Source organism: Quercus lobata, chromosome 10, assembly GCF_001633185.2.
Source record: "Quercus lobata isolate SW786 chromosome 10, ValleyOak3.0 Primary Assembly, whole genome shotgun sequence".
Classification (NCBI taxonomy): Eukaryota; Viridiplantae; Streptophyta; class Magnoliopsida; order Fagales; family Fagaceae; genus Quercus; species Quercus lobata.
Window position 1 is genome coordinate 18,319,338 of NC_044913.1, and position 61,402 is coordinate 18,380,739.

The 61,402-nt window shown below is 34.0% G+C and overlaps 3 protein-coding genes and 1 pseudogene across 3 annotated transcripts; all 4 read left to right on the forward strand.

The window, feature by feature from the left end:
• The first annotated feature begins 26,375 nt into the window (after positions 1–26,375).
• LOC115964453 lies at positions 26,376–28,769 on the forward strand (annotated as a pseudogene).
• Positions 28,770–40,207: 11,438 nt separating this feature from the next.
• LOC115964454 (ATP-dependent DNA helicase pif1-like) lies at positions 40,208–41,288 on the forward strand. Its single transcript, XM_031083761.1, has 2 exons — positions 40,208–41,081; positions 41,221–41,288. The coding sequence occupies exons 1-2, from the start codon at positions 40,208–40,210 to the stop codon at positions 41,286–41,288; spliced, it is 942 nt and encodes a 313-aa protein (XP_030939621.1).
• A 16,626-nt stretch (positions 41,289–57,914) lies between these two features.
• On the forward strand, positions 57,915–58,319 carry LOC115964455 (egg cell-secreted protein 1.4-like). Its single transcript, XM_031083762.1, has one exon. It carries the CDS (start codon positions 57,915–57,917, stop codon positions 58,317–58,319), a length of 405 nt encoding a protein of 134 aa, XP_030939622.1.
• A 1,490-nt stretch (positions 58,320–59,809) lies between these two features.
• On the forward strand, positions 59,810–60,139 carry LOC115964456 (egg cell-secreted protein 1.1-like). Its single transcript, XM_031083763.1, has one exon. The coding sequence runs from the start codon at positions 59,810–59,812 to the stop codon at positions 60,137–60,139; it is 330 nt and encodes a 109-aa protein (XP_030939623.1).
• Positions 60,140–61,402: the final 1,263 nt, after the last annotated feature.

Genomic DNA, 61,402 nt, shown 5'->3' on the forward strand with positions numbered 1-61,402 from the left:
AAATATTTTTGTAATAACCTTGAATTATGACGAATTTTCTGTTGATTTAAATTGTACACATATTGTCCAAGTGTGATGAATTCCATACTAAACTTGATAGGCTCATGCACAATTGTGCTTGGTTTGAAACTTATGGTCAGTCTGTTATTGAATTCATGAGTCCTGGGATATCTGATCATTGTCCAATCCTCATAGCTTTTAGAGATGGGCCAATTTTTTGGTATAATCCTTAAATAATTTTCAACTTCTGGACTATTAGGTTTTAAATTTGTATAGTTTTATTGGCAAATACGTGAACACAAACTTGTCTAGTAATAGCTTATAGAGTCTATATGAATGGTTAGACAATGCTTAGGTACTGCTATTCAGTGTGCAAGAATAGGAAATCAATTGATTCAAGAAACAAGATTTTTAACAGTGTCGACCGACTAAACTGCGTATTTGCAGAATCAATTTTTCAACACACCGGATGATTAGGGTTACAAATCTACTTCACAAAGTATTTAAAGAAAACCCTAGGGCACATTTTTCAAGACTTTGGAGTAGCTCAATTTGATATCTAAAAGGTTTATACCTATTGCTCTTTTAAGTCTCTACCAGTAATCACTCACATACTCTTTGAACTAGTGGATTAAAGTTGTTGATCTCTAGATATCAAGTGTACTTGATTCAAATTTTCAAGGGGACATTGAAGTCATGAGCTAGAGGTTCACGTTGTAGTTGATTACTATTAGAGATTTCTGTGGGATTTAGAACTCAGTTTCGTACCTTTAGTTAGATTTACAACTATTAGAGTTATTCTTACTGTAAATCTCTATCTAATAGTGAATCTATTCACCTCGAGATAGATAAGGTCAAGTCTCCCAGGTTTTTCTTGTGAAATGATTTGTTTCATTGGTTTCTTAGGTCATCATATTGTGTCTCTTTTATTTTTCCGCACTTGCATGATATTGATAATCATGTTTCAACCTAAAGCTTCCATAACAAATCTAATAATCAACTTGACTTTAAAACTAGTAAAATACAGTGTTTTGATAGGGGTCTAAACCCAACAATTGGTATCAGAGCTGGTTAGCTTTTGTTTAGGTAGTTTTACCCAAAGTTGACCCCTACTTTCATGGATCATGGTCACTTCCTAGTTATTCCACCCCATTTTGATCAGAACAAGTACGCTTATTAGAAAGTGAGAATGAATGTTTTCTTAAAGTCTTTAGATGAGAAAGTGTGCGAGTTTGTAGAAACTGGTTGGACAGAACTTGCAACTCCTACAACTTAATGGACTAATACTTGATAGGAAGTTGCTAGTCATAACTATAAAGCTATGAATGTGATTTTCAATGTTGTTTCCTTAGAGGAATTCAAGAAAACATCAAATGTGGAAGTAGCTCACACTGCTTGGAACATCCTCCAAATAGTGCATGAAGGAACTAAAAGCAGTTAAAATCAGTAGTTAAAACCAACAAACTCCAACAGTTAGCTACCAAATTTGAAAGCATTAAAATGTCAAATGATGATTCATTGTGATCTTGTAATCTGATATTAAAGATTCGTTTCTTGTTTATGTTCCTCTTTTCTTGTTTCTGTTCCTCTACTTTCTCAATATTCACTTAGAATTACCTGATTTTAGTACCCTTTAATTGTGATGGTGTGTTCTACTCTTTTATTTATTTTATAAGTGAGTGTGTTCTCTTTTACTTTACTGTGCTTACTTGGGAAGTCATTCTATATGTAAAATATATGATTTATACTTCCTCCTATGTAGGAGAGTGCCTTTAGTGACCAATCTTTTTCTCTTCCTTTTTTTTATTTTTTTTATTTATACTTTAGGGTACAAGTATAATAATGCAGCAGATTGAACATTATCGGATTATCAATTTGGTTTTATGCTAGGGAGGTCTACCATAGAAGTATTTTTCTATGGTAGAAGACGTATGATAGAGGACCTGGAGAGGTTATTTGGTCGATTTTATTAAAGATATATTGTGGTGATTAAGGATATGTAATAACAGAATTGTAACTAGTGTGAGAACAAGTGGAGATGTCTTATATCTTGCTCAATCAAAACAAATACTGAAAAGCATCCAAATGTTAGGATTCCAAAATCACAGTATGAAAGTTCAATTATGTGTATAAAACACCCTTGAACGTTTAGACCCCCAATTACAAAATAACCAATTCAAGCTTTATGTCAAACAACTAGTGTGCGGAAAATGAACAAAAGCTATAAACAAAATTGGTAAACAATCTAAGCCAATTAAAAACACATCCACAGCAGAAAATAAAAGGCAAAGATAAAGGGAAGAGAGATGCAAATACAAGGACAACACACGATGTGTTATCGAAGAGGAAACAGAAGCCCTCGGCGTAAAACCTCTCCGCCGCCATCCAAGCAGTCAATAATCCACTAGAAAATGTAATTGGGATACATGAACAACAATAGACCCTCCAAGCCTAATCTACCCGATGTACCTAAGCCCTCCAAGCTTCTTGCTCCAACGAGATTGCGCCGAACCTTTTTCTTTTCTAGCTTACCGGATTCCGCTATAATCCATAGCATCCGCCATCCTTGGCATCTTCCAATGCTTCCCAAAGCTCCAAAAACACTCAACACTCTAAATGGGTGTGGGTAGTATTTGGATAGAAATCTCCTCTCAATAGGTATGACAATGAGAGAGGGAATGAGAAGAGACTACAAAGATTTCTCTCTAAGAATGAGTAGCTCTCTCTAATTAGGTGGGTGTTTTGAAGAAACCTCTCTTAGGGTTTTTCTTTCTGAATAGCCACACATATTTTGTGGGAATGAGGTGTATTTATACTGGTGTGAAAATGGAATGCGAAGAGTCAGTTTTTCCAAAAACAGGACTGGCTGGCGACTTGACCTCGCGACTTAACTGAGTCGCGAGTTCAAGTAGCGAGCTAGCTAAATGGCCAGTCTGGATTTTTGTCCTGTAGTGCTCCAGCTGGCATGACTGTTCAGCTCCCCTGCATGCTCTGCACGTGTGCAACTTTTGGCGGCTTGCAAGTCGCGAGCCTCCTGCGAGTCCTAGCCGCGAGTCTCTGCTTCACTGCACTGTCTTGAGCATTTCTTCACACTCTCTCACACACTACCCTTACATGATTCCCACCTAAATACAAGGTTTCTAAGTGCTGTATTACAAGCAAATTTGTCACGGAATAAAGCCAACACATGGTTGATTAAATTCAACCTTACAATCTCCCCCTTTGGCTATTCCGTGACAAAACACCCTAAAACAGACTCTAGACTTAAACGTGAGTTTGGGAACAATGGCAAAACTCGCTCACACCTAAATCTAGAAGCTGTGAAGCTCTTGAATCATATGACCATAAATCTCCTGAAACACAACAATACACCATGATCATTGTATGCAGAAAAGCATGAAATGCATATGAAACAGGTAATATGTGATCAAGCAAAGATGGAGTTAAGAAACAAACCATGGCTAGATCAACAAAGCAATCACTACAAGGTAGTGACCATAATGCTCATTCACACTTGGAATGAACACTTGAACAAACAAGTAAACAAGCTCAATGCAAGTCACTTGCATGTTCTACACTCAACCAATGCACAATACACTAAGTATATGCATCTAGGAACAATCCTACAAGGGCACAAGAGTGACAGTACTTAACCAGAAAATGCATGACATTTGGATAGAAGTACTGATTTAACAAAATCGTAGAGGCTGCATAAAGCATGGTACAGACCATAAAGCCTACAAGTATAAACCCTAAAAGCTTACAAAAGCAACATGGGTACAAACCACCAAATACTGAATATAAACTAAAAATGCTTAAAGTTTCTCCCCTTCAGAATGATGAGAAGCTGTGATGCACTTGGAACATATATACTTGTAACCTAAAACACTTGCACAAAACACATTAGACTCTCAAGGTAAAGCAAGTAATAAAGGACAAGTATAATATGACAAGTAAATTGCGATCAAGTAAACATGATATGAAACATGTGAGCAACTTGATCAAACACCAAAAAAAATCATATAGAAATGACTACAATAATCACAAAGCAAAGTAAATGATCATCTGAACATGCATTCAATGAAGCATAATAGCATAGGGAGGCCAAAATGGCCCATTAGCATTAATTTTTGAAATATTTAGCAACAGAGCATTGTTTCGGAAATAATTAGGGAAGTACCACTTTTTCCGAAAACCCCGCTATAGGGCCCGAAAACGTCACTATAGGGCTTAAAAAACGCCACTATAGGGCCCCTTGAACCTGTTATGGGGACTTATAAAAAAATTTTGCAGGAAAACGCCGCTATAGGGCCCAAAAACGTCACTATAGGGCTTAAAAACGCCACTATAGGGCCCCTTGAACCTGTTATGAGACTTATAAAAAAATTTTGCAGGAAAACGCCGCTATAGGGCCCAAAAACGTCACTATAGGGCTTAAAAATGCCACTATAGGGCCCCTTGAACCTGTTATGGGACTTATAAAAAAATTTTGCAGGAAAACGCCGCTATAGGACCCTAAAAAGTGGTATTTCCCTAATTATTTCCGAAACAGTGCTCTGTTGCTAAATATTTCAAAAATTAATGCTAATGGGCCATTTTGGCCAGCATAGGGATATATGCATGTCCAAAGCACAAACATGATGCAATGAGAACAACAAAGCATAACTCAAAGCACCATAATACCAACAAGAAAACAAACAAAACAAAGTTTTCTAGTTAACACAATGTCTTCTCCCCCTTGGTATATGCATCTCCACTATGGAAAATCTCTCCCCCTACAAATGTGCACGAGAAATAGAATTTCTCCCCCTAAGGATGTGCACAAGAGTCATATAGAAATGACAAAAACTCTCCGGTATACTCTCTAGAGTACACTCTTCCCCTTTTTTTCAGGAATAGACAAAGGGTCAAGAAGAAACGAGGGCAAGAGATGAAGGTACGAACAATGCTAATGATGCATGAGGGGTGCGAGATGAATGAGAAAATGAAGCTCAAACCTAAGACAATGAAAATGCTACAGAGCATAAAGTAGACATGACATGCTAGGAAGAAGAAGCAAGGTCAAGACCAATGCATGACAAGGGTAGCAAAGGTGTGTGCAAGAGGTGGCTAAGTGCAATGCATGACCAATGCATGAAAAATGCACATGTGGGGTAAGGTGTGTTAAATACACAACCAATGAACCAAACATGTTCCTAATGAGGAAACATGAGAAACCCCAAAGTTTGGTACTCATCGGAGTCCAAACAAGCGAGAAAATGTCTAAGAGGCATTTTATCAAACACCTAGCATGCACACTATGAATAATAATGTGAAACAATGCATGAATATCATGAAATCCACCCTTAATACATGTTCTATCTGCCACAAGGTGCCAACATCCAATGCAAATCAGCAAAAGAAACCAAACCCATGAAGAAATTTGACAAAAATTAAGTTTTCCCAACCCCTATGATAAAAATCCCAACCAAGAGCACAAAACTCTCCAAAACATAATTTAAGGATCAAAATTAATGAAAAGAGTTTATAAATACCTTAGAAATGTTAATGGAATGAAAAATCATTCAAATTGGTTGGGTTTTGATGTAAAAATATTGAAAGAGGGGTTTTAGAGAGGATGGGAGAGGTTTAAAACAAGTTTCCCACAAAAAGCCCTTTAAAAAACTATTTTTGGGCGTTTCGCGACTGGGCGAGTCGCGAGGTTCAGTCGTGAAAATTTTCGCGAGTCGCAAGTGAGTTGCGAGCAAGCCGCGAGTCGCGAGGTTCAGTCACAAAAATTTTCGCGAGTCGCGAGCAAGCCGCGAGTGAGTCGCCAAAAGCTTCTATATGAACTCGCGACTGGGGTTTCGCGACTGGCGAGTCGCCAGCTGAGCCACGAAAAACTCTAACAACTGTTTTTTAATACAGAACATGGTTAAACAATGAAAAACAAAGTAAACACTAAACATGAACACAAAGAGTGATAAAAATCACTTCCAAAAACATATAAAATGATCAAAAATCTTTTTGGATTGAACCATATATGATTGAGCACACACACATCACATTTAGACAAGTACAATCTAACAAATGAATAAGACATTCATTGAACATTAGGCAAGTGTGTTGTGTGTGTGTATCAAATGTGGAATAGTCCTTAGTCTAGAGTGAAGCTTCAATGATCAATTCAATCAAGTCATACACAACTAGTACTAAGTCAAGTGGTCTATCTCAATTATAGAAATGAACATATATGACCTCCCACAAGAAAACGATTACATAAAATTGAAGCTTTTCATTTGGCTTCTTACAATTCATATCATTTGATCATTTTGAATCAATACAACTCATTTTGAGCAATACATCTCATTTTTGAGATTGATGCCTGAAATTTTTTGATATTTCAATTTGATGAACAAGCCTTTGGCTTTTGGGCATCAAACATTTTCAATACAAGTCGCTTTCCCTTTTTCCTAGTCAAATACTAGTATGTGCGACGGCTTTTGCAGCTCATTATCTCTTTTCATTTTGAGATTTACATTTATTGAGCTCTTTAAGCAATAAAAATAAAAGAGTGGGAAGAGATATAAGCACAAGTCTACGCAAGTATTAAAACCAACATGACTATTGACTAATCATTCATGACAAGCTTGAAGATCGATTTACAACAATCACACAAAGATGTCAAGATTTTTCCCGCAAAGATAAAAGTGCAAAAATAACAAGCTAAGCTCGTAAATGCACAAAGCCATTTGTACAAAGGTACAAGACCAAACTCACATGTGATATGTGCTCAAACATATACGATCAAACTTTTTGAAATTTTCACTTTTTATGTGGTTTTGGATTTTTTACTCACACAAAACTGAAAAATAAAAGTAAGATAAAAAACAAAACAATGCATACAAATAAATGCAAGGTGCACAAAATGCATGAAGATGTGACATTTAATGCATGAAGGGTCCTACAAAGATTGAAAGAATTAGATCAAGGACCAAAAGAGCAAAAGCTCAACCATAGGAACCCTTCTTCATCCAAACGGAACGATTGTTTAGAATGAGTGTCTCAAGAGAAGTGAGACGAGGGTTGGATGAATGAGAACCGGAGATACACATAGTCAAGGAGTTAAGAGCATTAAACAATTTCTTTAACAACATGATATTTTCACTCAAAACCAGTTTACTCTTTTTAGCACAACTTCCAAAAAGCTCAAGTTTTTCTTTTCTTTTAATTCTTTTAAAAGCATGAAACTTAGAGCATTGAGGTCTTAGATGACCAAAGGCACCACAATGGTGACAAACAATGTGTTTAGGTCCACTAGGCTTTTTGGGAAGGGATCTAGCAACATGGTTTTGTTCACTCTTCAACTTATGACATTGAGGTCTTATATGACCAATCACACCGCAATGGTGGCAAGTTGGAACAAACTTAGATCCATCCAAAACCTTAGGTTGAGACCTAAACGAAGGCTTTGACTTAACAGCCTTTCTCTCCACCTTTTGATTTCTTTTATGTGGAGGAATGTACACCGATTTGTCCTTTAAGGTAGAACACACACTAGGCACAAAATCGGGTACCACAACATGATTGCAACAAATATTTTCATTCTTTTTAACAATAGGTTCAGCAATCAAACACTTGGCATGCATCTTAAGAGATTCATTTTCACATTTAAGATCATCAACAAGTTTGTTAGACAAAACAAGTTTAGCATCCAAGTCCATATTCAAATATTCAAACTCTTTCAGCTTTTCAAGAGAAATTTCAGCAAGTTTTTTATATTTCTCAACCAATTTGTTGGATTCATTGAGCTTAGCAATCAAATCATCCTTTTAACAAAATAACTTGCTCAAATTCTTTTGAAACTTCTTAGCATTTTTCTTCAAGAGTTTGTCAACAACACCCATGGATTCAAATAACATGTCATCACACTTATGAGGATTAACACTCATAGAGGCATTTTCACAAACACGTGGCATGTTACATTCATCACCAACCAAATCATGCAAAGAGGCATACAAAGCACAATCCATGGCAAATAAACACAAGGGGTCAAGGATCACACTTAGGTATTTAAACCACAACAAGTGTACCCGCTCTGATACCAAATGAAAGTTCAATTATGTGTATAAAACACCCTTGAACATTTAGACCCCCAATTACAAAATAACCAATTCAAGATTTATGTCAAACAACTAGTGTGCGAAAAATGAATAAAAGCTATAAACAAAATTGGTAAACAATCTAAGCCAATTAAAAACACATCCACAGCAGAAAATAAAAGGCAAAGATAAAGGGAAGAGAGATGCAAACACAAGGACAACACACGATGTGTTATCGAAGAGGAAACCGAAGCCCTCGGCGTAAAACCTCTCCGCCGCCCTCCAAGCGGTTAATAATCCACTAGAAAATGTAGTTGGGATACATGACCAGCAATAGACCCTCCAAGCCTAATCTACCCGATGTACCTAAGCCCTCCAAGCTTCTTGCTCCAACGAGGTTGCGCTGAACCTTTTTCTTTTCTAGCTTACCGGATTCCGCTATAATCCATAGCATCCGCCATCCTTAGCATCTTCCAATGCTTCCCAAAGCTCCAAAAACACTCAACACTCTAAATGGGTGTGGGTAGTATTTGGATAGAAATCTCCTCTCAATAGGTATGATAATGAGAGAGGGAATGAGAAGAGACTACAAAGATTTCTCTCTAAGAATGAGTAGCTCTCTCTAATTAGGTGGGTGTTTTGAAGAAACCTCTCTTAGGGTTTTTCTTTCTGAATAGCCACACATATTTTGTGGGAATGAGGGGTATTTATACTGGTGTGAAAATGGAATGCGAAAAGTCAGTTTTTCCAAAAACAGGGCTGGCTGGCGACTTGACCTCGCGACTTAACTGAGTTGCGAGTTCAAGTCGCGAGCTAGCTAAATGGCCAGTCTGGATTTTTGTCCTGTAGTGCTCCAGCTGGCATGATTGTTCAGCTCTCCTGCATGCTCTGCACGTGTGCAACTTTTGGCGGCTTGCAAGCCGCGAGCCTCCCGCGAGTCCTAGCTGCGAGTCTCTGCTTCACTGCACTGTCTTGAGTATTTCTTCACACTCTCTCACACACTACCCTTACATGATTCCCACCTAAATACAAGATTTCTAAGTGCTGTATTACAAGCAAATTTGTCACGGAATAAAGCCAACACATGGTTGATTAAATTCAACCTTACACAGTAGAACAACAATGAGATATTTGATTTCTTGCCTGTCCCTGGTTAAAAGTGATACATTGTTTTGATGTACTTTACTGTCATGTTGGCTTGTCTGCCTTTTCTGTGTCATAAAAGGTTAAATATATGTTTAATATCATTTGACTAACATCTTCTGCAAATAAAGTAATGACAGTACTGGTGTTATCTTCTTAGGACTTGCATCCTTTGATATCTCTTTCAATTCGTTTCTTTTTCCTCTTTTAACATTCTTGTGAAGACTTCTATGACGTAATACCATATTGGTCTAGGAACATACCACTGATTTGTAATGATACTATCTGATTGTATCAAACATATTTTGATTGTCAGTTGATAATGTCAAATGTATATCGGTCATTCTCTCTCTCAACATGCATAAAGTTGTCAATGAGTATTTTTCTCAATGTGAGTGCATGCATATTCTTTATCAATTGTGTGCTTTGGATGGACAGGGATTTTGATATGTTGCGTCTGGTCCTATGGTTAGATCTTCGTATAAAGCAGGTGATCGAATTCTACATCAAATCCATGATTGAATCAGATCGGGCTGCTTCTTCACAGCTTCCTGTTTTTGGACTAGTATTTTTTTTCCTCTTACATATAATATCATAAAATCATCACTTCCTGTGTATTGTTTCAGTGATAATTACCTGGGCTTATGGTCAATCAGCTTTAGTTCTTTTTTAAAGTGGCTAGAACCTTGTAACTCAACTAGCATATCTTGATATTTCCAACAGAGACATTCAAGGTTTAATTCTCCCTCCCTCACTGTAAGTATAAAAAATAAAAAATAAAAAATGAAAAAGTACTTTTCTAAAGTGAAATATGGTTAGGATGAAAATGGGAACGAAGGCTATTCCTCTTGCGTGCCAAATTCTTTATGGTAAAAGATAAGCTTGAAATTGTGTGGACACCAGATACTCTGTAATCCTAACCTGGTCATGTACATCCAATTCGTTGTAATTATTCAATTTTGTTCTGCTGCTCTTTTTTTGATGATACCTTTTTTTTTTTTTAATTATATTTTATTTTTTAAGTTGCTGTATATCTAGTATAGTGCTAGCACTAGTTATTAATCATATCCATGCTTCATTTTTGGTTTTTGAAAATCCCCTTTGCCAATTAGGAACATGCAAATATGCCTTACAGCTCAGTGGATAATTTGCACATTTCCTTGTCTTCTCTATAGAAAATTGAAATTTGCCATGAGGTACAATTCAGTAGTTTCTAGATTGCTGCTCTCACTGACATTGTCTTAAATTATTTATACTTGCCTTTGGGTCTACTTGATTTGAAATGGGATGCCAAAAGCGTATTAGCACCGCCAGCAAAATGTACTTGAAACCATATGTAGTTTTTCTGTTGCAATCATACTGGTGGTGGCAGTTTTTAATAGCTTAAGGGTTTGTCAGGGGGACGTGGTGCAGTAGCAGGGTGTGCAATGAAGGTAGGAATTTCCTCGCCAGGCATCAAAATCGATATGCCTTTGGCATACACTGTCACCTGCAAAACTTAATTAACAGAATTAATCACAAATATGGAGGCAATGCAAAGAAAAGTATGGAAGTATGAGTAAACAAAAACAATTAAACTGCAAAATAGGCAACCTTAGCAAGAACACAATGATGTGGAAAAGAGCTATAATAGCTTCACTTTAATTCATCCACTAATTAGACCAAAGCAAAATGTGTTTATAGGATCAACTCCATCAACACCCAACATGCCACATCATTATTCAGATTCAGCGAGGATTTTGTGGAAAGGAAGGAAAAAACTCATGAGAAAAATTCTATAGCAATGATTGATCACCCTTGACACCACTAATAAGTAGGGTGATGAAATTGGTTGCCATCCCATGTCACATGGCTATTACAAATTCTATAACCACAAATAATGCTGGAAATGAATAACTGATTACTTACACTGCAAGAATGAAAATTATGATACAAAATATAAATGTACAATATTATAGAGGATGCACTCAGAGCCTTCGATTGTCTATTTGATGCATCAAACATATCTACCAAGTTAAAGTGAGTAATGGTTGATCAAAGACTTGCTTATCAAAAAATGTTCGATCTGAGTATGATCATCACTTAAAACAAACGGGTTCATATGCAAGTCCTGTGACATTCTTTTATGGTAAATGATGAAAGGTTTATAAAGCATAGAAGTGTAAAGACTGGGAAAAAAAGAAAAAGAAAAAATTCTAAAGCAACCATTGGAATAATTCCTATACAAGTATTATACACCTTTTATTGTAATACACTAATACCTAGTCTGCAGATGTCATAACTGTTCTGTTTCAATAAATCATGGATTTCTTGCAGCATTCTGTGTCAGTGTCATGCTGATACTGCAGAATTGGTAACTAAACCAAGATGAAATTGATATGTAACCATTCGAACCAGGAAATTAGAGTTGGCAGGCCTTTCCTCCTAGGTTTAGAAAATGGTGGGCACTGGGCACGATCTGTAAGTTTCCTGAATAATATAATCTTCTTAGCACATATTGGGGGGATCCTATAGCATGTGATGAAAAATGCCAATAGTGTGCTTGTATCTAAGCAAGAGGCCAAGCGTAATCTTGTCATAGACATAATGGATGTATGTATTCTTGGATGAAATTCTTTAGTAGATGTAAAATATTAAAGGTATTATCAGTTTTATTTTACTACTAAAGACTAAAAAACTTATGTGACAATAAATATCTGAATTACTTTTTTTTTTTTTCTTTTGTGATTTGTGACACATTATTTTATAACTTTTACAATCAAAATCATTGCAAATGGTCCCTTAGAGGACATCCAGGTAGTGGGCTCAATGAACTTGAATGATGTGTTGCAATTTGTAACTATAGAGCTTTCAAGTTCAAACCACTATATCATTGTTGGTCCATGAGGTTTTAAGGTGTCTCATGGAATCAAGAACTTGAATTTGCCCTAAAGAGACAAGTTTGAAACTTTTTTTTTTTAAGAAAATGAGGGGGGTATTGGTGATGAATGTGAGGAATTTAAATTAATGTTGTTTACAAGGCAAACAAGAACTACATATTATTGATATGAGAAATAATGTTTAGATTAATTGAGAAACTTTTTATTTTTTATTTTTTATGAACAGATTAATTGAGAAACTGAAGTTTAAAAAGAGCGTAACTTTTATCATGTTACACCAGAAGAAATTTTAACTCATCTTCACATGATGAGTTAAAATTTCTTTAACCAAAAAAAAAAAAAAAGGAAGTGGGCCTGCGGCTTGCTTTGGCCCTGGTATGGGGTAGCTTCCCCTTACCTAAACTTTCTTTAACCAAAAAAAAAAAAAAGGAAGTGTAATGGTTGGGAAAAAAAAAAAAAAAAAAAAAAATCTAATGTAGCCATTGGAATAATTCCTTAATGAGTATTGTACACCTTTTATTGTAGTACACTAATACCTAGTCTGTGGATTTCATAGCTGTTTCCATAAAAATCATGGATTTCTTGCAGCATCCCTGTGTGTCAGTGTCATCCTGATACTGCAAACTTGGCTAGCTAAGCCAAAATGAAATGGATATGTATCCATTTGAACTAGAAGCTTAGAGTTGGCAGTCCTTTCCTAGGTTTAGAAAATGGCGGACACTGGGCACGATCTGTAAGTTTCCTAAATAATATTCTTCTTAACACATACTGGGGGGAATCCTAAAGCATGTGATGAAAAATGCCATGGTGTGCTTGTATCTAAAGCAAGAAGCCAAACGTAATCTTGTGTCTAGACTTTAGACATAATGGATATATATGTATTCTTGGAATAAATTCTTTAGTAGAAGTAAAATATTATAGTTATTTTGCTACAAAAGACTTACAAACTTATGTGACAATAAATATCTGAATTATTTTAATTTTTTTTTGTGTGTGATTTGTGACATTAGTTTATAACTTTTACGTTCAGAATCATTGCATCTCTTAGAGGATACCCAATTGGTGGACTCAATGAACTTGAAGAACGTATAGTAACCACAAAGCTCTCAAGTTCAAACCATCGTATTATATTGGTCCATGGGCTTTTACACGTCTCATGGAATCAAGAAATTGAATTTGAATTTGCCTAAAGAGACAAGTTTGAAACTTTTCCAAAAAATGAGGGGTGGTATTGGTGTGGGAGGAGTGAAAGACAATTAAGAAATGTGGGGTGGTGAATGTGAGGAATTTAAATTAATGTTGTTCACAAGACAAACAAGAACTACATATTAATGATATGAGAAACAATATTCTTAAAGTCCAAAATATCACGATGTTGTATCAAAGCCCAAAACAATACAAAGGATTGAAATCTAGAAAATATGCGGGCTTTAATTAAAAAAGGGGAAGGCCCAAATCCATTAAGAGCCCATGGGAAGGGACCCAAGCCCATGAATGGGCAAGCTTTGGATCTCACGAAACAAAGGAAAGAAAAAGTCCAGCCTAGCCCCTAAAGGTAAGAAAATCGTTGAGGAGCCCGGGGAGAAAATTGAACCAGGATACCTGGGGATTCCTAGGAACCTAGGATCCTCAAGATATGCAGTAAGGCCAAAAGCACGAAGAACAAAGGCAGATATGTCCCATTAACCACCCAATGATGCAGAAAAGGATCAGAAGATTTGGGAACCAACAACTCATGAATAAGGGTCTGGTACCTTGGGGAACCCAGGAAGATGGACCATGAAGGAAGGTGGCTGGGGATCTTTCAGCCTGATAGAAAGGAATCAGCATATTTGGGAAAAATGAAAAAAGGGAAAGTAGCTAAAAGGTGGGTATGAAAAGATGGAATCTAGAAGCCTTGAAAAAAGAAAGATCAAAGGTCAGCCCTCTAGGACCCCCTAGAATGGGAAAGTTAGTTAGGGGCTTTTGAAGAGGGAACCTCAAAAGGGAAAAATAGTGAAGAATGAGGAAGGGACCGACCACCAATGTTCCTGACACAACATTGGTTCTGGTACCTAGGGGAGCAAATAGAGGGAATTAATGGTACCCTAGAAACCTTAGGATGACACTATAAAAGGAGGGGCAGCCAACAGTGAAGGGCATTCAATAATAGTGGATTAGAGGACAAAGATCATTGAGAAAATTTTGTTAGAATTCAAAAAGAGAAAAGAGAGGGAAAATATCGTCCGGGATCCTCAAACAGCCACTAGAGAATACATTTGGATTCAGAGGGATTCAAACTTCGCAAGTCTTAGAGGCCTGAAGAGCCATTTAGGTCTATGATTTTTGAACTTACTTGGACCTTGTGACACATCCTAGTGAGCATGATGTATTACAAACTTAAGAAAATAACGAAACATTCCATATTATCCTAAGGATCTCTAATGTTTTACTTTACTTTTCTTCCTCATTATTTCGTTCTTTACTATTCCTTGCTATTCAATGCGTATATGTTTTCTGTATGTTAATATGTATGTGTTGTAGGATCCGCGCTTTGTGCACCTCAGTCCCTTAAAGCATAAAACATCATGCTTAGGATCTTTACTTTTTTACCAAGGCCTGTGTGCTGTTTTTTACAACCAAAAAAAAAAAAACTACACAAATGTTTCGATTAATTGAGAAACTACAGTTTAAAAAGAGTAACTTTTATCATGTTACATCAGAAGAAATTTTAACTCATCTTCACATGATAAATGAAACGTACCTAATAGCCTAATACTCAGCTAGAACTCTTTTTAACAGTGAACTAGTGAAGTGGCGGGTCAAATACATGTTCATGTCCGGGTCAAAAGATACGGATGATTAATATTTCCCTGCATCTTCAATTTATTTTGGTATCATTTTGAGTACTAGCAAACGCAATCACAAATTAGATGGAAGAGCGATATTACCAATTGAAAGAAATTTTAGCGGAATTTGAATAAAAAAAAAACATAACTAGTAGTACTCTTGCATTTCAAAAGTAAGAAAAAAAAAGATTTTTAAATGAAAAAAAATCAAAATATAAATATTATTTAATTAATATTTAAAAATAAGAGAAGGCCCGAGGCCCAAAATGTGGTGAAGTGGCCCCCAGACTAGGAATATTATTGTGGACCACAAATTTGAATGGGATTTAAAATAATTTTGTTTGAAGTTGAATTAAGGTAATTGAATAACACCATTTAGAATTTAAAACTTTTTATTTTATATTTAAAATACTCAACCCATATAAAACAGTTTCAAGCAATGTAACCATATTTTGCATGAAGTCATTTAACATGCCAATAACATGCTTTATATTTCAGGTTTTTTGGCATGATCATCATTGTATTAGTACAAAGAAATTAGTTCAATTGAGGCTAAAATTGTTAACAACACACAAATATTAAATTGATGATTTTATAAAGAAGTATTCAGCGAATACCACTATTAGGATATTGGATGAAACTAACAATTATTCACTTTTTTCATCTTAGTCTCAAGTGTGTTGAACGTGCCATGATAGTTTCACAGTTTTTTATTCTTTAAAAAAAAAATATATATATATATATATATATCGATGTTGAAAGAAGAAATTTAAAGTGTTTGTTCACCCAAGTCTCTCATTGCCTCATAAACAAAAACAATGTCACTCTTATAGAAACAAAAGTGACACCAAAAAATAAAAGAAGAAGAGTAAATAAGAATAAAAATGCAAATGAAAAACAAAGTGTATTTATTTTGAAAACTGCATATATGTTTTGAATTCTGAAGACTGTGATGCAAGTAATAAAAGAGATGAGGAAGTATATTAACCATAAGGAGGAAAATAATGATGGTATGGTCTAATTTATGTTTGTATTTCTCATTTTATTGTGAATGTGAGATCAGGATGGAAGCCCCACTTTTTTCTTACATTTATAAATACTTGTTAATTGTTGTGTTTAAGAAATAAAATAATTATGCTTTTAATAAAAAAAGAAAAAAGAAAAAAAAATGATCCAATATTCCAATTTCATTAGGATGAAGCATCAAAATAACAAGATAAATTTGAAAAGTTCAAATTTTAAATAATTCCCTAAATCCAAAATAAATTAAAACTAAAAAATTTAGAATATATATTCTATAATATTAATAGTGTGAATCGGGCTAAGTTATCTTTATTGAAATTTTTGTCAATTTAAATTCGACCCAATCCAAGCTTTTGGAAAAAATATAGAACACAATCTTTACCTAACTCAATTTACCCTTCTAAAAAATAAAAAAATAAAAATAAAAAAACTAAAACTAACTCAATTTACCCAAAAAAAAAAAAAAATCTTTATCTAACCCACCAACCCATGAATAAGTAACTAGAGATATCAAGCTAGTTTCTTTTCCTTTATTAGTTTGGATGGATTTTGTTCCACCAAACATTTTACAATTGGTTAACTATTGATTTGTCAGTTATTTGAATAATACATGTTAGGTTTTAAAGACTTAGGATCTTATGTATTTAGAACTCTAATATGTATTGTTGGCAAATCATGATAAAAACAAGATGTTTACTCGTGTTTAGACTTGCTCAAAGTTGGTTCATTTATGTAAAGTTGGATTCAAGTTGTTGCAGATTTAATAAAGTATTCCGACCTGGTTCAATCGATCGAAACTTAGGCTCGATCAATCAAAATTTGGGCAGAATGCGTTTTCTGCAGAATTCCAACTCAGCCTTAGTTCATTTAAAACGTTTAGGGTTTTGTATTTTTGCTCTAGGTATATAAGGCAAACCCTAGCCACGTTTTAGTGTTGCTCATATTGCTGTTTGTGTAAATCTCTTGTGAGATCTGTGAGGAGTTTTCCTTTACACAAGCTTAAGATTATCAAGAAGGAGATTCATTTAAGAACTTGATGATCATTCAGTTGTTGCCATAGAAGCTTAAAGAAACACAAGCGGGTGTGCTTGTACTTACTGGAGAATCCAAGAAAGAAGGAGTCCGTGGTCTCGGAGCTTGCACGTGGTTGTGTCAGTAAGTTTCTACTGGTGGGTAGCGATAGGATGTTAGTGGTCTAAGTCCTATTGTACAACTTCGATTCTTTTATAGTAGATTCAGGTTTACCTTGAGAATGGCTAGGTTAAATCCTCCCTAGGTTTTTACCGGTTTGGTTTCATGGGTGATCATATCATTGTGTTATTTATCTTTCTACTGCTTTGCATGACATGATTGTTTGATTGTGATAACCTAGATTTGGAATTTGGACTAAGTAACAACTTGGCTAATTACCTAAGTTAATCCAATTGTGTTTTTAGGGGGTCTAAAAACTATCAAGTGGGTATCAGAGTAGGTTGCTCTCTTGTTGTTGATCTTTTGATCACTGAGTTGATCCTTGACCCCTGTTGTCATGGAACACGGACACTCTCTTGTCATTCCTTCTCACTTTGATGGGAATAATTATGCTTCTTGGAAAGTAAAGATGAAAGCATTCTTGAAATCAATTGATGAGAGAGTCTAGAACTCCGTCGAATACGGATGGGAGAAGCCCACTACTCCTGTTAGTGAGTGGCAAACTTCTCAAAAAGAAGCAGCCACATTCAACAGCAAAGTTATGAATGCTATATTTAACACTGTTTCTATGGAGGAATTTAAGAGAATCTCTAATGTTGAGGTTGCTCATACTGCTTGAAATATCCTCCAGACTGTAAATGAAGGCACAAAGGCTTTCAAAATAAATAAATTGCAGCAGTTAACTTCAAAATTTGAAAGCATTAGGATGTCTGATGATGAATCTTTTGATGAATTTTATGCTAAACTTAATGATATTGTTAATTCTGCATATAACTTGAGTGAAATCTATGATCAACCTAAAATTGTTAGGAAGATTCTTAGATCTTTGACTGAAAATTTTAGACCCAAGGTGACTACCATTACTGAGAGCAAGGATGTGGACTCCATCCCTGTTGATGAACTTGTAGGATCTCTTCAATCCTATGAGTTGGACCTACCTAAGACCAGCAAATCCAAATTAATGGCTCTTAATTCTGTTGATGATGTTGATGTTGGTGGATTTGATGATGAGCTCTCTGCTATAAAGATTGCTTACCTTACTAAGAACTTTAGGAATTTCCTCAAAAACAACAACAGAAGGGCAAGAGATAAGAACACTGTTGAACCTAGAAAGTTTAGGAAGAATGATCCCACTAAGGTTAACAACACTGTTAAACTTAAAGAAAAAGTAGGTCAATCTTCTAATAATTCTATGGGTCCTCCGTGTTTTGGATGTCAAGGGTATGGTCACATGAAATCTGAATGTCCTACTTACTTGAAGTCTAAGGGTAAGGCTATGGCTGTAACCCTTAGTGATGGTGAAGTTTCTGATGATGAGTCTGGTTGTGACGAGAATGGAAACTTCATTGCTTTCGTTGCTACTGCTGTAGTCAAAAAAAGCGTATCTGCTGAAGAGAACCCTTCTGATGGGGAACTCTCTAAGGACGCAGATCTTCAAGAAGCCTACAATAAACTTTGCAAAGTTACTGCAAAGGATGCTATGAATGTTGAATTAGGCTTGAAGAAAATTGCATCTCTTAAGCTTGATAAGAAAAATTTGCTTGTTAAACTGTTTGATGCTATTGAACTTTTAAATAATATGAAGACTGAGAACATGCTTTTACTTGATAAAGTTAAGAATTTGAAACATGAGCTTTCTGTTGCTAGAGAACAATCTAATAGGTCTGCTAGTTCCAAACTTGATCATATGTTGAGTATTCAAAAGTCTCATTTTGACAAAACTGGGTTAGGTTTTGTAGAAAGCATCAATGTGTCTGCATCCAATTCCACTATCTTTGTTCCTTCATCTTCTTCTGAACCCCTTATGAGTGAGGTTGTGAGTGAGGTTGTCAAACCTTTAGCAATTACACCACCTAGGAAGATTAGGGTTGATCTAAAAGAGTCTAAACCTAAGCAGCCTACCTTTTCTAAGGACAAGTCACATGATAAGCCTGCATGAGTTTGTCATTTTTGTGGAAAGTCTGGACACATTCGTCCAAACTGTTACAAGATTCAAGCTGCTAAGAGAGCAAATAAAGCAAAAGTACCTGTGCCTCAAGCACAAGATCCTATGGTACTCAATGGTGAATTGGTAAAGACTCTAAACCTTTATTCCAATCCTAGAGTTGGAAATCATTCCCATGTGAATAAGAACTCCAATGCTCGTGGTGCATCTAAAAAGTTTTGGATGCAAAAGGCTCAATCTAATTGAGTTCTTCTGACATGGTCCTTGTGCTTTATTGCTATTCGTTGTGACCATTGTTCTTTGGTTTTTGTTTTCTCTGTTTTTAGGATTTGCATTGCATAACATTCATGCATTTCATTCTAGATTTTTTTTGTTTATCTTTTTCAAAAAAAAAAAAAAAAGAAAAGAAAAAAAGAAAAAGAAAAAGGAAGCAAATTGTGTTTTGCACTATCTTCTTGGTTTTTGAAAACAAGGTTGGTCAATTTATTTTTATATAACATGTCTTTTGTACCTTGTTTAGCTTTGATGAGCTTACTTATTACACTTTACTAGTTAAAATTTTGTAATGCATATTGTGTGGGAAAAATGTTTATGGTTTTGATCACTTTGTCTTGATCTTGAAGTCATATGTCTTTGACTGTTGGACTTGAATCTTTAGAGAAAGGCATAAATAATCATCTCACCACTATTCACTAGCCAATCATGAATACCTTAGTGCATATCATAAGATTTTGTGTTCGAGAAAGTGTAGCACATGCACAAAAAGATCATAAGGTGTAGCCGCGGTTTAAATGCTAAAATTGGTGTGTACATTATTGGACTTAAAGCTAAATCAAATAATTACTAAAATTGGTGTATACATTATCCCGGCTATTTTAATAAGTTTCTGAATAATTTAACATTGGTGTGTACAATATTAGGCAAAATCAAGAAACTTACATGATTGCAAGCTTGTGATCTCGGAGACGTGGGAGTTATATGATGTAACTCTTTTGGTAATAGTTTCTTTCAAATTCTATGTGATGAATTTTGTAGACTTTGTGTTTAATTGCTATACACATATCACCTCATATGTATCTCAAGCTTTTGCTAGTTGCACACACTACACAAGTTACTCTTTGCTAAACATTGTACATGTTATTGTGTATGTTTTTGGTCTGACCAACCAAGTTTGCAAGTACTTTGAGTTTTTATGCAAAACAAATTTTGATGCTTGAGAATTTATGGAAAATGGTTGAAAATCTTCATTTTGGGAAAACTAGGATTAAAACTTTGTTTTTGATAGACATTTCATCAAATACTCATGCATTTTGTTCATCAATTTCAATACTTTGAGGTGTTTCTAAAATGTGTCTTTATTATTTTCAAAAACTGTGTTTTTTTTCTCAAAAATTTTGTGAGCCTCTGTCTGCTTCGATTGATCCAATCTGTTTTTTGATCAATTGAAATTGTTTTAAAATTGTTTAAGGAAGCCTCTGTTTGCTTCGATTGATCTAAACTGGTTTTAGATCAATCGAAATTGTTTTAAAATTTTTAAAGAAGCCTCTGTCTGTTTTGACTGATTTTTGATCAATCGAAATTGATTTTCGATCATGAATCAGGTTTTTTAAAAATCAGAGTTTGACATTGTTAGGTTCTAAAGACTTAGGTATTTATGTATTTAGAACTCTAATGTGTATTGTTGGCAAACCATGATCAAAACAATGTGTTTAGAAGTGTTTTAGTCTTGCTCAAAGTTGTATATTTTATGTAAAGTTGGAATCGAGCTAATGTAGATAGTATTATGCATTTCGGCCTGGCTCGATCGATTGAAGCTTAGGCTCGATCGATCGAATCTCGGGTAGAATGTTTTTTTTCTGCAGATTTCCAACCCAGCCCTAGTTGTTTAAAACGTTTTAGGGTTTTCTAATTTGTCCTAAGTATAAAAGGCAAACCCTAGCCACGTTTTAGTGTTGCTCATATTGCTGTTTGTGTAAATCTCTTGTGAGATCTAGAGGAGCTTTCCTTTACACAAACTTAGGGTTTTCAAGGAGAAGATTTTATCTACACCTTGATGATCAACTCGGTTGCTGCCATTGAAACTTAAAGAAAACACAAGCGGGTGTGCTTGTATCTGGTGGTGAATCCAAGAAAGAAGGAGTCCGTGGATTCGGAGCTTGCACATGGTCGTGTCAGTAAGTTTTATTGGTTGGTAGCAATAAGAAGTCGAGCGTGGGGGCTTGTAAGTCTTATTGTATGAATTTCGATTCTTTCAAGATAGTGGATTCAAGTTTACCTTAAGGATAGCTAGGTCAAATCCTCTCCAGGTTTTTACCGGTTTGGTTTCCTGGGTGATCATATCCTGTGTTATTTATCTTTCCGCTGCTTTGCATGATATGATCTTTGTGATTGTGATAACCTAGATTTATTAAATTGGACTAAGTAACAACTTGGTTAATTACCTAGGTTAAATCAATTGTATTTTAAGGGGTCTAAAAACTATCAAACATTTTCAAACTTACTTTTCAAAAAGGTTTTCAAACTTTTTCTCTCTCTCCGAATTGGACAAGGCTCGCCCACAATTTTTTGTCGTTTTCCTCTGGATTTTTTGCAAGGTTTTCCTCTCTATAAGCCGGTAAGTCCTTTTTGCCCTTCCTTTTGCATTTTATTTCATGTTTTCATGCATTTTTCATGCATTTCATTGGGTGTTTTCAGAACTTTTCAAATTGGGTTTTTTGTTGATTCAAGTCTCTTTTTCTGCAATTGATCATTGGGTTTTGTTCCTATAATGTTATATTCATGATCTATGATGGTTAATTTGATCAATTTGGTGTGTTGTGCGAAATTGAAAATTCTAGGGCTTGTATTTATCTGAATTTGGGGATTTTGTTTAAATTGATTTCAATTGGCTTGTTGAATTGATGTAATTGATCATTATTTTATGTAATATATCTTGTGTAATGATCAATTGGTCAATTTTTTACAAATTGAACAAGTGGTTTTTCAAATTTTTGGGGTTTTAGGTAGAAACTCTATGCTCAAGCCAATTTTATGAAATTGAAGTTACTTTGAACTTAATTGCACTGCATTAGAGCATGCATCATGACATTTAAACTGTTCATGCATCATATAGATCTTTGTTTTATTTTGTTTTTTGTGCTAACTTGCAGTCTGCTCTTGGTTTTTTTTTTGTTTTTCTTGCTTTGTGTCTGTGTCCTTATCCTAGCACCATGCCTAGGAAGACTAGAGCCCATAGGACCCCCTCCACTTCCTCTAAGTCTCCCTCTAGGAGTGAGTTGTTTAGAAATGACAAAAGCAGAGAAGTCTATGAGAAACTGAACTATAAGCGTAAGATTTAGGCTGAGCATTCTATTGTGTTAGATGAGGTAGATCCTACCATTAGGGCAAACCTTGAAAGTCAAGGTTGGTTGTCCTTGTTAGAGGTAGATCATCCACCCCCAACAGCCCTGATTAGAGAGTTATTCTCGAATCTCTCTTGCCACGTCTATGATTCCAACACTCTTGTTAGGAGTTAGATATGAGGTGTTGAGTTCACCATTACCCCTCGGATAGTGGCTGATGCTCTTGGGGTTCCGGTTGTTAGGGAGCTTGTCTATCCCAATGAGGAGTCTCCACCCTTAGATGACGTTATGTCATACATCACTGGGTCTTCTATCCAGTGGGGTTCTGATCCTTGGATCACGTCTGTTGAGCTTACTGAGACTGCCTATCTTTTCTTTAGGATAGCATGTCATTCTTTGTGGCCTATTTCTCATCTCCACATCATCCCTCTTGAGCGATGTGTCTTTTTGTACGCTTTTGTTTCTGGTGCGTCTATCAGCTTTCCACATCTATTTCTTCGTTCTTTGAACGAAGTTCATAGGAGTTCTACCGTAGCGCATGATCTTATCCATCCTATTTTCATTCATAGGATTTTGTTGTTTCTTGGTCTAACTGATTTCCCTTGCTCTAGCTGATTTCCCTACTGGTGAGCCTGTTCATGTCATAGCTCCCATAGGTGCCACCTTCCTTAGGAAGAGGGTTGCTCACTTGAGAGTTGGTCCTACGCATCCTAGAGGTGCGTCATCTGGTGTTGTTCCCCCTTCTCCCTTTTTTACAGGTGCTGATACGGTTGAGGCGTCTGGTGTTGTTGTTGCTGATGCTGATGTTCCTCCACCAACTAATTCAGATGATTCAGACATTCGACGTACGTTGGATCATGTCTTGACCGTTCAGATGGCTCATGGACAGATTTTGGTGTACGTGCTCGATGAGATTCGTGCTTTGCGCGCAGAGTTGGCTCAGTTTCGACGATCCTTACCGCCACCTCCTTTTGATGATGGATTTTGGTTGCCCTTTAGCATTCCGTCACAAAAAGGGGAAGTATATATATATATATATATATATATATATATATATATATATATGCACTTGTAGAGTTTTTGTTTTCAGGGGGAGAGCATTTTTTTTTTATTAGAACTTGTGGAGATTAGATTGTATCTAGGTGCTTCACTTTGTATTTACCTTTTTAGCTCGTTTTTGTTTTGTTTGGGTTATTCATGTTATGGGGAGATACTTTTATTTTTTTATATGTTTCTTGTTTCAACTGCTTATTGATTTATATTTATGAGTTATTCATTGATATATGTCTTTATTATGTGTTGGTTGAAATCAAGAATTTATTTTGTTTACTTGTATTTTCCACACATGTGGTTATGCATTTTGTTTTAGTGTTTCAGGAAATATACAGGTTGATTCAATTGAGCTGCTGTCTACACTTGCAACTGATAGATAGTAGTTAGGATTGGATTTGTTTTTATGAGCATTTTTATGTAAAAGGCTTTTCTTTGTAAACTTTGAAATTTTAGTTGTGTTTTGTCACGAATTGCCAAAGGGAGAGTTTGTTAGGTTCTCAAAACTTAGGATCTTATGTATTTAGAACTCTAATATGTATTGTTGGCAAATCATGATCAAAACAAGATGTTTAGTCGTGTTTAGACTTGCTCAAAGTTGGTTCATTTATGTAAAGTTGGATTCAAGTTGTTGCAAATTTAATAAAGCATTTCGGCCTGGTTCGATCGATCGAAGCTTAGGCTCGATCAATTGAAATTCAAGCAAAATGCATTTTCTGTAGAATTCCAACTCAGCCTTAGTTCATTTAAAATGTTAGGGTTTTGTATTTTTGCCCTAGGTATATAAGGCAAACCCTAGACACATTTTAGTGTTGCACATATTGTTGTTTGTGTAAATCTCTTGTGAGATCTGTGAGGAGCTTTCCTTTACACAAGCTTAGGATTATCAAGAAGAAGATTCATTCAAAAACTTGATGATCATTCAGTTGCTGCCATAGAAGTTTAAAGAAACACAAGCGGGTGTGCTTGTACTTGCTGGAGAATCCAAGAAAAAAGGAGTCTGTGGTCTCAGAGCTTACACGTGGTCGTATCAGTAAGTTTCTACTGGTGGGTAGCAATAGGATGTTAGTGGTCTAAGTCCTATTGTACAACTTCGATTCTTCCATAGTGGATTCAGGTTTACCTTGAGGATAGCTAGATTAAATCCTCCTCAGGTTTTTACCGGTTTGGTTTCCTAAGTGATCATATCATTGTGCTATTTATCTTTCCGTTGTTTTGCATGATATGATTGTTTGATTGTAATAACCTAGATTTGAAATTTGGACTAAGTGACAACTTGGCTAATTACCTAGCTTAATCCAATTGTGTTTTTAAGGGGTCTAAAAACTATCAATACCATATTGTTCTGTTTCTCAAAAAAAAAAAAAAAAAAAAAAAAAAAATCAGCCTGTGTTTACAATTTTACATGCCTTGTTGGGTTTTTCCTTTGAAAGAAGAAACTTTGACAGAAACCCCGCCAAAAAAAAAAAACAAAAAAACAAAACAAAACAAACCGAACAAAACAAAAGAATGTGCAACCAACAAGTACTAGAATTTGGCTGTTGTCGATCAGTACAAGGTACAGGTAAGAGGGCCCCATTGATCGTTAGTAACTAATAGTTACCATCAAAGTTCAAACCTTGGCTCTTCAACTATGACAAAACTCACCCCCACGATTCCTCCAAACACCCAAAAAACTCAAAGCTACAACTTCTCTACTTCACACAACCAAATGTTTCATCATAGTATCACAAGCTTCTCTCTTTTTCTCTGCTTCCTAATCCTTTGTTTTTCGACTTCCCGAAAATTAAGGTACAAAAATAAAAACCATATATAACATGGTTTCATAGGATTTGATACGATTCAAAATTTTTAATTTTCATGTTATCTTCATCTTATAAGGTTTTTACACCTTTGTGCTATTTTGTGTATTATCTTTATAGTGTTTGAACTTGGTCAATCTTTAATTTACTTATGATTTTGTTATAAAAGTTTTACTTATGTGCAAAATCCAAGTCACTTGTTGATTACTTTAAGGAATTATTATAGTTTTTATTTGACATTTTAGGACCCTAAAATCAAATCTATGTCAGAATTGTACCAGAGCCAACATTGGACAACACCCATATTTAAAACTAGGATTTAATGGTTATGACATGAATTATGTTTAAATAATATTTTTGTTCGTCTAGAGAAGGAGAAAAAAATACATAATTCAGATAATATTGCTAGATACCCATCGATTCCATGTGGTTAGGACTTAGGGTTGGGCTTTGTAGAGCCTAGTTATGTTCAATTTGGTTGACGACCCGAATAATGTTGCGTGGTTTTTAATGGGAGATTTTTTGAGGCTTAGTCCATGGAGCGAAGGCTTAGGCCGAAAATTTTTTTGGCCCATTTTGTAGCCCATTGTGAATCCTGTGCGTAGGATATAGAAAATGCAGCTTTGGTGATTAGGGTTTTGTTGTGGTCGTTTTTGAGAGAGAGAAAAAACTGTATTGCTGCACTTTGTATTTTTCCCTGATAATAGTGAAATCCTTGTAACTCCATAGACGTAGGCAAATTGCTGAACCACGTAAATATTGTCTTGTGCGTGTGATTGTTTTTTTTTTTTTCTTTGGCATGTGTTTTCTCTATTTTTGTTTCTCACAAGTTTGAGAATTTCAGGTTAATTCCCTACACTTAGGACAGACTTGTGAGATTTTAAAATGAAGCTTTCCAGTTCAAATAGTAGGTTGGAAGTGGCAAACAATTCTCCAGTTAGTTCTGTCTCAGTGTACTCTTTATACCTTGCTCTGTGCATACGCGTGTTAAGACATACCATGCTTGGGAGTATGTTAATTGTGATTCACATCCACTGCAGATTGCTTTTTGGAATTTTTCAGGGTACTACCAGTTTTTTCAATATATTTAACATGGGTGAGGTTGATACCAAACCAATTGAACCAGTCCAAGTTGCTCTCTCCTTGTTTGGTAACAAAGGCGAACAGAGGAAATCCCGGCCTACCAGCAGTGATGTAAGATCAATATGTTCTGAAGTGTATAATAATTGATTATATTGGGTGCTGAACTGATCATAAGTTCAATGGTACAAATTTAAGTTTGATTTTTTTAAAATTTGACTGAATAAAACTCTTTTCTTTAACTAAATCCATAATACATGTGCTAATGTTCTTGTATGTGTATTATATATATGTATCATTGCCTTATGGTAAAGTTTTTGGGATCTGAGTTTGCCACTGCATGCGTTTGCCTTATCTTTGTTATACCTGCACATTTGACATGAGTTTCATTAGGTCCATTGCAGTGGTGAGTTTCATTAGTTTATATGGTATACATTTCTGATACTTATGGATATTGTATAGTTAGTCATGCTGAAACACTTCATGGAGTAGATCAACACTGAGATTGACTTATTGTATTATGACATACTATTTGATAGAGATTTACAGCATGACCTATTAAATGGCAAAATCAATTTCTTGCCTGTGTAATATACCTGTCCTATGAGCTGATTTATCATTTATTCAAGGTTCATGAATCATGATGACTACTCTTGTTTCATCATTCTTTATAGGAGGAGTGCGAGAATGAGAAAGAGCTTGAAGGTTTATCAAAGGATTTGGCCAACTACAAGGTGCAACTGGATGCAAAGGATGCTGCCTACGAGCAAGCCCTTCTAAAGCTGGATTACTACCAGAAAACAGCTGACGAACTTTCCAACCTGCTCAAAATCTCAGAGACTGAGAGAGAATTGTGCACTGATGAATGTAGAGAGGCTGAAACTCGGATTAATTAACTTGAATCTAAGGTGAAGGAGATGGGTGATCAATTGGTAGAAACAGCAAAGATCCGAGAGCAACTTTCACATGTTCTGAGTGAGTTGAAGGCCACACAATCAGAGCTGCTTAGCATGGAAACAGAACTTGCTGTTGCCAGAGATTCTAACCTTAAGGCCATGACTAGAGCGGAACTGATGGAAACTGCTTCTAACATGGAAAAGGAAAAGACGGAAGAGCTTCTAAAACGCATCTCATATCTCAGTGAAGATATTGCTAAATCAAAGCTTGCTGCTATTGAAGCAGAGAAAGAGAAGCTAGCGGTATTGTTTGAGAAAGATGCTGAGATAGAGTTAGCTAGGGCAGCAGCAGTTCAAGCACAAGATCAGCTGGAAGATATCAGAAAAAAAAAAAATTGAAATGATGCAGGAATTGGAGATACAGCTTATGGCCAAGTCTGTAATTATTGACACACTTCAGCTGGAAATTAAGCAATCAAGTGAATTACTTAGGTCTTCTGACAAATCTGCTTCCGATATCATAAACAGTTTGAATCAGCTTCAAGTAGATTTGGAAGTCAAGGAAAGAAGGAACTTGGATCAATCAATTTACATTGAGACATTAGAAATGGAACTAAATCGGTTGAAACTAGATTGTAATAATTCAGAAGAAGAGGTAGTCCGCTTGAGCCTTGTTATTGAAACACTCACCAATGAAGTTCAGAAGGTAAAAGCTGATTTGGATGGGATTAAGGGAAGAGAGACTGAAGCACTGATTGAGATAGCATTGCTAAAAGCCGAGCTTCATAAAGGGAAGTCCAAAATTGCAGCAGCAGAGGCAGCAGAAGAAAGAGCCGAGAGTGTTAAATCTGGTCTGTATCTTGCAGTTCAACAGTTAGCTGTAGAAGCACATGAAGCAAAGGAGGAAAATATTAGGTTGAAGCAAGGAGCAGATGAGGCAGCTGAAGAAATTGAGAACTCTGAACTTGTCGGCTCTCAATCTGAGAACCCTTTGCAGGATGTAGAGGCTTCCCAAACTGAGGAGTTGAAAATAGAAGATGAAGAGAAGATGGGTGAGGATGATGATCACATAACAATTTCATTGGAAGTAAATGAGTCCCTTATCAGAAAGTCAGAGAAAGCTGATCACTTTCATGGGTCACTAGGGGAAGATTCTAGCCAGTTGAGCACACCTGAAAATAAGCATGAACTGGAAACTTTGAAGAAAGAGTTGGAAATTGCAACCGCGAAAATTGGGGAGTTCAGGAATCAAGCAGAATAGGCTGTTAGCGGGGCTGAGTTGGCTGAGAAAGCTGAAGTTGCAATTGAAGAACAGCTAAGGAAATGGAGAGAGCAGAAGCAAAGGAGAAAGGCTGCTTTAGCTGCACTCAGGGAGGAATCTGCTCGTAGAGAATTTGACCCTCAATATGAGAAACCACCTACCACAACATATCAGCCTTTGGGCAAGGTTCTCAACACTATAGTTCTGTGGAACTTTAGTTTGATTAACTTTTACGTGTCAAAGGTGTGAGCTGTTTCTAGGACAAAGACTGATTCTGATATGAATCAAAACCTTGTATTATGATCATAGTTCAATAATTCTTCATCTCTGGTGCAGTAATTGCTACAAGTATGTCCATATGAAAATCGGAATTCTAAATATTAGGAACCAACCATGCAAAACAATGTTACTTTTTTGTTGTTGATAATCAGCAATTATATATTCTTGATATGTGATGAGAATGTAACTAATGTACTATTTTTAAAATGAGATTTCAATAATTTAACATTATAATGTAATGTAACATTACGGGAATCAAACATCCCCTTCATATTAAAAATTAAAATTATTCACAAACCAAATTACAAAAATCTTTCTTTATTAGTGTTAGATCATTCAACTTGAAAATTATTAAATTCACACTTAGGGTCTATTTGGGTCCGCTTATTTTGTTAAAACTAAAAACTTTTTGTTAAAAATATTGTAGATAAAAGTAAAAGTTAGCTGAAATAATACAGTGGGAACAATGAATAGTACCAAAAAGTGCAGTGAGACCTATGAATAGTAGTAAAAATAAACTGAATAGTAAAATAAGCTGACAAAATAAGTGTTGCCAAATGCACACTCAATGTGAAATCCAAGCAGCTAAAAGCTCTAAAAGTTCATACTTACTCAATGTGCAATTGTTAAGACTCAAGAGTCTTGTAACTTAATTAGTTGGCATCTCTTGGTGTTTCCAATAAAGATATTTAGAGAGCGTTTGGATTCGGCTGAAAAAAACTGCGTTTGCGTTTTGTCTGCTTTTTTTTTTTTTTTTTTTTTTTCACGCGTTTTTAGCTTTTTGAGTGCTGCGGTTACTGTTCATGTACTGTTCAATGAACAGTAACCGCAAATTTTGACTTTTCCAATTTGTTTCAGCCAATCACAGCACATCGTGTACTGTTCACGGACCCACAAATTTCACTTTTCAGCAACTTTTTCATTAAAAATGGGTCCCACGATACTATTCACACATTTAAAAATTATTTCGCTACAGTGTTTTTCAGTTTTCAGTTTCAGTTTTCAGTTTTCAACTGTATCCAAACGGACCCTTAGTATTCAAATTCCTTCTCCTTCAGCCAAAGGCCTTGTAGCTGAATTGGCACCTCCTCATGCACAAAGTGCTTGGAGGTCTAGGGGGGAAAGAGTTCAAGCTGCGGGGTTAGCAGTATATTGTAATTATGATTCCTGTAATATGAAGGAAACATTTGATTCTCATAACGTGTTTATGACCTGACTCAAAATCTACCCGACTCGCTCAATTGCCACCCCTATTCATAATAAGCATATATCAACTTCATATTAATTGGGGTTCGAGTGATACCTTAGCAATAATGATGTCCTTTATAATGCTTCATGTCTATAGTTCCAACCATATTTCCCCTTAAAAAAAAAAAAAAAAAAAAAAGCTAACATTAACCAATGTGAGACTTCTCCAACACTGAATAATTAATTAGCAACCATTATTCTTATTATAACTTTATACCATGCATGCAAAGTATGTCACTATCCTACTCCCAGTACATCGTATTATATCTCCTAGCATAGCTCTGGCTGGTAATACAAATTTGTATAAATTTGAGCTTGATGGTTAAAAAAAAAAAAAAAAAAAAAAAAAAAAAAAAAAAAAACCTTCTACTCCACATATCATATTGAAATTAAAGTGTGTGTGAAAGCTAATGATTATAAACTTCATGTAATCCACAATATTAATTTTGTGTAAGTTGTTTTAAACTTTGAATAAGATATGTTGAACTTAATTTAGTATAGCCAACCCAATTGTGGATTGAGGGTTGCGAGGAATTAATGTAGGGAAACTGGTCTTGCAAGAATATTGTACACCTTGAAGGCAATAATTTTTTTATATTTGGTAATAACTCCTTTTTATTTAAAATGAATTCATTTCTAATACAAATTTTTGATCTCTTCATTCCCAAAAAAAAAGAAAAAAGATTTTCAATCTCACTTTTTGTGTTTCACTTTACATGCTACCAATTCTAATTTGTCAAGATTTATTTCATAGTCCATGTTAAATAGTACAAATACAAAAGTATCTTGTGCTACATATTTAAAATTTTAAATGATATGACATAACTATGTATATCATTAGATCTAAAAATTAGATTCTTTACCGTAATACAGAGAAATGGTTTTGTTGAGGTTAGCTGGACCCAATTTCTCTTATGCTTTGTTGTGCTTAGCCCCAGTCCATTAAACCAAACAAAACTTACTTGAACCTAATTACTTTTAGGAGCATCCCAAGTGAAAGTTGGGTTATTTTGAAAAGTTTGGTCAAAAGCAAGTTAATTCAAGAGCAAATTATGAAAAAACTTTCTAGATTTAGGTAACATAAACCGACTTAGGGAAAGACGGAAAATACAAATGACACTGAGATATGGTCATAAGCAAGTTAAGTTCTTGAAATCCTTTGATTTCCCTCAAATATAACCCCTTTTTTTTTAAAGATGCTATCCCTTAAATATAATCAATTAATATCATATACTATATAATAAAAGTTGGATTTAGACACTGTGGTTGCGCCAAGTGGCTTCACCATATTGTAGAAATTTTTTTAGGTTTTTAGATTTTAAAAATATATATAATTTTTCTTCTCCTATAATTTCTAAGTTGATAAAAATCATAATTTGATTACAATCCAAATTCTTCATCTTATCTATATAATCCTTATTTTTTATGTGTAGTGTATTAAAAAAAAAAAAAAAAAAAAAAAAAAAAAAAAAAAAGAGCAAAATTTTCTTACTTTTTTAATTACTACACTACACGTAAAAAGAAAAATTTTGTATAAAAAAAAGTTATATATTATTATATAATAAAAGTTAGGCTTAGAAGCCGTGGTTATGTTAAGTGGCTTCACCAAATTGCAGAATTTTTTTTAGATTTTTAGATTTAAAAAAAAAATATATATATATATATATATAATTTTTCTTCTCTTATAATTTTAAGTTGATAAAAATCTTAATTTGATTACAATCCAAATTCTAGATATCAATTTTTTCCCCTCTTTTCATGTGTATATATACCGTTCATTTTTTATGGGATAACTTTGTAACTGTCCTAAAGGACCTAAACTATATTAAAAGAAACCCCTAAAAAAAACTACATTATTTTTTTAAAAAAATTAAACGTACAATATAAGAGGGAAGGCATAAGTTTGAGTTTAAGTTAAATTCTATCAACTAAAAAATTGCAGTAAATTTTTTAGATAGAAACATCACAACCTAATTTTTTTCCCCTCTTTTCACGTGTATATATATAGTTTATTTTTTATGGGATAGCTTTGTAACTATCCTAAAGGACCTAAACTACATTAAAAGAAACCCCTAAAAAAAACTACATGAAAATTTTTTTTTAAAATTAAACGTACAATATGAGAGGGAAGGCGTAAGTTTGAGTTTAAGTTAAACTCTATCAACTAAAAAATTATAGTCATTTTTTTAGATAGAAACAACACAACCTAATTGTTCTTATCAACTTTCTCAAAAAAAAGAAAAAAGAAAAAAGAAGAAGTTATTCTTATCAACTTTTTCTCTATTGTTTTAACAATTTTTTAGATAAATACAAAAGCTTAATTGTGGATATGAAATTTTTTTAGAGATAATGAAGTAACACTACTACCACAAATATAATTTTATTGGGAAAAAAAATGTAATTACATAAATAGTGTTTTATATGTAATAGGTTTTTCATTATTCTTATCTTCTCCTTCTATAATATATCCTCTTCTTCTATGATATATCTTATTCTTAGTGGAATAAAACTCACACCAAATTGTGAATCCCCGAATTCCCAAGGAAACGTCTCTTCCTCTAGCTACACAGGTATGTATTTCTTTTCTTTTCTTTTCCTTTTTCTTTTTTTCACAAAGCTACATTCTAATTCATGAGTAAGGAGCAATAAATTTGATGATAATAATAAATAGAGCCTTTAGGTAAATCTATAAATGTAATTTTCTACGAGTGCATGTCTTTGGTACGTGTATGCATATATATTGCGTCTTATATTGTTTATAAGACCTTTTACTTTCTATACTTTGTGTTGTCTTACTCTTATTATGAGCTAGAAGCCTAGAACTTGCATTTTATGAATTTGGAAGGACAAATTTTTAAACTCTTTTAAGAAAGGTAGATTCATATGTTGGCTTGCTCTCTAAATCATGAGTTATTCTCTTTTGATAAATAATTCTCACATATATATAGACAAATACACACATGTTGTGGTAGTTACCTAATGATGTACAATATATTTTATTCAAACACGCTACATATATTATGTATTAGGATAATTAATTTAGAGTTTCAAGTTTCTCATTACTTAATTAGTATAGTATTTCATAAATAAACCCCATTTTTTACATTCAATTCTAATTAAAATAATTTTTAATTTTTTATAATCTATATTTCACATCAAAATATATTTTTTAATTTATATATGATTTTTTATCAAGACATTTAATTTACATATGATTTTTTTATTAAGTCGTGCATCGTACGGGCATAATACTAATCTAATATACTATATATAATAGTAGAAGCCTTTAACGACGTGCTGACACGTTAGGAAAAATGCTTATCTAAAAAGCTGACACGTATAGAGTTTAAACTTAAAAAAAACCGGACGGTGCGTTTGGAGTGGTTCATCTTCAGACAGTAACCCGCTTATCAAAAAAAAAAAAAAAACGCAAGCCCTTTGAAAACACCAGCCGCTTTTCCACAGAACAAAAGGAAAGAAAAAAAAACAAAAACCCTAAAACCCAATCCGTATTTCCCGATCAAAATTCAGACTCACTCAGACTAGCGATACTTCACTGCACCTTTAAACACACAAATCGGACTTGCATGTTTCAACCTATCAAACAGACGAAAAATAAAACTTCTGCAACAGTGAAAACCTCTGCGACGGTGGAAATCTCTGTTCGTTCTCTACAACAGACGATTTAGAAGCTAACCTGTCTCTGCTCTTCAACAACAAACGATTCAGAAGGTAGACATTTTCCCCCTTTTTGTTTTTTCTATTCAATTGCCATTTCTAGGGTTTCCAGGAAAAAAAAAGGGGTGTAGTCGAAGGTAGGCATTTTTTCCTAATTTCTCATTTATTTTTGCAATTTCTTGAATCCTGTTTTGTTCGATTGTAGTATAAATAGACGAAAAGTAAAACCTCTGCAACAGTGAAAACCTCTGCAACGGTGAAACCTCTGTTCGTTCTCTGCAACAGACGATTTAGAAACTATCCCGTCTCTGCTCTTCAACAACAAACAATTCAGAAGGTAGACATTTTTCCCTCTTTTTTTGTTTTCTATTCATTTGCCGTTTCTAGGGTTTCTAGGGAAAAATGGGTATAGTCGAAGGTATGCATTTTTTCCTCCTTTTTCCCTAATTTCTCATTTATTTTTGCAATTTCTTGAATCCTGTTTTGTTCGATTGTAGTATTGATTAAATTTAGTTTTAGTTTGGCAGATTTCTGTTTAGATTGTATTTTTTTTTTAAAAAAACCGAATGCTTGGATATACCTCTATTGAAATATACCTCTATTGATATTTATTTTCATTTTTTGATTTATTAGAAAGTAGGAACTGCTTTTATGTTTTGTTTACTTATTTATGTCTTTGTTGGTTTATTTTTGAGATATTTTACTTTGTAATCTTGAGGGTTGTATAACTGCTAATTACAATTTCAAGCCAGTTTTGAATATTTAGTTTGTGGTCCTTAGCATAAAGTGTTTCATGTACAGTAGCTGTTGATTTTTATAATTCGCAAAATTAATCATATGTGAATGCACCCACCATTTGGTGTTAGTTTTCGTGTTTTTATTGAAAATTTAGCTTTGCAACTCAATGAACTGCTCAAATGTATTTTTAAATTGAGATCCATGGAGGAGTGTACCAACTGTAGGTTTCACAATAGTAACTTTTTGTAATACAGTTTCTAAAATTTTGAAACCTACCTAACTTTTAATGGTTGGTTATCTTTTAAACTTAATAATTAAATTATAATTTTTGGGTTTTTTGGTTTTCTCTATTACCTGTTCTGTTATTTGTAAGGGGGGTTGAGAGTGTGGGATTTTGAATATTTGGTCAATGTTATTTTTTGTTTACTTTGAAGAGTTTGTTAATGACCATATTTATGAGACTGATTCTTTAAGTAACATGCATGGTTTATGTGAAGGTACAATTTACCTGCAGTTACATTCTTCATATCTATTTGGTTCTTTAATCTGTTTCTTCAACTGTTTTTTTAAATATATTATTATATTTAGGGATTCTAATCGTAGTATACTTTTGAAAAAAAAAAATTGTTATAAATTTTATTTTTTAAAACCATTTTTGTATAATTGATACCTGCATTTGTAATTAGTGTTTTGCAGAAAACAGTCTTACACTTCTTTTGTTATAAAGACATTTTCTTTGTTGGTGTAAAAGCAAAGCTTTTTTGGTTGATGTGCTCATCCAAAAGTATGCATTTATAGACTTTCAATTACTATTATAAGTGTGACGAAAAATATTAAAATATAGCAAGATGCTAACTTCTGTTTTTGGCTTGACTTTTGTAATTCATTAGATTGATTAGAAAAGCTTTGAGGAATTAAAAAGCTTTTTTCGGTTTTTGAAGTGGGGTTCAGTTTTATTTGTGTCTACATAATTTCAAAATCATATAATTATGATACAATTTTGTTTCAATTTTGATAAAGTAATTTAAATTGAAGTATTTCATTGAAGTTGGTATTGTCATTGTAATTCTATCATGTTCTATCACGACTGATAGTTTGTACCTGTTGGATGAACATTTTGTGGGTTTGGATGGTTGTTTATGACGTAATCCATAAGAATTACCCCATACTAGCTTCTTATCTTAGCATTAAAATTTGATTTTTGAATTTTAATTCAGATTTCAAGTTTCAAAGAATACATCTGAATTAATTCTATCTTTACACCAAATTTCATGATTTTAAACATATTTAGCACACTCACTTCTATTCTTGCCTTTGTATTTTTCTTCTTAGTATTTTATTTTACTATTGTTTCTCTTCTGATTTATTGTTTTGATTTACTGGAATGCTTACTATTATTTTTTTAAATTTTCCTTCCTGATGTTTATTTCAAAATTGTTGTATTAGACTTGGTATCTTTTATTTTTTGTACTGCTCAGGCTATTAGGTTCAGTTTATTGGCAGTGTTTTTAAATTTGTAATTGTTGTTGTTGTTAGCTTTACTTATTTTGTATAGTCATTTGTTTTAATTGTGTATGTCTCATTCTTAGTATTAATTACTTTATTTTTAATTATTTCAGTAAACTGATAGTTTTTTGCTGTTTAATACAAATAAACCTGCCATGTTTTGTGTTTTCAATGGCATTTACATTCTCACGTGCTATTGTAGGTTTATCATCTTTGTTTTGGATTTTAAGACCTTTTTTTTACTATTCAAGAAGAACTGCTGAATTAAATAAAGAGGTTAGTATTGCCAAATTTCCCCATTGTTGCTTTTATTTAGATTAGTATCTTTTTATCATTTGACTCTTAAAACAGATGCTAAGCCCAAATTCCCCTTTGTTGGTTTTATTTAGATTTGTATCTCTTTATAATTTGTTGATGCTTGATTAAAAAAAAAATTGAACAAAAGTAGCTTTGAGAAGATTATTAAATATGTACTCTTTCACTTTTAAAATAGATGCTAATTTTACTTTTGTTTTTCCATCTTATAATAGTAAAAGAGAAAATGGAAAATGCAAGTTTAGAACGACAGAAAAGACGGACGATGATGTTTGAAAAGCGATCCAAAAGAAAACAGTATGAAATACAAAATACTTTACAAAATGAAGTTGCTGAAGCTAGAAAATACAGGAAAATAGTCATTGCTGAAAAAAAAAAAAAAGGAGAAACAAAATGGTAGTCAATCATGAAAATTGTTCATTACATTCACCCGGTAATGCTATTGAACCTTGGAATTTTGGCCCACCTTCTTATGTATGTAAGCATTGTGGTGCTGTGTTATGGTATGAAGAAAGGAGTGTAAAATCTAAAAGGCCTAGAATTCCAACGTTTTCTTTGTGTTGTATGGAGGGTAAGGTGAAGTTGCCTTTGCTTAGAAAAACACCTCCTCTTCTTAATGAGTTATTAGATCCTCTTGGTGGACAACGATCTAAATCATTTAGAACTCAAATAAGGAGTTATAACGCAATGTTTGCAATGACATCTATGGGTGGCAAGGTGGATAATAGAGTTAACGATGGTAGAGGCCCATACATTTTCAGACTTAATGGTCAAATCCATCATAGGATTGGAACACTTCTTCCTAATAATGGTGAGGACCCACAATTTGCATAGTTATATTTCTATGATACTGAAAATGAAGTCCAACATAGAATGAATGCCTTTAGTAGCAGTACAGTTAATAAAGACCTTGATCCATCTATTGTTGATGCATTGGTCCAAATGTTTGATGAGTCAAACAATTTGGTGAAGATATTTTGTATGTCTAGAGATCGTTTCATAGAACGTGATATTCATCATTTAAGATTACGTCTTATTGGCTCACGAACTACAGATGGAAGAGAGTACAATCTTCCTACATGTTCTGAAATTGCTGCAATTATTGTTGGCGATATTGGTGTTGATAATGCATTTCGTGATATTATTGTGGAATTAAAAGAAGGAGGGTTACATAGGATCAATGAGTTGCATCCATCGTACATGGCATTGCAATATCCTCTTTTATTTCCATATCGTGAGGATGGCTTCAGGCTTGGCATATTGTACAGAAATATAGATGAGACCAGATCTGACACAAATGACTTCGTTACTATGAGAGAGTATTATGCATTTAGATTGCAAGAGCGGGATGGTGAGGGACATACATTAATTTCTGGTGGCCGATTATTTCAGCAATTTGATGTAGATGCCTATACATGTATTGAGGCAATAAGAGTTATGTGGGTGAAAAATAATCAAGAAAAGTTGAGGATTGAACTGTATAATGGATTGAAGGATGCGGTTATGAGAGGTGATACCACCCCTGCATCTGCTGGAAAAAGATTTGTTTTACCTTCAAGTTTCACAGGAGGTCCAAGGTATATGATCGAAAATTACCAAGATGCAATGGCGATTTGTAGATGGGCTGGCTACCCAGATTTGTTCATTACCTTCACATGCAATGCAAAATGGCCGGAAATTGAGCTTTTCCTATCTAGGAAACCTGGGCAGAAAATTGAAGACCGACCTGATGTGGTTGCAAGAGTATTTAAGATAAAACTTGATCAACTTTTAAACGATTTAAAGCATGGTCAACACTTTGGAAGAGTGATTGCAGGTACACTTTGGAAGAGTGATTTCTTATTCCTTTTGGTGTTTATAATTACTCTATATTAATATATTTAACTTGCTTGTTTTGGTACCAGTTGTCTATACCATTGAATATCAAAAGAGAGGCCTACCTCATGCACACATATTGCTTTTTCATGCACACATATTGCTTTTTCTACATAATGATGACAAACATCCTACAGCAACAGAAATTGACAAGATAATCTCAGCAGAAATTCCAGACTTGAAAAAGGAACCACTAGCTTATGATGCTGTCAAACAATACATGGTCCATGGTCCTTGCGGATCTATAATTTCAAGGGCAAGTTGTATGATTGAGAACAAATGTGTGAAACACTTTCCTAAAAAATTTTGTTCTCAAACCACAGTTGATAATGATGGTTTCCCAATATATAGAAGAAGGAATAATGGAATATATATTGAAAGAAATGGAGTCAAACTCGATAATCGATATATAGTTCCTCACAATATTGATTTATTGGTGAAATTTCAAGCTCACATAAATGTCGAGTGGTGTAATCGTTCAAGGTCTATCAAATACTTATTCAAGTATATTACGAAGGGACCTGATCGTGCAACTTTGATTCTTGAAGAAAATTTACATGTTGATGCTTCTACTGGAATGCAAAATATGACAGACACGGATGAAGTTAAAGCATACTTAAATTGTAGATATGTGTCTGCCATAGAGGCATGCTAGAGGATATTTGAGTTGGAAATCCACTATCGACAACCTGCTGTTCAAAGACTTAGTTTCCATATCGAAAATCAACAGCCAGTGTTTTTAAAGATACAGAGTATTTAGATAATGTTATTAACAGACCAGATATCAGAAAAACTAAATTTACAGAGTGGATGAAAGCAAATGAGTTGTATGAAGAAGCAAGAGAATTAACTTATTCTGAGTTTCCAACAAAATGGGTTTGGCATAAAAGAGACAAGGAATGGAGATTGAGGAAGTCTGGAAGATGTATAGGGCGTATATACTATGCTCATCCTGCAAGTGGAGAGCGTTTTTATTTACAGATGTTATTAAATGTTGTTAAAGGAGCTCGATCCTTTAAAGAAATAAGAACTATAAATAATGTAGCATATTCAGATTTCAGATCAGCATGTTATGCGCTTGGTTTGCTTGGTGATGATAAATAATGGCATGAAGCTTTAAATCATGCATCACATTGGGCTTCAGGAAAACAACTTCGTGAGCTTTTTGTCACAATGTTGATTTTTTGTGAAGTTTCTGACCCTTATAAATTATGGATTTCGAATTGGCAGTTATTATCCGAGGACATTCTTCATCGTCAGAGAGTAGTTTTACGCTATGACAATTTACATCTTGATGACTTCCAATTGCAGAATGATATAGAACAAATTCTGATAAGAAGTGGAAGATCTTTGCAAGAATTTGAAACAATGCCATATCCAAACACATTGCTTCTGAGACAATGTAATAATAGAATATTACAAGAAGAATTGGATTATGATAGAGATTCTTTGGCAGTGGAACATATTGAACTTTTTAATGGTCTTAATTCTGATCAAAGGAATATATATGATGCAGTAATTGATTATGTTTTGAGAAATAAAGGTGACTTCTTATTTGTATATGGACATGGAGGAACTGGGAAGACTTATCTTTGGAAAACCATTATATGCCGACTGCGTTCAGAAGGAAAGATTGTCATTGCAGTTACATCATCTGGAATTGCTGCATTATTATTGCCAGGAGGGAGAACAGCTCATTCGAGATTTCAAATACCAATAATTGTAACAGACAGTTCAACTTGCAAAATTAAACAAGGTTCTCAAATTGCAGAACTTATGACAAAAGCAAGTCTTATAATTTGGGATGAAGCTCCTATGACACACTGAAACTGTTTTGAAGCTGTTGATCGTTCACTAAGAGATATTTTACATTTTACTACCAGCAATAGTGTAGACAAACCTTTTGGAGGAAAACAGTTGTTCTTGGTGGTGATTTTAGACAAATTTTACCGGTTATAGCAAAAGGACGAAGAGAACAAATAGTTGAAGCATCAATTACCAAGTCTTCATTATGGAACAATTGTAGAGTTTTCATTTTGACCAAAAATATGAGGCTGACACAAGATCCAAGTGATATTGGTGCAAGAGAATTTGTTGAATGGATATTGAAAATTGGTGATGGTGGACTTAATGATAGTGAAAGTGAAGCATTGATTGAAATACCACATGACTTACTAATTCAACCTGGTAGTCATCCTTTCAACGATATCGTGAATGTTACTTATCCTGACTTCCAAGCTAAATTCAACGATTCAAAGTACTTAGAAGAAAGGGCAATTTTAGCTCCAACAAATGAAGTAGTTGAAGACATAAATGATTACATGATTGACCTTATTAATGTTGATGAAAAGACATATCTCAGTGCAGATTCAATATGTAAAGCTACAACCAACATTCTAGATCAAGATATGATGTATCCAACAGAGCTTCTCAATTCATTGAAGTATCCCAGTATTCAAACCCATAAACTTAGGTTGAAAGTGGGATTGCCAATAATGCTGCTTCGAAATTTAAACCAAAGTGCTGGACTTTGTAATGGTACCAGACTTTTAGTCACTCAGTTATCAAAATGGGTTTTGGAAGCTCAAATAATATCAGGATCTCATGTTGGAGATAAAGTATTTATTCCAAGAATAGTTTTTTCCCCTTATGAATCTAAATGGCCTTTTGTACTAAAAAGAAGACAGTTTCCAGTATCTGTTTGCTTTGCTATGACAATTAATAAGAGCCAGGGACAATCTTTGAAATCTGTTGGACTTTATTTAGAGAGACCAGTTTTCAGTCATGGACAGTTATATGTTGCCGTCTCTAGAGTTACAAGCAGAAATGGTCTTAGAATACTTATTGCAGAAAATGATAATGGCAATCACTTTCATACAAAAAATATTGTATATAAAGAAATATTTAATGATCTACCAAAAGGTAACACATATTATTTATTAAAATTATTTTGCAGTTGTTGATAATGTAAACTAGATTGTCACTTTTATTGTAAACAGTAGATTTTACTCCATTGTTATATATAAACTTTACTAATGTTTAAATTGTGCAAATATTTCAGATTTATATCGCAATGAAGTACAAAACTTTGAAGCAAATATCAGTGAATGTGGGATGCAGTTAACATAGCAAACAACTATGATCTGATCAACATTGCTATGATTTCGGTTGACTAATAGGTAAGTTTAACATTTTTTTAAAATAGAAAATAACATTAAAAAAAAAGGATACAGAAATCTAAAAAACATTTTCCATATCTGCTATGAGGAGTTATTGATGATCTTAGTATTGATATATACACTTCACATGAAACTATAATTTGTGTATACACCAATTTTACTCTATCTTTCTCATATAACATCTACTGATGATGTGCAAGATATTTCAGATTTAGTAGTAAGAAGGAAATTACTATTTTTTGTGAAAATCTTAGAGTCAAAGAGAAAAATGATAAAGTGTTTGCCTCAGCTATTGTAGCTGTGATTTACTTCTTACCAATTATTATATTACTGTTTGAACCTAACAGTATTTATATTGGTTTTTTAATTTTTTTGGAATGGTTGGTCAAAATATTTTGGTACCGTTTGATTTAGTAATTATGATATTGAAATATGCTATCATGATCTATATGTTTGATTGATTTCTTATTTAAAAAGTCTCTACCAGTGAGTTATAGAATGAGTTAATGGAGTTTCATCATTTCATCCATTAGTATTTTAAGGAAGTAATTTGCTAAACATTAGGAATGAGATTGAGGGTGATATGTAGACATGGGAAAGAACGATTCAATATAAAGTAGAGAGCAAAAGTCAGGAAGGCTTCTTACTGTAGACAGAACAACTCTATACATGATGACTTTAAAATTTTTTTAAATACAGCAGATTTCTTTAGTCACAAAACATAAAGAACTACGTTGACTCATGGACATATGTCTCATGTGTCAAATAAGAGAAAGTCAAAGTTCAAAGACTCATCTTAGGAAGTCAAACTACATTTGCAATACTCTAACGTTTTTATAATAAGAAATAATTTTATAAACTGACTAAACTTTGTATTATAGGACTTGATGGTAACATGCAATTCCAAAATCATTAATATCAACAACAAATATGGATGGTATTATGTTGCATGTCTTATATGCAAAACAAAAGTGAAACAAGTCAAAGGAGTTTTATGGTGTGAACGTTGTAAAAATGAACCAAAGTTTGTAGTCCCAAGGTAATGAAAAAAAAAATGATTTGTAAACATAAACACAAAATATATATAATATTCTACTAACAACTTTGTATCTAAAATAGCTATAGAATATAAGTCCAAGTACAAGATGAGACCGGGTCAACCACATTCATATTGTTTGACAAAGGAGCTGAGAAAATTATATCGAAAACTGCAAAAGAACTTGCAGAGATGCAAGAAGAGGTAATTTCATATATAAATGTCAGCCCTATATCTTTATTATTTGGAAATTGAAGTTTTAATACTTTCTTACCAATGTTATATATGCACACACACAAACACACATAAATTCACGCACCATTTTCTGTTTTTTTAAAATAAAATAAAAAATAATTGTACAAGACATGATGCATGTATATATACAAATTTTGCTAACTGTATGATACTTTATTCATACAGATCTTGAAATTAGATGAGAATATTTTACCAAAAGAGATTCAAAAAATCATTGGCAACGAATATTTGTTCCAACTGCATCTTGATGAATATAACTTGAAGTATGGAAAAGAAAATTACACGGTTTCGAAGATTTTGGAGATGGAAATTTCACATAAGCAAAATGACTCACGTAAAGTTGAGGAACACCAGGTAATTGAAGCATACTTACTTCACCTTGGTTACTATATGATTCAAACATTAGTCTACACATAATTTACGACACATATTCAACTGATATGTAAGAATGCAAATTATTGCAGGACGACATAGTGGAGGAAATTGTAAGAAAACCAAAGAAGGACAAGTACATAGCCGGTCAAAAAATAGAAATAGGAGAAACATCTGTTGAACGACCTAAATTAACTGCTGCTATAACTATTGAAGATGGAAGAACTGGTCATAAAAGAATGCCGCTACAAATGCTTCAAAAAAGTCAAAAGGGTACTAAACAAAATGCATCAAAGAAAAAAAAATCTGAACTCTAATGTATATACTACCTTACTGAATGTACATATGTTTCTTTAGAACTACCTTACTGAATGTACATATGTTTCTTTAGAAGAGTAAACTGAATGTAAACAGAATGTACTGTTAAGTTACTATGACTGTATTAGTGCTTTTTAGGTATTTTCTTTTGGTTCAAACACAAGCTTCTGATATGTGAGTGTATATTTATGTTAAAGCTCCTGCTATATATTGATCATAGATTAAGACAACTGCTTCTATATTTTTCTATTATGTCTTATCAAAACAGATTTCTAATTTATCTGAACACATTGTGCTGAACTATGATTTTTAGCCTGAATGTACAAATAAATATGAATCAATATGTTGTTACAGAGTGCTTCTGTAGCTTGGAACATTTGCTTTCAAAATATATAGGATCATGGACAAAGTAAAAAGAAAAAAATTGCATGATGCCATGAAACTCTGTCCTTAGAATCCTTAAATTTTTTTTGAAAAAACCATATTTTGTTGTGAGAGAAGTGCAACTCAAACTTCAAGATTGATTTAAGAACAAATCAGAAACATGTTAATTCAATGAAAACCTGAAAGAAGTTTCAACTTCAAAGATAGTAGCTTTAATTTTAGAATCTCATGGGAGTCTATTACCTCCACAAGTAGCATTTACTTCAGTTGAAATAGAATGTTACAATTTTTTTTTTTTCTCTTTGATTTGGTTATGAGCTAAGTAGATTTGGTTATCTACTGAAGATGGAAGCACTGGTCATAAAAGAATACCGCTCCAAATGCTTCAATCATATAATTTTTTTTTTCTTTTTCTTTTTTTTTTTCCTTTGATTTGTATATGAACGAAGAAATTTGAGTTAGTTTTGAGTGTTTTGGTTGGATTAATTAAACAAACAAATTGATAACTAACGTATCATACACACTTTACAACAATTTTTTTCTTTAAAAAATTATTTTATTACACAAATTTCTTTGCTACTTATGAGATTTCAAATGATCCCGCGCATTGCGCGGGTTAAATACTAGTATATATAAAAGCAAAGACCTTATGTTGGAGATATATAAAAGCAGAGATCTCATGTTGGAAAGTATGAGGTTGTGCCATGTGGTGTATTCCTCGAAGTTCTCTTTATTTAGTTTTCTACTTTAACAAAGTTTGCATTTATATTAAAATATTAGTTTATTGAATTAGCCAATAGAGTAAATGCATATATTAATTATCTATTGTCGTGCATTAAGTATTTATATTAAATAAATTTATATGATTATTTTTATAAACTCAATATAGAAAATAATTTTTAGTTGGAATAATAATAATAAATTTAGAATATGACATTCTTACTCATGTTTAGTTGCTTTAACAACAATTGTCACAAAAGCCATAAAAAATTAAATATTTGTGAATTCACTAAAATTAATATTAATCTTTTAAATTTCCTAACTCCTTTGTGCGTGTGTGTGTGTGGAACTAACACTGTAGTATGTATTCTATGTAATTAGAAAGATTACTAATATAATAAGTATGTTTATTTTGTTATATTAATTATGTGGGGGTGTTAGGCCTAGCAATATAAATCTATGTATATATTGGGCCGAGGGCCCATTCTAAGGATATAAAGTAGTCCGAGTAGGGATGAACATTGTCAAAGGAGTCCGTGTTGGTAAGTGAAGAGGTTAGTTTTGATCATAAGGGTCCAAGAGGGTGGTCCGAGGACGAATGCCTCCTCGGCTGATCAAAGCCGAGATCCGAAGGGGTGGTCTACCACCCAGGGCAACATTCTAGGAGATTCTATTGATACGGATAAGCATCACAGAAATAGAGGATAGAGGGAAGTCCTAAAATATCTGAAGAAAAAGCTGCTACCACCGCATTGAATGCTCTACACCTAACCAACTGGGCGCATTTATGTAGAGGTGGTACTTGAACAGTAATTTTCAGCCTTACAACTACTATCAGGGATTTCAAGAAGGTGCTGATGGGACAAGGATCAACACCAGCAATCTACCCTACACATGGAGGGTATGGATGAAAGAAGGAAGGTAGTACAAAACAGAAAGAATACCCTGAAGGAAAAGGATCGAAAAATTAAGAGAAAAACATTGTAGTAATTAAGAATTGAACTTGTAATCAAACTTGAGAAGAAATATATAAGAACTAATCTCCTTGGATTGTGTCGAGGACAATTTTCTTTAGATTAAACCAGTCTATCTTCATTTTCTTGTCATCTAGATCCACTTCACTTATTGTCTGATTCATTAAAGCCCAATTTTTCAACCCACTCTCTACAAATTCATTGTATTGGGCTCTTTGGGCCTAAGTTCACACATCCTTTGGGCTTGGGAGCCAAATTGTGACCTTACAAATTATTTTAAGCATAATTAAATTTTAATATAATTTTTCCAAGATTAATATGAGAAACAATTGGTTTTTTTATGTGAGAAACAATTGATTTGAAATATAGTAATTTTACTCAAATTTAGTTGTTTTTGCAACAATTGAAACCATGTCCAACAAAAAATGGGAATTTTTTTTAGTAACATACAATCAAGAATGTTAAAAAAAAAAAAAAAAAAGGATATATGCATTTTTTAGTAGGCATGAAACATGCCTATTTATATTAGCTACTATATCATGCAATTTTCAATTTGCAAACACATATATAATATGATCAAATCACTATACTACTCTTAGTGTATTTTTATTTTGTCTATATATAAATTAACTAAAGATTACAATTTTTTACAATAAAAATTATTGATTATTTTTTTTATACATCAATAGTTGGGGGGTGGGGATCTGAATCCTGAATGTTTCTATTGGAAATTGAGGTGCCAATAAGTTAAGTTAAAAGATTTTGGTAAAACTTATTGAAATATTGGAGAAAACTAATTATAAGTTGCAGCAGGAATTCAATTAGTTATTATATAAGGATAAGTTTTTCTAAAATATAGGGATGGTCCATTTAAAAAGCTATCAACTACAAGGTTGGTCTTGTAATTGGCAAAGGAGGAGAGACAATTAAAAATATGCAAGCTAATACTGGAGCTCATATTCAGGTGATACCATTGCATCTACCCCTGGTGATACATCGACTGAAAGGACATTACAGATTGATGGGACCAGCGAGCAAATTGAGACTGCTAAACAATTGGTCAATGAAGTCATCAGTGAGGTATGTTGGTTAATGCCAGTTTGCAGATCTGGCCTTGACTATAGACTCTTGGCTTCTTATGTGCGTAATTAAAATTTTCTAGTGATGAAATACTTTTCTTATGAGAAGAGAACATTCATTGCCCTTATTGATTTATATGTGTGCATATTTTATGTTGCATCTTGAAAAAAAGAATTCTCATTGTGCACTCTTGATTGTGGAAGTGGATCTTGTTGCTTGGGTTTTTTAAGTATTGCTTTCTAATACTATTGCTGTGTGGTGCTCTGATGAAAGTATACTGTTAGATATCTGTTTCAATGGTGACAATTTTCAGGTCTTCATTTGGTTCATCTTTTTTTGTAGCAAGTATTTGTTATCAACAAGTTAGAATAGAGATCTTCATGTTGCACTGTTATTACGAATGTTCTTTGATGCAGGACATGAGGGTTCCTTGTTTTTTTGGTAGTAATGGGACGTAATTCCCTTTTGCATTTTTAATTCATTTTTCTTCCTATTATTATTTGCTGTGCCATTGCCTGATATCTTGAGAATATAGCGCTCAAGGTTCAGCAGCACTCTTCTTTCAATTAATAGATTCTTAGTTTTGTTAAGTACATTCTTATTTCTTTCTTGAAATTATCATTTGTCATCTTTGCTTTTCTTGTCCATATCCTGACTATGGTAGTTTCTGTTTGTTTTATTGTTTAATGATTCTAGAGCTCGTGCTAAAGCTACCGGTCTTCATGTTGAAGAAAGGATTCTCATGAAGTTGTTGTAAGATTTTGAGCTTGAAGGTAGTTAACAATGGTGGAAGCTTAAAGAAAGAAATGAAAGGAAGGGAAAGAAAGGAGAGAGAGACAGAGAGAAATATTTTTGTATTAAAGAATGAAAATGATTGATACAAGCTTAGAGAGATACATTACCAAACCACTCTATATATATACATTGGAATAGCTTAATCTAGAACCTTCTAGAAGGTTCTATTCTAACAAACTTATAACTAACCTATAACAAACTATCCGTAATTCCCGGATTGACAGTTGATAGCTTGAGGAGCAGTTATTGAAGCCACACCATAACTGAGCAAGAAACAGAGCATGGCTGGAGAAAAGAGTCTAAGTATAGAAGAAGCCAAGAGCCAAAACGACACTGTTCTTTCTTAATGTGAAACGTCACCGTTTCACTACTTCATTAAACCGTCACACTTAAATGCCACTGTTTCACCACTTATTAAACTTACTTCACTTCAGTAGAACGGCACCGTTTTGGCCTTGAGACAAAAGACCGTTGATAAACTAGCCGTTACTCTTTTCTTCTTCTTCATCAATTTTGAATGCTGTGCAGTCTGAGCTACTTCCATTAACAGTTGTTAGTAATTTAGTTATCTTTCAAATACTCTGTAAATTGTTATACTGCTATATCACAGTGTGTTCTTCCCCTATTGCTCTTTCTGTTAAGAAAGAAATAGGTAATATTTACATTCTTATTTTCCATCCTCAATTAATCTTACTCTTAACTATATATTCAATACTTTTGGATCTTCATTAAGTGGCTATCTGGTTAATTTTCAAAGGATTGGATACAAAATTTAATGGGGCTAAGTGATAGTAGTACTGTCATATTATTTAGTTATTCGCTCTCTTTTGCATGTAATCTTTGGTGCTTTTTTAGGCTACCTCTGATTGTACATTCAGGAGGTAGTTATTTTGCAATAAAATAGATTACTTATCAAAAAAGGTAATGGATACAAGTATTTTATCATCAATTGCTCTTCTTCCCTTTATTGGACTTGTCAACTACACATATAACCCTTATAATGTTCTGATTAAAAAAGAAAAAGAAAACCCTTATAATGTTTAGTTTTAAATATTTATTTTTTCCAAATTTTCTCCATGAATTTTATAATTCTCTAGCTCTACTCCTGTTGACACATGTGAGTGCACAACTTTTTTAGAGTCACTAGAAATTTATATTATAAATTTTTGTAAAACTTTCATAACCCTAGCCAATGTATTTAACTAAAAAACTATTTAATAGTCTTTTACTAAAAGCCAGCATTCTTTTTCAAATGTCACTATATATCCTTAAACAACAATATGATCAAATTAAAAACTCTTCATTGAGTCAAAAGTCAATATATCATATCTATTTTTTATGATTCTCTTCCAAAATGATCTAATATGGATTGCATGGATATGTAAATGTTGAAAATTATTACCAGAAGCATTGCTCGCTCCTCTCACATGAGGGATACTTGTAAATGTAGTGGTTGCAATTTGTTTGTAGTATTCTTCTCAAATTGATTAAAAATGTCCCCATATTGGTAGAAGCCTATCATGAGCCAAGACAATATTGTTTCACGAATTAGGTCTATGTAACAACCCACCCAAACTGCTTGGCTTGACCACTCTTCACCAACCCATATAAATATGATATTTATTTCCAAGCGGGCTAGGTAGGTTCAATTATTAAAGTGACGGGTTAGGTTGGATGATGGGTTGAGTTTTTTTAAACTACCAAGACCTATAACCCAATCTACCTTTATATATATTCATCTCTTTTTAGTCTTATCAAATTTAGTTTTTTTTTTATTAATTTTTTTATTGACTCCATTTATTTACACATGTTAATATAAATAATGTTCTTTAAAAAAAAAAAAAAACATATTTGTAAGCATACATAGTGACATGGATATGCTTAAAAAAAAAATTTATGTGTGTGTGTGTGTGTGGAGAAAAAGTTAAAAAATACTCATACCATAAGACGTGTGTACTTTTACCTATGAGAAAATGATTTCCTTCAATAATTAATAATATTGTTGCAAGTCCTTAAATGGTTTATAGGATTCAGAGGAAATACTTTTTAAATATCTTCATAAATGGTAAAATAAAAATGTGAAGTTTAGCATACAACACATAACTAACCCGCCCAATTTGCTGAGTTGAATCATCAACTGACCCGCCATTTTGTAGGTTGGTTGATAGGTAGTGATATGGTATTTTTCTAACTTGCCAATGGTGGATTGACTAAAAAATTCGAAACTCGTCAATCATTTTACTATTTAAAGTTGCTAACCTTAATAATTTTAAATTTTTCTTTACCATATTAATAAATTTAGCGTGCGCACACACTATATAATAAAAGTTGGGTTTAGAAGCCGTGATTGCGTTAAGTGGCTTTACCAAATTGCATAATTTTTTTTAGATTTTTCAATAAATTCATTCACTTAAGTTTTTAGATAAAAACAAAAAGTTTTTTTATTTTTATCAACTTCTTTGGATAAAGTAACAATAAGTGTTCTAATGAACTTCTTCTTCTTTTTATTTTATTTTTAAGTAACAATTTTACTAGCTTACCTTAGTTTTTTTTTTTTTGGATAAAAATTTATCCTACATCATCTATTTCCTAATAATAAAGTAACAAATTTCTTCTCAATTTTTTTTTTCTTTTGGAATAAATAACAAAAAATAGCTAATATTTATTAACTTTAACGTAAACTAAAAAACAATTCTAATAACATAAACTATTTTTTTGGGATAAAGTTAAAAAAAAAAAAAAAAAACTAATATGTAATTAACATAAACTTCTTAATTATGTAAACTCCTTTTTCTTTTTGTTCATATCAAGTTATCAACTTTTTCACAACTTAAAACTATCTAATATAAAAGTGGGGGTATATATATGGTTTGTTATATTTTTCCCTTTTCCTACCGTACAGTTTCTTGATGTATTCTTTCCTTCTCATACTTACCTTACCTATGAAACTTGCATGTATATATTTGCCTTCTTCTTTTTGTTTTTTCATAAAATTCTCTTCTTTATTTTTTTATTTTTCATCAAATTGAATATGTTTTGTGTGCGGGTTGTCTTTTGTTAACTTTGATCTAATTTATATGCTTATTATGGTCTTCAGAATCAATTGTATATCTTCCATGAAAACTAACAGATTAATTTTAACAAAAGTCTTATTCACTTTTTGAAATAAGTTAGCCTTAAAAGTCGTGGTTGCGCCAAGTGGCTTCACCAAATTGTAGATTTTTTTTTTTTTTTAGATTTTTCAATAAATTCATTCACTTAAGTTTTTAGATAAGAACAAAAAGTTTTTGATCTTTATCAACTTCTTTGGATAAAGTAAGAATAAGTGTTCTAATGAACTTTTTATTTTAAAAATTTTTTTTTATAAAGTAACAATTTTACTAGCTTATGTTAGTTTTTTTTTTTTTTTTTTTTGGGGGATAAACATTTATCCTACATCATCTATTTCCTAATAATAAAGTAACAAATTTAAAAGTATTATTTTTTCTTCTCAAAATTTTTTTCTTTTGGAATAAATAACAAAAAATAGCTAATATTTATTAACTTTAACGTAAACTAAAAAAAAATCTAATAACATTAACTATTTTTTTGGGATAAAGTAAAAAAAAAAAAAAAAGGCTAATATGTTATTAACATAAACTTCTTAATTACGTAAACTCCTTCTTTCTATTCATATCAAATTATCAACTTCTTCATAACTTAAAATTATCTAATATAAAAGTGGGGGTATGTATACGGTTTGGTATATTTTTTCCCTTTTTCTACCGTACGGTTTCTTGGTGTATTCTTTCCTTCTCATACTTACCTTACCCATGAAACTTGTATGTATGTATTTGCCTTCTTCTTTTTGTTTTTCATAAAATTCTCTTCTTTATTTTTTTTTCATCAAATTGAATATTTTTTTGTGCGGGTTGCCTTTTGTTTAAGTTATTTTTGTTAACTTTGATCTTATTTATATGCTTATTATGGTCTTCAAAATCAATTGTATATCTTTCATAAAAACTAACAGATTAATTTTAACAAAAATCTTATTCACTTTTTGAAAGATTTGTTTGCCAATATGTGTAGATCCCACAAGTAGCCATGAGACCAAGATCTGAGCATCCAAAACCATGATAACGAACATCACTCCACAAAGAATGGAGACAGCAAATTGATTAAATATAAAAAGGGTGATGGAAAAACAATGGATATTTAAGGTGATGTAAAATCTCCATGACTTCGCTGCCTCCCTCTTGTTGTCAAAGTTAATTCAATTATCATGTGAGTAGCTTTACTTTAACTCTAATTCTAGATTTTTATTTTTAATGTTTAGAAATTAATATTGTTTGTAATTATTGAATTCAGAGTTTTTTTTTTTTTTTTTTTTTTTTTGTCTATATATTTATGTGTATTATTGTGAATTTTTCTTTCAATTTTTTTTTTTTAATTTTATAAATTTGGCTCGTTTTAATTTGTAAATTCGGGATGATTGCTTGGGGTTAAAGTAAAAATATTAGATCAATTTTAATCATAATTCATGCAATAGTAAGGTGTTAGATGTTCATATTAATTTTATGCTTATTTACATTAATTAACATAAACATCTTACCATGTTTATTGTTGATATTAATTTGACACTTTGAGATGCAATCATTATAATTAAATATAAATGTTATTATGCCGGTATGTTATAATTATTATTTGTTGTTCCTCACCCTACTTCACCTCAATTGTTATTATTATTATTTTTATTTTTTTGACTGTGTTAAATATTAGCATTGATACACAATGTTGAATATGCTAGTATAGATGCGGAAGCGAAAGCATAAAATATAAACACAATAACACACGAGGGTTACGTGGTTCAGTCTAACGGCCTACATCCACGGAGGAAACCCTAAAGGGCTACATCAATAGTATATTATAGTGTAGTACAAATCCTGTGTTACAATAAATCATAACATGTGTATATATAGTAAACTAAACCCTAGACTAATAGACTTCTAGTACAAGTAGGAGACTTGGCTTGCACACAAAGTAGAATTAGGCTTGGGCCTATACTAATGGGCTAATATATCTCTAACACCCCCTCTCAAACTCAAGATGGAAGCTTGATGAAATCTTGAGATTTGATAAGGTTGAAAAGATCCCTTGAATGAAGTTTGGCTCTGTGACGGTAGTTTGAGGAAGGCAATGGTCTTGTAGTGTTGATGCGACTTCTAACGGTGGCTTGACTATACCGAAGAGTTTTGACGGCAGCAGTAGGAAGCCAAAGAAGATGAACGCAGCGAAAAAAAACACCGAGGAAGACAAAGATTGCTCTTAAATATACCGTAAGGACAGAAAACCATGGCCACAGGAAGGTGGCTTTGATACCATGTTAGAAATACTGAATGATTGTATTGTATTTCATAAATCAAAGAATATACATCAGTGCCTTAATATAGGAGACCTATGTGTGCGGTACAAGTAAAGTGTAGTACAAGTACAAGTATACTATACAAGTAACCTAGTTGGGCCTAAAGCCCATAACATAATATACGTTAACAGCCCCCCTCAAACTCAAGGTGGATGTGAGACCAGCTTGAGGTTGTCAACCAAATCACGAGTGCGTCCCTTAGGAAGTGACTTGGTGAAGATATCTGCAAGTTGATCTTTGGAGGAGACGGAGAAAAGCTTGAGAGCACCATGGACAAGATGATAACAGATAAAATGACAATCAATCTCAATGTGTTTAGTCCGTTCATGGAAGACATCATTGTGAGCAATATGAATGGCACTCTGGTTGTCACAATAAAGGGGAGTAGCAGAGGATGTGGACACACCTAAATCCTTAAGAAGCCATCATAGCCAAAGGAGCTCAGATGTGGTATCAGCAAGGGCACGATATTCTGCTTCAGTACTAGAGCGGGCCACAAAGGTTTGTTTCTTACTTCGCCAAGAAATCAAAGAAGAACAAAGGAGAAAGCAATAACCTGTAGTGGACCTGCGATCAGTGGGATCTCCTGCCCAATCAGCATCAGAGAATGCACAGAGTACAAGAGGAGACTGAGCTGAGTAGAAAAGGCCATGGAAGAGGGTGCCCTTCAGGTATCGAAGAATGCGCAGAACAGCAGCATAGTGAGTTGATCGTGGAACAGACAGATACTGGCTCACCTGATGAACAGCATAGGAGATGTCTGGACGAGTAACTATGAGATAAACTAGGCTGCCAACCAATCGTCTGTAAAGAGAGGGATTAGACAATGTTTTCCCCCCTAAGAGAGTCAGATGCGCATTAAGCTCAACTGGAGTGTCAACAGTCTTGCTATCAGTGAGTCCAGCTCGAGACAAGAGTTCAGAAGCATACTTAGCTTGAGTAAGATAAAGTCCATCTGTAGAATGAGTGATTTCAAGACCCAAGAAGTAGCTGAGATGTCCAAGATCTTTCATCTCAAATTGCTGACTGAGAAAATCTTTGAGTTCTTGAATGCCACTGAGGTCATCACCAGTTATGATCATATCATCCACATACAGGAGAAGTAAAATAGTGGATTTGTTAGTGCGACGAAGAAATAAGGCAGAATCATAATGACTGGCCATGTAACCCAAATGAGAGATGGTAGAGCTGAATTTGGCAAACCAAACTCGTGGAGCTTGTTTAAGGCCATAAAGTGCACGTCGAAGGTAACAAACCTTGTTTGAGTCAACAGAGAGACCAGGAGGAGGTTGCATATAAACTTCTTCATTTAAATCCCCATTAAGGAATGCATTTTTTACATCCATCTGAAAAAGATCCCATTTACGGGCAGCAGCAACAGCTAAGAGGGCACGGACAGATGAGATACGAGCAACCGGAGCAAAGGTCTCTTCATAATCAATCCCATACTCCTGTGTAAAACCTTTTGCAACAAGACGAGCTTTGTAGTGCTCAATGGACCCATCAGAGCAAGTCTTAATCTTGTAGATCCACTTACAACCAACCACAGATTTCCCGGGAGGGAGTGTCACCAAATCCCAAGTATGATTTTTAGATAATGCATCAAGTTCCTCTTTCATTGCAATCTGCCATAAAGGGTCAGTGGAAGCCTCACGATAGGTGTGAGGCTCATGTAGTGTAGCAAGAGCAGTGTAACAATGATAGTCAAGTAAATGTGCAGGGATAGATCTTACTCGAGTTGAGTGACGAGGTGGAATGTCTTGTGCAAGATCTTCAGGCGGAGCAGGAGCAGGGGACCCAAGCTCAGGGTTGGGGTTGGGTAGCTCGTCTTCAACCTGTTCATCTTCCACCTGTTCATTAAAGGGTGAACTAGGAAAAGGATTAGTGATATCTGGTGGTTGGACAGAGAAGTCTACAAGAGAATCAGGAGCAACTACAGGAGGATCAGGAGCAGCTACAGAAGGAATATGTGCCTCATCTGGAAAAAGATCTAAAACAGAGGAGGAAGATAGGGAGGTACGAAAGTGAGAGAGCTCGACAAAGAGGCGATGTTCCCAAAAGACAACATTACGGGAAACACGAAGACGATGAGAGACAGGGTCATAACACCGATACCCCTTTTGAGTTTCGCCATAGCCAAGAAAACAACAAAGCCTTGACCGAGGCTCAAGTTTGTTATGCTCATGTGGCTGAAGAAGAACGAAACAAGCAGAACCAAAGGAGCGAAGGTGGTGATAGTCTGGAGATGACCCAAAAAGGCGCTCATATGGAGTTTGATTTTGGATAACCAGACTCGGAATGCGATTAATAGCATGAACAGCATGAAGAGCAGCTTCGCCCCAAAAAGGAGCAGGAACTTTGGCAAAGAGAAGGAGAGCACGAACAGTGTCAAGAATATGACGAAGTTTCCGTTCGGCTCTACCATTTTGCTGAGAGGTACCTGGACAAGTTAGTTGATGAACAGTGCCATAGGAATGCAAAACAGCTTGGAAAGCATATTGAGTATATTCAAGAGCATTATCAGAACGAAAAATTTTGATGCGTTTGGAAAACTGAGTTTCAACCATTTTTGCAAAATTAGAATATAATTGCAATAATTCAGAACGATGTTTCATATTAAAAATCCAGCTATAGCGAGAGTAATCATCAACAAAGACAACAAAATATCGAGACCCACCAATACTAGAGACATAGGAAGGGCCCCAAACATCAGAATGAATAAGGTCAAAGATATCAGTGGATATTGATTCACTAGTATTGAAAGGCAAAACTGGTTGTTTTCCTAACTGGCACGAAACACAATCAAAATTTTTTGTAGACACTGAACCTAACAAACCTCTAGAAGCTAATTGTTGTACCCGATAGGAAGATGCATGACCAAGTCGAGCATGCCAAAGTGCAAGGGAAGGAATTGAAGAAGCTGTAGCAGTTACAGCAACAGAAACAGGAGCAACAAGTGGAAGACGAAGGTTGTCCACGGGAAACATACGCCCAACTCTGGGACCAGTCCCAAGCTCCCGTCCCGTCCTCGGATCCTGCACAATACACCCAGAATAATCAAAGATAATGCGATAACCCAACTCAGCTAATTGTCCAACTAAAAATAAATTATAAGAAAGGTCAGGAACATTAAAGACTCCAGGAACCGAGAGATTGGAGGTCGCAACGGAACCTATATTATGACCAGACATTGTGGAACCATTTGCTGTGCGAATATTAAGAGGGTGCGGTGCAGGTTTAAGGTCAGAAAATAAGGACGAGTGAGGTGTCATGTGATTGCAACAAGCAGAATCCATAAGCCAAGAGGTAGGAGACATACCAGATAAAGCTGAGAGAGAAGATGAATAAGATGCATTACCAACCATACGAATGACATTGGCGATGATATTTATAAGGTCATCTCTGGAAATGGTGAAAGTGGATCCAGAAGACTGAGACTTTGCAGAGACGGGAGCCATAGGTTGGACACTCTCAGTGTTAGCAACAGTAGCAGCAGAAATGGAAACAGCTGATTTGTTGCGTTGATAGCAAGTCTCAATATTATGGCCAAAATGTTTGCAAAAATTGCAAAAACGTTTGTTGGATTGTCGGCGACGATTGTTGCAAAAGGAAGAAGACTTGTCCTTATTCTTCATTTTGAAGCAAAATATGCAAAAATAGACTGCAAAAATGAAATCTACGCGAAAAACTGGGTAAGGAGCACCTGTACTGCAAAAATTCAACTCTGCAGAAAAGTCAACGGTCAACGGTCAAAGGTCAACTGCAGCGATGACGTCAGCAAGATGACGTTATCGGATGACGTCAGCTAGGGCTGACGTAGATGATGACGTGGCAGAGATGAAGTCAGCGATGACGTCAGCGATGACCCAGCGGCGCGTGGGGCGCGTGAGCGCGTGGTCCAATCTTCGCCGAAACTTCTGTCGGCGCGTGAGGGCGCGTGGCACGCCTGATGATGCTGATTCTTCGCCGGTGATGTAGATCGGAGCAAGGCGAATCCGATGACTGTGGCGGTGAGATGATCGGAGCAACACAGATGGCGCGTGGAAAAGCGGCCGAATCTTTGACAGGCGCGTGGCGGCGCGTGAGAGGTCAGATGATGATGATTCCGACGGCTATGTGTAGATCGGTTGAATATCTACACGTTGATATTTCTTATGTCTTAATCGGAGGTCTGATGTGGAAGACCTGACGGAGGCAGTGATCTTGGAGGCGGTGATCGAGCTTCTGACGGTGAAGATTCAACCTTGGCACCTCTGAGGGCACAAAAAAAAAAAAAAAAGGTTTACTGACCGAAGAAGTCGAGGCAGCGGAAAACACCAACAAAGACAGGACTGCAAGACACAAGAAGGTTAGAGCAATGGCTCTGATACCATGTTAAATATTAGCATTGATACACAATGTTGAATATGCTAGTATAGATGCGGAAGCGAAAGCATAAAATATAAACACAATAACACACGAGGGTTACGTGGTTCAGTCTAACGGCCTACATCCACGAAGGAAACCCTGAAGGGCTACATCAATAGTATATTATAGTGTAGTACAAATCCTGTGTTACAATGAATCATAACATGTGTATATATAGTAAACTAAACCCTAGACTAATAGACTTCTAGTACAAGTAGGAGACTTAGCTTGCACACAAAGTAGAATTAGGCTTGGGCCTATACTAATGGGCTAATATATCTCTAACAGACTGAAATGGTAGAAACTTTAATTGTTATTTGAATAAGTAAAAGTTATGCCTTAGTTTGACCGAGTATAACATTTCTCTTCAATCATTAATTAGTGTTTCTCAATAAAATTATTCATGTTATAAGTTTATGACCAAAACCATGCAAAGCCCAACCTGTTTACTACTAAAGCTTTTAGAAATTTAAAACTTGCCATAATCTTTAAAATATTTTTACTATTTTATTTGTTATTAAATTTAATTATATTATCAAAAAATATGTATATTTCTTAAAATTTATATATAAATATTTTATTAAACTATGTATCGCATGGTCATAATACTAGTATATATATAAAATTTGCATTGGCTTCTCTGCTCTTCTCTTTTAATAATATTTCATTCTCTACTTGGCCCAAAATTGCTTGTAAATTAAATTTTAAATTGTTTATGACTTCCGAAATGGTTTGCTTGGCCAATGACATTGCATTATAAAAACCCTTTGAACCTAAAGCTTTCCTTCATCCCTCTTTCTCTCTATCTCACATGCACACATTAACATTGATACAATGGCTTTAAAACATGTGATTATCTTATTGGCCCTTGCTTTAGTCTTAGAGAATGCAATAGCAACAAGGAGCCTAGGAGTTATGCAAGGATACAACATAGCAGCAATGCTTCGAAACTCTGGAGAGCTTGCCAATTGTTGTAACACACTCATGTACCTGAAATCCTGCTCAAATGAGATTGTTTCTTTCTTCATTAACCGTCGAGGCAGTCTTGACCCTTGTTGCTGCCGCGTAATTGCCACCATTAGCCATACTTGTTGGCCAGCCATCCTTTCTTCCTTTGGATTCACACCTACACATGGTGTCGTATTGCAAAGCCATTGTCATGCAGCATCTGGTTCAACTGCGTCTTCTGCTAGCTCTTTGATTCTGCACAATAGCATCCAACTATTAGATGATGAATGATTATACAAGATGAAATAAGTTGGGAATTAAGCTTCTTGTTAAAGAAGTCGATAATATTGGTGTGATAAAATTAATAAAGCACAATTATGTGTTATACTTGGGAAGCTTCTGTTCTATTCCGAGGGTGGGTACATCATTTTTATATTTTTTGGTGTTGTTGTATTGTATCAGCTATATAATATATGATCCTTACGAATAAAGCATTTACTTTTGTATTGTTGAGAAAATTTTAATCTTATGATTGCAACATTTTAATTATCTCATATATTTTCAATAATGTTACCACATGAAGAGATGTACTTATTGTTTCTACTTAGATCTAATGGTTACAACATGATTATGCCAACAATATAGCATTAATATTGAAAAGGATAATTTCCATATTTGAGATGAATTCATTTTACAATAAATCTACTAACATAACAAAAATTCACAACATTCATAAATAAGCCTACAACCTCACACATGGGCATCACAATATGCAATTTGAATTTTTATAATGGTCCATGTGTGAAGAGGATGTAAATTTGGTGGTGTTGTGAATTTTTGTTGTGTTTTAAAAGAAATTAACCGTTGAAATATAATGCAAAACTGATTTGGAAACTCCACATATTTGGTATAGAGTGTTGGGAAATTATATATGGTCATATTTTTCCGGTGAAACACAACTATATAAAAGCTTTTATTGTGCAAATGATTTTAACATTTTTTTTACTTAGGAAAAGGTATATTGGTATTTCTGCTCCATTCACCATCACATTCACAATTGGGTGGAACTTGGTGGTGTACCTTCATCTTAATTCAGATTCAACAGCGGCCCACCCCATGGGCCCCCATGTATTGGGTTCAAAGTTTTGATAGTGAGATTTGTAACTTATGAAATTTAAGGCCCAAGAAGGATGGTTTTGATAAAATTTTAATAATGAATTGGGCCAAAGATGATATAGACAAGAAGAAAAAAGTTTGATAGAGTTCAAGGTTTTTAAGCCCACTAAAAGGCCACATATTTGATGCGATCACGAATTTGTTTAAAACCAATTTTAGTTTAATCAAAATCATTTGATATTTCTAATCATTGATCTAGGATCAACGTATCGGCATTGCTTGTAAACTCATTTGCTGTATTAGTTTACTTTTTTCTTAATTTTTTTCAATGTGATGCTAATCAAATTCATTCAGATAAAGGCATAAAGAATAAATGTAGATGATCTTTACATCTAATATAACGTCTCAAACTATTAAAATTTTACTTCTCTTATGAGTTACTATATCTCTTGGCCTCCCTACTTGTGCACCCATTTAAGTCTTTTAGACTTTCCCATGCACAAACTTCATGTATATATATTGCAACCATCCTAACCCCATTTGAGTACGTACCAATAGCAGCATTCTTTCATACCCAATCTATCTCTATCTATCTCAATCTCATGGCCTACTCTTTCAACCTCTTTCTCACACTTTTTCTAACATTTTCGATGACCTTCATAGCCATGGCAGGACCTCTCAACTCTCCCTCAACCCTTGCAACTCGTTTAAAATTGGACAATCCAAATAACTGCTGGGAATCGTTGTTTGAGCTCCAATCATGCAGTGGAGAAGCCATATTATTCTTCCTCAATGGCGAGACCTATCTTGGATCCAACTGTTGCCGTGCCATAAGGATTATACAACGTGAGTGTTGGCCAGCTATGATGGGATCCCTTGGCTTCACTGAGCAAGAGGGTGATATTCTATTTGGTTATTGTGATGCTTCTGAAGAAGATGATAGTACCTCTGCTCAAACATTGCCACTACCGTCACCAACACCAATTGAAGGCTAAAAAGACTAGTTTCTCTAAATTAGCCTCATAGTTTCCCCCCTTAATTTGATATCTCTAATAATAAAAATGTTGTCCTTATTGTCCTTGTCTGTTTGTTTGTTTGCTTTTTTTTTTTTTTTTGAGTGACGATTGTAGCGTTTGAGATGCTCAAATATGGGTATGTAAATCAATCTCGTCTCACCTATACAAACTAATAAGAGATGTTACCATATATCTTATATTAAGTTGATTTGTTAGTTTCAATCTCATCTCACCCATTTGTTTCGACATTAATATTTTCTAGAAATTGAGTTATTTTTCAAATAGCATTTTTAGGAAGACTATCTTATTTTCTTGTATTTGACAGTAACTTTTAAAATGAGCTTAAAAGAATTATCAGGTGTTTGGTATGCACTATATATTTTTTAACATTTCTTGTATAATTCAAAGCATGTGCTAACACATATGTTGTGCAAGGTAACTAATGGAAACAATATAAATTAAAAAACTAAGTATCAATTGGTTTTAACCGATGTTATAACTGTAAAGATAATTTGGCATGCTCAATATTAAACTAAAATAACATGACAGCATCTCTATCAAATTAATTATCAATAATTTTCATGTTATCGAAAAAAAAAAAAAAAATCAATAATCTTCATCAATGCCGATAAAGAAAATTCCTTCAATGTTTATATAGGTACCTTTCCTAAAGCATTATCTTGCCCAGATTAATATCTATAGTCATGAACTGATATCTTTGAGAGAATAGTTAAATAGGTTTCACAATTCTCATCCACAGCAGATATGCTAAATGCCAAATATTTGACACATTTGACATACCAAACACCAAAAAACCCTCTTTATGAGATGTTCCAAATCTCATAATTTTTGCCACATGTGAACAGTACCGTTCCAAAAAAAAGTTTTTTATTCATTTCTCTCTCATCCTTTTTGACTTTCTTTCTTCTCTCTCTTTCATTTCTCTGCTGTTGTTGTTGTTGTGTTTGATGATGATGGTGGGAGAAGTTAATATATTATTTTAATATGTAGTAAATACTCACATATTCACAATCAATTAGTTATCTGACCAATCACATGTATTGTGACAAAAATTACCATGTCTAGCAATTCATCCAATCCATGCTGTCAGCACATCAACCAATATTAATCAAACAAGTACTAAATTTGGCGTATATATTACCCTGATTGATTCTAACTGAAATGTTCAAGAATATTTTGATTGACATGTTCAAGAACAACGAGGTCAGAAAGAGAGAGAGA

What these genes read in the sequence shown, in the direction of transcription:
- LOC115964454 (XM_031083761.1), top strand. Translation starts at nt 40,208, where the DNA reads ATGAGGCTGACACAAGATCCAAGTGATATTGGTGCAAGAGAATTTGTT. An exon ending in ATTTAATGATCTACCAAAAG is followed by an intron (nt 41,082 to 41,220) that starts GTAACACATATT and finishes CAAATATTTCAG; the next exon opens with ATTTATATCGCAATGAAGTA.
- LOC115964455 (XM_031083762.1), top strand. Translation starts at nt 57,915, where the DNA reads ATGGCTTTAAAACATGTGATTATCTTATTGGCCCTTGCTTTAGTCTTA.
- LOC115964456 (XM_031083763.1), top strand. Translation starts at nt 59,810, where the DNA reads ATGGCAGGACCTCTCAACTCTCCCTCAACCCTTGCAACTCGTTTAAAA.